General features: G+C 39.6%; 1 protein-coding gene across 1 annotated transcript; it reads right to left on the bottom strand.

Annotated features, from left to right (window-relative positions):
* Positions 1 to 13,207: 13,207 nt before the first annotated feature.
* Positions 13,208 to 62,269, bottom strand: LOC149158888 (uncharacterized). The gene is made up of 3 exons (XM_089436337.1): positions 61,312 to 62,269; positions 14,049 to 14,318; positions 13,208 to 13,821 (listed from the first exon to the last, which is right to left on the bottom strand). The coding sequence occupies exons 1-2, from the start codon at positions 62,089 to 62,091 to the stop codon at positions 14,109 to 14,111; spliced, it is 990 nt and encodes a 329-aa protein (XP_089292463.1). The 5' UTR covers positions 62,092 to 62,269; the 3' UTR covers positions 13,208 to 13,821; positions 14,049 to 14,108.
* Positions 62,270 to 72,089: the final 9,820 nt, after the last annotated feature.

The raw sequence follows: 72,089 nt of genomic DNA, 5'->3' as shown, positions 1-72,089 counted from the left end.
TTTGTGCTATAAGAGTTCGACATGATTTGGATTATTGATATAGATGAGCAGTGTTTGGAGTTTTGACATGATGGTTGATAATGACTTAGAACTTTGACTTGGTGTTGAGATATGTTTTGGACTATAGATCTATCTATGATAGAAAACTAGGGATTTGATCTGATGACTAATGATTTTATTCGACGATTGATGACTTGCCTTGATGAGAATGATATATGAACTTCAAATAACTAATATTGGTATTCGATAATGGTTTTGTATTGGCCTCCTCATTCTTAGCACATTGGTTGAAGTATTGACAGTTGTGATTCAGTATGAAGCTATCTCCATGAATGGTTGGAACCTGCATGACTTATCCTTGGTGTATGCATTTGCATCTAGTGACTTATATTATGATCATGAGGATGACTTGATGAAATTTGGATTGATATTTCTTATGACAACTTGTTGGCATGATAATATATGAAGTCATGACTTGATGAGAGCTCTACCTGTCACCTGTTCTAAAGAATATGATAATGTGATATTGTGATGATCTTGATATTGGTTCTGATCTGGAATCTAAACTTTGATAAACTTACTTAGTTGATTTGAATGTACAATATTGTGAGTTTGAGCATATTGGTCTGCAAAAGTATTATGTTCACATAGAGCACTATATGAAGCAAGCTCCTCGATCCAGATATGTTTGCATTGACAGTTATCTGGTGAAGCCAAGATGATGTGTTGATCCAAACCTCTACTTCAGAAGTGTTCCAAGGTACGACTTTGATTTTGAATTTGGTTTTATATACTGATGGTCTACTTGTGCCAGGAAATCAGCCTATGATGATCAAAGTAATAGGGAGATAGCTTCTAAAGCTCGAAATGACGAATCATTGCATGATGAATTGATTTCTGAAGTTGGGAAAATAAAATCTATATTGTGAAGCTATTGAAGAAGTATTGGAAAGTGGAAATGCAAATCCTTGAACACTCCGATCGAATTTCAGGAAGTTGTGAAAAGATATTGTTGAACTTGACTCAGAAACCGACAATTGATTGAAGCATTGATGTTTCGTTTAGAACATCCATCTGTATATATATATGATGTGCATAGAACCTAAGTCGATTCATGATTGAGCTGCTTCATTCACATTGAGTTGATGCCTAGCATCCTTAAAATTACTTGCATGGGATGATCTTACTGCGATATGTGACTACTTGGGTGTATTGATGATGATTAGATTGTTATTGATGAGATGAGCACATTTGGATGTTGCCTCAGTATGAGATCTGCCATGATAAGAGGATGGGAGGTCCGTATCATGACCGAGGTTGAATACGATGTTTCTAACATGACTAGCCATGTCACATGATGAAGAAGCTCCTTGGAGAGTCGTATGAACAGGCTCTGGATATGACATGGATACATTATGATGACAAAAAGTGGGAACTAATTTGAAAAAATTCCTGCATATCGCTGGGAACAAGATACCTTCATATATTGAGACAGTGTTGTTGTATGAGACAAGCTCAGGCTTGTGATTAGCACCTCCTTGAGAGGGAGGACAAATATGGTATCATTTTTGTGATATAAATTATTATTTATGTTCTAGTATAGTATTTGATGTGATGTCTTGTATGAACAAGAGACAGCTGCAACTGAGACATGATGATTACCAGATATGAGCACGATGATATGTTTCTGATCTACAGAAAGCGGGACTGATCGAGAACACTGAGCCAGCTCTTCCTCCCCTATTTGAGCTCCCAGGGTGTGGAATTAAGATAGAGGGCTCCTGGGGTTGAGGTAACTCTAGACAATAGGGTATCACTGTTGATTTCTAGTAGCATCAGATATGCTCTAAGTCTCAAATTTTGCAGGGAATCTCGGGCACATACATTCCAAAGAACCTAAAAAGTATTTTGGGAATTCCACCTAGAAACAGTGGTATTAAAATAATTAATTTTTTTAATGGGACCCTAAGTCTAAACTTAGGAAAATAAAATAATTAAAGGGTATTAATATACATTGTGGATGTAACTTCTAGAAGAAGATGATGATCAAGCAAAAATGATCTTAGCCATTGATTAGCTTCTAATATGGGTCGTTTATGTCAACAAGGAGATTTTGGATTTAAGATTTCTGTGGTTTATATATTTTTAAATTACCGGAGAATCCACAGCAAAAACCATTTTTCCGTCACTTGGAAAGACACACAGAGATTTCAGAAGTTCAATTTTATGAAGCAAAGCAGAAGAGCTGCCAAGAGAATTTTGATAGTGATATTTTACAGTGAGGGGTAGTGATAGTTTGGTTGGAGTATCTCCTCCAAGACCCAGGATATGCAACAAAGAGGCAAAGAGACACCAGGAGGAGGCGGCGCAGACCCAAGAGGGGTTGAAATTGGGCCAGAAGGGCCCACGTAGAGCTTCTCGCCAAGCCAAAAGGGCTCACGCAGAAGCAGTGCAGTCTTCCAGCAGAAGTCTGAGATTTGTCGGGGAATTGGCGTCTGAGCCGAGAGGGTTGATATCAGAGCTCCAGGAGGCAAGTAGACTCAATGCAAAGTTTACGCATAGCCTTTGAGGCTGACGCAGGGCCAACGCAGAGATAGCCGGGGACAGTTAGTTCCGCTGTCGGGTCAGTGGGGACTTGCCGGGTAGAGTGAGGTAATCTCACTAAGTTTTTCTTCCAATGTATTTCTCTGTAACTGGATTTCCAGAAGGGCATCCAGAGTTGTATCCATAATACTTCTGTATAGTAATAAAAACCCTCAAATCTGTTGCATTGGTTTTCCCGCATTAGGTTTTTCCGAGGACAATTTTCCAAAAAATATTGTGTCACTTGTGTGTATCTTTCTCTATTGTTTTGTTCTTATTTTGGGCAAATAAATTAATTAAGTGAACGCTGCAATTGTATTAGCTTCGATATTTGTTGTAGGAAGCAGTAAATAATTTGTTTCAGTAATTAACAAATAGGAGAAGTTTAATCAGTTGTTGCAATAGTAGATTCGGGTGGGATTCTCAAAATTTCACATGATATCATAGCTAGTGCAGGTGAAACAAGAAGAACAGTGCCAGAGAACCCAGCATTGAGCAGAAGAGGGAGATCGAAAAAGTTGCAGGAGGTAGCAGTTTGAAAGCCGACAGGTTGTGTGTATTTCTAGCTGGAGGTCTGAATTTCAAGGTAGTCTCTCTCTGAGTGAGTCGACAGAGAGAAGGACTTCTAGTTTGAGATCTTGTCGTGGAAGAGGGAGCAGCATTGAAGCCTCAGCATGTGAAGAAGTTGGTGGGACACAGTGTTTTTTGCAGGTCGTTTTGTTGGGCAAAAAGGCATCATAAGAGAAGGAAGAAGTATTGTGAGGGAAATTTTCCTCGGTAAGACTTCCCGCCAAGAAGTCCCTTTCTTATTGGCTGAGTAGCAGCAGTAAGAACCAAAGAGGAGATTTTCGACATTTTTTAGTGGCAGAGATGGCAACCAGTGGCTTGAGGGATCAGGATAGGTTGAACAGAGCATCCAACTATGTCATCTAGAAGGCTAGAATGTCATTCCTTCTAGATAAGCATGTCCTCAAGACATATGTCGATAGCGTGGTGGTTGTGCATGTAGATGTCAATCCGTTGAAGAAGTATTGAGCTAAAATGGCAAAGGCAAAGAGAATGATCCTCGACAGGGTGAAGGATCATGTGGTATGTCACATCGCTAGTAGAGGGACTGCTAAGGAGATGTGGGACACATTGTCTACGTTGTATCAGGGATCTTCTGAGCAGCAGAAGATGTACTTGGAGCAGAAGTTGAGATCTACTCAGATGCAGAAGGGGGAGTGTGTGGATCCATTCCTCACGAAGCTTCAAGAGACCCATGATGAGTTATCTGTTGTGGGGTCTACGCCTCAAGACTTAGAGTTGGTTAGACTGGCCCTCAATTTTGTCTCAAATGAGTGGTAAGTCTTTGTCCAGAGTATCCTGGGCAGGGTCACTTTGCCGAATTGGGATGAGATGTGGGCAGCTCTCAAGCAAGAGGAGCTGAGGAGAGATCTAGTCAAGTGTAAACTTGATGGAAGCAGCAGCAGTGGGTCGAAGCCCAAGGAGGAGGAGGATAATGCAGCAGAGATGTAAGAAGGACGTCTCGAAGATAAAGTGATTCAGGTGTGGTGAGATGGGTCACTACGCAACTTAGTGTCCTCTCGGGAAGAAGGACAAATATGAGAAGCACGATCTGAAGGTTGCACCCGCGAAGATCGAGGAAGAGGAGTTCGCCATGACAGTCGAGATACCTCCGAGAGGGGGGTGGGATGATTTAGATTTGTAGTTCAAAAGAGCTATAGATGGGCAAGATCCTTGAGGAGACCACCTCTTGGATTAATTCCTTGCTGCAGGAGCCCATATCAGAAGTAGCAGGATGGACTAGTGTCCGCTGGTGCCGAGGAGTGTCGGAGAGACAGTTACAGTGGCTAGGAGCGCCAGAAACTAAACAGTGCAGACCAGAGTTGGTAGCAGTGTAGATGGCACAGGGTAGTAGTCAGCAGCAACATAGTAGATTCAAAGGGTCAACGAATAGACTAGTAGCAATCAGGCTTTAGCATTCACGTGGTATCATATTGAACACAGTTAGTTCAATAATTTGGGATGTTTTTACGTTGTTGATGGAGTAGAAACAACAGTTTGCAGTGCAATGGCAGTGGCAGTGTCAACAGTAGCACTGATGCAGAAATTCAGAGGGAGTTGCAGTACGGGTGCAGTGTTGACAGTGGCAAGGTCAGCTCCAGTACAGATGCAGCATTTTCACAGTAGTTGTGGACAGCATGTCGAACATCAGCAGCACAGAGGACAATGATATGAAGTCAATGTGATGCTTCAGTGGGAGGTATTGCATCGGATGTGCTCTAAGCCTCGAATTTTGCAGGGAGGCTTGGGCACATTTATTCCAAAGAACCCAAAAAGCATTTTGGAAAATTCCACCCAAAAACAGTGGTATTAAAATAATTAGTTATTTTTAATGGGACCCTAAGTCTAAACTTAGGAAAATAAAATAATTAAAAGGTATTAATATAAATTGTGGGTGTAACTTTTAGAAGAAGACGAGAACCAAGCAGAAATGATCTTGGCCATTGATTAGCTTCCAATTTGGGTCGTTGCATGTCAACGAGGAGATTATTTAAGGAGGCTTGAGGGTCACTTGGAAAGACACACAAAGAGTTCAGAAGTTTGATTTTCTGAAGCAGAGCACAGGAGCTGCCGAGAGAATTTTGATTGTGAGCTTTTGCAGTGAGGGGCAGTGATAGTTGGGTTGGAGTATCTTCTCCAGGACCTCAGAAGGAGGCAGCGCAGACCCAGGAGGGGTTGACACTGGGCCAAAAGGGCCCGCGCAAAGCTTGATGCAGAGCCAGAAGGGCTCACGCAGAAGCAATGCAATCTTCCAGTAGAAGTCTGAGATTTGTCGGGGAATTGACATATGAGCCAAGAGGGTTGATGCCAGAGCTCCAGGAGGCAAGTAGACTCAGCGCAGAGTTGACGCAGAGCCTTTGAGGCTGACGCAGGGCCAACACAGAGATAGCTGGGGACAGTTGGTTCAGTTGTCGAGTCAGCCGGGACTTGCCGGGTAGAGTGAGGTAATATCACTTATTTTTTGTGTTATTTTATTTCTCTGTAACTGGATTGCCAGAAGGGCATCCAAATTTGTTTTCAGAATACTTCTACATAATAATAAAAACTCTCATATTTGCTACATCGGTTTTCCCACATTAGGTTTTTCTGGAGACATTTGTCCAAAAAATATTGTCACTTGTGCGTATCTTTCTCTATTGTTTTGTTCTTGTTTTGAACAAATAAATTAATTAAGTGAAGGCTGCAGTTGTATTAGCTTCGATATTTATTGTAGGAAGCAATAAATAATTTGTTTCAGTAATTAAAAAATAGGAAAAGTTTAATCAGTCGGTGTAGTAGTAGATTCGGATGGGATTCTTGAATTTTCACAATCACCCCTATCCGTTACCCATAGCGTTGGAGTAGTAGCTCACCCTATCTTGGTCTTTGCAGAGTATACCCTAGTTGGCATCATAACCACAAGCAGGGATAGTTGGGATTGTTCCTCCTCGTTTGGCCAACGGGTTGAGGAGGCTTAGAGGCGTGTGATCCTTACCTCTTGGTAAGTTGGGTATCTCGTCCAAGCTTGGATTATGATGTAGGTGTTCTACCACATGACTCTTGAGGGTCATTGTTGGAAGATCAATAGGCAATAGGATGGGTTGAGTATTGGCTCCCTTGTATCACCTATTGCTCGATATGAGGTCGTAGTAGTAGCTCCCCCATGAGATTCTGGGTTGAGATATGCTCCTTGATGATATGCTCTCTGATGATGATACAGGTCGTAGATCTGACTCCCTAACGATATTCCCGAGTAGTAGCCCACTAGTAGAGATTCAAGGTAGTAGCCCGCTGACAGAGATTCTGGGCAGTAACCCACTAACAGATATTCTGGGTAGCAGCCCAATGAATAGAGGGTGGTAGCTTAGGCTCCCCTCTGATGACAATTCTTCTTCTAGATTCGAGAATGTTCAGCGTATGAGCAAGGAAAATCAAGAGATAAGCAATAATGAGCAAGAGAGTAATTGAGATGATCAGTGATGATACGTGATGATGATATACTTGAGATTGGATATGATTTGATGACAGGGTACACATGACATGATGCAGGTGGAATTCTCCCTAGTTGAGAGGGAGTGTTAAAAATATGCAACTGCGATCAAATTCCACTTTGGATAGCTCACCTGAGAGAGATAATAATTTCATTGAATTCCTCCTTTTGAGAGGACTAAAATCGACCTAAGAATCACTCAAATCAAATAAGGGAAAGTGTACTTATGAAGAAAATCTCACATGTTAACATTTCATAAGGTTGCCCCTAAAGCAAAGTGGACCACCTTGAAAGGCTATAAATACAAATGCCCTCTACCTCATTTGGACATAATAATAAGGCACTCTTCTATCTTGTTTTTGGCTCGCACGGGTCTTAGTCGCACGCATAGAAGCCCATCTGTGCAACTGGAGCCTTCCAGTCGCACGAAAAACTCTCCATCCATGCAACTAAGGGTTTAGGGTTTCCACAATCCAGATATGACCCCAATAACTCACATGTCAAACTTAAGGGAGCGACGGGGAAAGTTATAGTCACTCACATGACACCTCCTTCGTGCAATCGGGATCTAAAAGACGAAATCTCAATCTTTCGAAGATTTTGCTCAGTGACCACACGGTTCAGCAGTTGACTGTAGAAAGTGACAGTTCATTACAGTCTTCAGAATCATTTCATGGATGTTGTAGTTGTTTTACTGGTTAATTACATAGAATGAAGATATGGATCATTATACTATCTTTTGCTGAATCATTTGATGACAATCTAAGAAGAAGAATTTGCAAAGGCTTTCCCCATAGTGGGTTTTGCCCTGATCTCCGACCAATCCTGGTTTCTCTATATGTGAATCTTTTTCTTCTATTGTTCCTTTATGTTCCACTACATTGATGATGATGATATTGTTCTTTCTACATAGTTGCATATGATAATGAATAATGATGTAAATCTAAATAATTTTTATGATGTTATGGTGTGAACTTAATGTGTTAATGAAGAAATGCAATTATCAAAGCAAAGAACAATATAGCCCTAAGAAAAATTAACAAATCAAACATTTAGGCGTTAAAAACTCTTTTGACACTTTACCACTGGTAAGGAATAGTACTCTCAATTTATGTGATCTCTTGTGCACAACATATCTCAAATGCTAATCAAATATTCAGGCCTGATAAACTCGGTATTTTTGAACACTTTACTTACATGAGAGAGTACTCTTATATTATGTGTCAATCTTGTACACGACATAACTTGTGTCGCACGGAGTGTGGAGAAAACATTGAAAGATTAAGATCATCTAGAATCAAAGCATTTGTGCATGTAAAATAAGCAACCAGATTTCCCTGACAGGGGTATCATTAATGAAGTCTGTAATGGCAGCTAAACACTTGATTAGCATGTGGAGGGTTCAAATGGGGTGGTAGGGATGATGGTTGTTGGGGTGCATGCCACACCCTACATCTATCATCTCCTAGTCCTCGTGTGGCATTTACCCCGTTTCCTGGAGAGGGTTAACCTAACCCCGTCCCATCACAATAAATGCATGGCGGAGGTAGAATTAGGGGAGCGATACGACATTCAGTTAGTACAGAGATGGAGTTCCTTTTGATGGGTGGATTGGCCACTGCAGTTATGGATCTTGACATGCAAACTTGTGAGCTCATTGATGAGCGCTCGTACCATGGGAGGATTGTGGGTTTCAAATGGTGTGCCCGACATCACACTTGTTTGTGCCTAGACTTCACATACAATGGAAAATGTTGTTTAAAATTGGGTGCAAAGATGTCGTTCCTCCATTATCTGTGCATGGGTGTTATATTAGGGTGGCGACTTTGCAAATACACTGGGGGAGGTGTACAAGATTCCTTACTCCTCGCCTACTCTTAGTCACCGTATCAAGTATACTTCATTTTTTAGGGTGGTTGCCTTCATCTCCTTCATCAATTTACGGATGTCTTCATTTATGTTTATACAACGACGTTAAAGTGGTTTGGTTTGTGTAGTGTTGCGAGAACAAGAGGGTCAATGTTTTTTGTATTATTCCTTCATTGCACAGGAACTAGCCCTGCCTTTGAGCTGGTGGCAGTTCTCCCTACCTTGTTGCTTCATGGCTCTGATCTATCGAGGATTTCCTTTAGTTGCCTAGTTCTAGTATGTGGGGCTTGGTACCCAAGTATTTTCTCCATCTGGTTTTAAAGGTGTGAAGTTAGTTTCTAACTCTCTGGCAGGGTTTTCCCTCAATTGTGTCATTCTGGTTTGTGAAATCGGGTACCCGTGAACTTTTTCTATTTTGTTTCAAAGTTGCTAATTTCGTTGTAAATTTTCTTTGTCGATATACCTCTTCGGTCCCTTTCTCATTTTGTGCCTTCCTAGTTGGGGTTCATTCAGTGGTCTGGATTGATGATACCTTGATATTTGAGCGACATCCCTTCTTGTTCACTCTTCGTAAGCCTCGTCATTCTCACATTTGGGTACCCCTTTTTGTTTGGAGGTATTTCTATAATTCTACTCCTTTGTTATCAATCTCCATCTCCACACATTTGATTAACAAGAGTCGGGTTGGTCTAAATAGTTTCACATGACCTTTATTACTATATGGTCTTTGTTGTGACAGTGTTCGGGTACAATCAACTCCTTCAGTTTTCATAGTCTATCATCCTTTTAGTTCCCAAAGGTTTAGAGTCCATTTCAAATGTCAATCACACTCGTTTCCACTAGTCTTTATGGCTCCTCGACAAACACAATTGAGTCGCAGAGGTGGTGCGAGTGGTTCTTCACACCGACATCAGTTATTTGGTTGGGAGTCTATGGCTAATTACTTTGATTTGGTCCCCCCTGAGGTCAAAAAGGAAATTCTACTTTTTGAATGAAAGGAGTTCAGTGATCGGGCATATTTCTTAGATTCAGAAGTGGGAAGTGTCTCACTAAAGTGGATACTAGACCCAGGGAAATTTAGGAAGCGCAAGCTCTGTTTCCTCCATTCTCTCACAGTGCCTCAACAGAAGGATATTCTGTTACGAATGTTACTCAGAGATAAGCAGGTAGAAAACTATAAATTGTTTGCGGGGTAGGAGGACATCAAGCGAATTCTTCGAGACCTCCACTATAGTTTGGATGATAAGGGTTGAGAAATTTGTGGTTTTACCTCAATTGTATCATTTTGGTTTGTGAAATCGGGTACCCACGAACTTTTTCTATTTTGTTTCAAAGTTGATAATTTCGTTGTAAATTTTCTTTTTCGATATACCTCTTCGGTCCTTTTCTCATTTTGTGCCTTCCTAGCCAGGGTTCATTGATACCTTGATGTTTGAGCAACATCCCTTCTTGTTCACTCTTCGTAAGCCTCCTCATTCTCACATTTGGGTACCCCTTTTCATTTGGAGGTATTTCTATAATTCTACTCCTTTTTATCAGTCTCCATCTCCACACATTTCATTAACAAGAGTCGGGTTGGTCTGGATAGTTTCACGGGACCTTTATTACTATACGTTCTTTGTCGTGACAGTCTTCGGGTACAATCAACTCCTTCAGTTTTCATAGTCAATCATCCTTTTAGTTCGCAAAGGTTTAGAGTCCATTTCAGATGTCAACCACACTCGTTTCTAGTAATCTTTATGGCTTCTCGGCAAACGTTGTTGAGTCGCAGAGGTGGTGCGAGCAGTCTTCACACCGACATCAGTGGTTTGGTTGGGAGTCTATGGCTAATTACTTTGATTTGGTCCCTCCTAAGGTCAAAAAGGAAATTCTACCTTTTGAATCAAATGAGTTCAGTGATCGAGCATATTTCTTAGATTTAGAAGTGGGAAGTGTCTCACTAAAGTGGATACTAGACCCAGGGAAATTTAGGAAGCGCAAGCTTCGTTTCCTCCATTCTCTCACAGTGCATCAACAGATGTAAACTCTGTTACGGATGTTACTCAGAGATAAGCAGGTAGAAAACTATAAATTGTTTGCATGGAAGGAGGACAGCAAGCGAATTCTTCAAGACCTCCACTATAGTTTGGATGATATTGTATATCGGATGGTAAGGGTTGAGAAATTTGTAGTTTTCGCTCAATTGTGTCATTCTGGTTTGTGAAATCAGGTAGCCGCAAACTTTTTCTATTTTGTTTCAAAGTTGCTAATTTCGTTGTAAATTTTCTTTGTCGATATACCTCTTCGGTCCTTTTCTCATTTTGTGCCTTCCTAGTGGCGGTTCATTTGGTGGTCTGGCTTGATGATACCTTGATATTTGAGCGACATACCTTCTTGTTCACTCTTCATAAGCCTCCTCATTCTCACATTTGGGTACCTGCTTTCCTTTGAAGGTATTTCTATAATTCTACTCCTTTGTTATCAATCTCCATCTCCACACATTTGATTAACAAGAGTCGGGTTGGTCTTGATAGTTTCGCAGGACCTTTATTACTATACGGTCTTTGTCGTGACAGTCTTCAGGTACAATCAACTCCTTCAATTTTCATAGTCTATCATCCTTTTAGTTCACAAAGGTTTAGAGTCCATTTCAAATGTCAATCACACTCGTTTCCACTCATCTTTATGGCTCCTTGACAAACACTATTGAGTCGCAGAGGTGGTGCGAGCGGTTCTTCACACTAACATCAGTTGTTTGGTTGGGAGTCTATGGCTAATTACTTTGATTTGGTCCCTCCTGAGGTCAAAAAGGAAATTCTACTTTTTGAATCAAATGAGTTCAGTGATCGAGCATATTTCTTAGATTCAAAAGTGGGAAGTGTCTCACTAAAGTGGATACTAGACCCGGGGAAATTTAGGAAGCACAAGCTCCATTTCCTCCATTCTCTCACAGTGCATCAACAAATGGAAACTCTGTTACGAATGTTACTAAGAGATAAGCAATTAGAAAACTATAAATTGTTTGCAGGGTAGGAGGACATCAAGCGAATTCTTCAAGATCTCCACTATAGTTTGGATGATATTGTATCTCGGATGGTAAGGGTTGAGAAATTTGTGGTTTTCCCTCAATTGTGTCATTTTGGTTTGTGAAATCGGGTAGCCACGAACTTTTTCTATTTTGTTTCAAAGTTGCTAATTTCGTTGTAAATTTTCTTTGTCGATATACCTCTTCGGTCCTTTTCTCATTTTGTGCCTTCCTAGCAGGGGTTCATTTGGTGGTCTGGATTGATGATACCTTGATATTTGGGTGACATCCCTTCTTGTTCACTCTTCGTAAGCCTCCTCATTCTCACATTTGGGTACCCCTTTTCGTTTGGAGGTATTTCTATAATTCTACTCCTTTGTTATCAGTCTCCATCTCCACGCATTTGATTAACAAGAGTCGGGTTGGTCTTGATAGTTTCACAGGACCTTTATTACTATATGGTCTTTGTCGTGACAGTCTTTGGGTACAATCAACTCCTTTAGTTTTCATAGTCTATCATCCTTTGAGTTCGCAAAGGTTTAGATTCCATTTCAAATGTCAATCACACTCGTTTCCACTAGTCTTTATGGCTCCTCGACAAACACTGTTGAGTCGCAGAGGTGGTGCAAGCGGTTCTTCACACTGACATCAGTTGTTTGGTTGGGAGTTTATTGCTAATTACTTTGATTTGGTCCCTCCTGAGGTCAAAAAGGAAATTCTACTTTTTGAATCAAAGGAGTTCAGTGATCGGGCATATTTCTTAGACTCAGAAGTGGGAAGTGTCTCACTAAAGTGGATACTAGACCCGGGGAAATTTAGGAAGCGCAAGCTCTGTTTCCTCCATTCTCTCACAATGCATCAACAGATGGAAACTCTGTTATGAATGTTACTCAAAGATAAGCAGGTAGAAAACTATAAATTGTTTGCAGGGTAGGAGGACATCAAGCGAATTCTTTGAGATCTCCACTATAGTTTGGATGATATTGTATCTCGAATGGTAAGGGTTGAGAAATTTGTGGTTTTTGACTCTGTTACTGAGTCAGAGGAGCTCAATGAAACCCCTGTTGTCATCAATGCTCCCTCACTCACTGCATCTCCTTGTGTTGCTGCTTCTCCTAGAGGGAATTCCTCACCCCTATCTCCTGTCATCATCTCGGATTGAAGCGATAGTTTCCTTTTTGGCACTCCCTTTCTAACGGAAGCAAAGGTCAACTTGCAGCGGTGATGGAAGTTCCCTCAAGCGGCGACTTAATAGCCAATTCCTATATTGTTAGTTTCGGTCAACTCCAATACTTTTGGTTCCATGTTGGAAGAATCTTGTTTTGTTTTTTGCATATGGATTAATTGATGTTATCCTTCCTAGTTTTTTGACAAGTGCACTGGTGGTAGCCATGATTTAAGTAGACTCTAATATTTTGATGGGTTGTTGAGTACACGTGAAGAAGCTTTTGTCTCCCAGGGTTGTTTTTTATGATATAGAAAACTCTTTGTGCTCGATGTAATCATTTTTTTATATTAATAGAAATCATTTGAAGAACCTTGCAAAAAAAACAAGCAGACTAGTGAATCATCGACTATGTATGTCGAAGAAACATTGAAACGTTAAGTTCATATAATGGCAAAGCATTTGTGCATATAGACTATGCATCGAACAAAAGCTTTTATGGTGCAAACTCGTAAGAAAACATTAATTGCATGACATAATTTCCATGTAGCATTTTCAACAATAATAATAGCCTTTGCCATTTTGCTTCTCTATAATGTTGGATGTTCGTGGAATAAGATTCACTGTCAATTATGTTACAATACATAAAAACAGACAAGTATCAATACACCATAAGCCAATGTGATGTATAAGACAGAAATACAGTAGTTTACTTTTCATCGTTCCTAGTGACAAAATTGATTTGACACCAAAGCTTCCCTTACACCAATGAAGAAAACTGCTCAAGTAGCTTTGTGTATATACTCCCTAACATTTTGATCTGTGATATAATGAATTGCTTTTCCTACTCGTAAGAACTTTAAGTAATTGCCCTGAAATTCTCCATTTTCAAAAATTCTACAAATTAGCCAATTCGTTTGTATTATAAATAATATTGCATGCCAAGACAATTCAAGATCCATTTTCAGAATATGGAAATTGAATATCAATGGACCCTTTTGATACATGGGCTTTCTCCATGCTACAGAGATGTATCACTTGGTGCAAATGATGGAATGCCAACATAACTCATTGAAGAGTAGTTCACTTGACAGAAGACCAATGTAAATCGAATAAACTTTAAGGTAGTTGACATATGCTGTACCCTAAGATAGTCCATGGAACCTGTCAAAATACAAAGCCTTAAGAATTAGGCATTATTTTAGAATTCAAAGTTTCACAAGATAGCTTCAGCAAATACTACCCTATAACTAATTCAATAGCAGCTTCGTTTTTTGTTTGGTTATACAAATAGAGCAGTACTAAATAATGTTTAAGATCAAATATGTACCCACTTAAGAAGCTCCGAAGTCACAGTGTGAAAGATCAATCGAGGAGGAATATCAGCATACCTTCTCATAAATAGCTCTTGCAGGTACACCTCAAATGCATGGAACAAGTTGTTCGAGCCATCAATTTTCAGCATGTTGCTTCACATTCCAATGCTGCAAAAGGTTTTTACTTGCTTCATATGTAGACCAGCAAATAGCTGCTGCAGGTGCATGAAAGAGCATCCTTGGCTTCAAGCCTCTCAATAAAGCTGCAATCCCTTCTTTTGCAACTATCTTCTGAGTAGCTTTAAGAATCGAGGTGCTAGTAAATGTATCTGCACCACAAACACCCTGCAAGAAAGAAGTCTTGGAGGATTGAGATCTGCAAAAGTGAAAAACCAAAAGAAAGGGACTAAAATTGTGTTCATGTCAATGCATATTGTTCATTTTCAGTATCAATAAATTCATTGCAATTAGCATTTCTACTTAAAGCATCTATGCATTTAAAAGCACCACTTCTATATTAGCTAAAACGATATTGGACAACTATCAGACTTCAGGATTCAATGTCAACTATGATGGATCATTCATATATATATCAGTGCTTTCTCCATATTTGTGTGCCAATGTGTTATCTGATGTTGTTGTTGCTTTATATGTTTAAAATTGTTTTTAAAATGAATATATTATGTATTTTTTTATGTTTGCCAATTTTTTCGCCAATTTTTTTTGGACCCTTGCTGACTTTTTGCCCACTCCAATTTTTCAACATTGAAACACATACTGTTGGAAATACAAACAGTAATAACTCTTATTTGAACTCGCAATTACATCTATCTTCTAGAGAAAACTAAAAAAAGAATAACTACATCTCAAAACTCAATTACGCTAACCATCTTAGCAGATCACCATATGTCTCCTTTATAGAAAAGGAAGACAATAGGGCTTACAATGAATTTCTCCATCTCAACAAATCATCTTATGTCTCCTTTATAGAAGAGAGAGAGAATAGGGTTTACAATAAAAGTCTCCATCTTAGTGGAGCACCTATTTTAGGATAGAAACCCTAACTCTAACAAGCCTAGAATAATGTGCCCAACCTTACATCAGTAGTTGTCCTAAATTAGCACACCCACAGAGTTATTTCATATGCATAGACGCATCCACCATATCCTAGGTTATTTAGGCACTCAATAACTAAAATCAACCCTATCTCTTGTGTTGGGCTGATTCTAGAGATCCTACCATGCATGCATCCTATTCTAACATTGAAACTAAACTGAATTGAAGGTCAAAACAATAATTTCTAATTTTGTAAGAAAGGCAATTAAATTTGGCACACAACTAATACAAGAAATAAGCTAAGGTCAACACACGCATGCATCCTCTACCTCTCTTACATATCTACAGTTTGCCTCCCAAAGTAACCTAATGTTGCACCATCATCAACTCACCAGCATGTTGTGCTCAAGAATCGATAAAGGATAACTTTGTTGAAGCATGTCATCGGTGCACCATGCTACGGAGAATACTAATTGAGCAATCAAGTAAAACACTAACATACATGTCCTGTGTCAAACACCAGTGTCTTGATGTCATAGCATCGTGTGACTTATCTAGTAAATCACCTAGTCCACTATAATGTGGGATAGCTGGCAATATTCAAGCTAGTTGCTCAGTAGATTTCATGCCTCCCTCTCTAATGCATATTAAATTTGTCACTTGTCTCTATTGAACGTACAATTTTTTTACAAGAGGTGGTGAAGGGTGATAAATACAAGGGATAGTGTTTGATGTAAGATTCTCCAAATTCATGATATTAAGTCTATAGAAGTCTAAGATAAATAACTATCATGTATTTCCATTTGCATGAATTTTATTGTTCATGCATGATAGGAATTTTCTATTAGACCGAAGATAATTGGTCACTGCAATTCCTCTTTCATGAGGTCTGTCCATTTCTTGCCTAACAGCACAACACAATGAGTTGGCAATTCAACTACCTTTTATAAATTTGGGATGGTTAGTGTTTAGGAATTAGTTAATTGGGAGGATTTATAATCATAGAATAAGTATGAAATATATGCATATTGATTTGGCTTTTATAATGTTTTGGCCTGACGCAAAGATTCAGCAAAAATGACGATATGTGTCTCTTGTCAAAATGTTGCATATTGTGTGATTCACTTTTAATGGATTTCTTTAGCTATAAAGCTATCAACCCTGAGATTCCTTGAAGACAGTTGTAATTATTTTTGTATGTTGAAGGTTAAAATATAATTATTCTTGCATATATATCACATCTTAGCTAGCCCAAGAGGTTAGAAAACCAGCTATTTCCAATGTTGTTGGCCATTTGACTAGTTCTAAGCCAGCAAATACCTCATTCAAATCCCCTTGGCTTAAGCGCACTAGTCTACGTCAACAAGTTTATTAGGGATGCTATCTAGAAATGTGGGGAAGCATCCCTTGGGCCAAGTCACATGGTTCAGGTTCGAGTTCGGTAATGATTAGGTTCGGTTTGAGTTAGAATTTTTTGATGAGGATCGCCAATACGTTTGTCTATATACATTTTCTATATATATATATATTAACTTCAAAATGAAATACACTATAAAATAATAAGATATCAACATCAATAAACATAAAAATATTATCATGAACATGGAAAATGCCAGGATATATTACAAGCTTGAGTTGCGACATGAGGTTATGAGTTTTGATCAATGGACTTGGTCAATGGCTATGAGGTTCACCAAACCTCAAAACTTTTTTAAGGTTCGCCAAAATTCGAACCTCAAAGTTGAAGTTCGACGAACCTTGTTACATAGCCTTAGGCTTCCCACAAGGATTTTCTTTGGACAAAGAAATGTATCATACATAGGACGGTCAAATAAACAGGAATGATAAGGCACAAGCCGTAGGGGGGGAAACTTAAAATGTTTCTTAACTCGGAAGCCTTGGACCCTTGTTTCTTGGTTCAATAGTTGATAATATTTGTTGTTTCTCATAACAAAGGTTTGCCCCACCTATCTGGCTTAAGCTTCGAAGGAATCAATAACGTTGGGAGCAAGTCCATTGGCTATTTTGGCACAATGGATAGTATTTCACTCTTTTTAAGTTGTAGGGAACGCACCCTAGGGGGGCATATCATGTACAAAAACAGGGAACACATTTTATATAGCCTTCAAACACATTTAAAGGCCATACCACGAGTCCATACAGCATGAAACATGTTTCAAAGTTGTAGCAAAAGCTTGTATAGCAAGTTTCTAAAACATTTTTGACTCAGTTTTTTATTGGGTTTGACCAAATATGTTGAGAATTATAGGTAATGCTAAATTCTTGAAGTAAAGCTAGAAAAGGTGTTAATTTTAGGTATGTTCTATGCTACAGCAATTTATTTCAATTTCTGTTTCACATCAGCATAAAGTAAACAGCAGATAGAACATAAATATAAATCGCAAAAGACAAGCCAAGACAAGAGGACACAAGATGTGGCACTAGCCAAGTACAAACCCCAATGTGGGGAAACCCTTGATCAATTCTTCTTTTATGTTCTTCAAAGTTCAGCAAAGAAAGTGAGAGAGATAGTACATTTGCAATAGAAGTCAATCACTTTGACTTTTGATATCGGCATGAGATCAATTGAAGACATATTGCTTCAATTGATTCTCTAAGGTGACTCGTTCACCTATCATAGTGCTGCATCTCGTCTATTTGCTGCACATTACCGTGTGACACCTTGCTGTACTGTCACATGTGTTGAACCTTGATGACTGAGCCGCTCTCATCTTCATGTTGCATCTTCCATGATCTTATTCATCGTCAAGCTGCCCATGCTCATATCATCATGCTGCGTATTATGTTGCCCATGATCTCATACATCATGCTACCTTCCTACAGATGCTCCGGCTGTTTCGGCAGTTCCCGGTAGTTCCGGCTTTTCCGGAAGTTCTGGCATTTCCGGCTTTTCCGGCTTTTCCGGTTTTTCCGGCTTTTCCGACGTTTCCGGCAATTCCGTCTTTTCCAACAGTTCCGGCTTTTCCGGCTTTTCCGGCTTTTCTGGCGTTTCCAGCTTTTCTAGCAGTTCCGGCTTTTCCGACAATTCCGGCTTTTACAGCTTTTCCTTAGGATCTCTCCTCCTACTAAAACCCAAAGACAAGTAGAGAGAGGAAGAGATCCAAGTGGGTGTAGAAATGACTTGAAGTCCTCTTCTATTTATACTAAAACGTAGAGGTTGAATAGACATGATTGTTGGCTTCTGAGCCTACATAAGTTGTTGGCCGACTTAACAATTTGTCCATAACATAAATAAATTCATAACTTCATAAATACTTATTGGAATCGGATGATCTTTAGATCAATCCTACACCTCTCAATGAGAGGGATCCAATAAAAATATCCGCTGCCATAAATAATATGACCCACATGGAGTTTGGCCCTAGTTGTCAATTTTAACACTCCCTCTCAACTAGGGAGAACTCCATCAGCTATCCATATGTCCAACTGTACTATCTCTGCTATTAGTGCCCTGCACTGCTTTGCTCAGCTCTACTAACTCCGCTCAGCTCTGTTGACTCTGCTTTGCTCTGCTGACTCTGCTCTGCTCAGCTCGCTCTGCTCTGCTCTGTTGGCTCTGTGTGCTCTACTCTGCTCAGCTCTGTTGGCTCTGCTCTGCTCTGTTGGCTCTACTCTGCTCAACTTAGCTCTGTTGAACCATGAAGAAGAAGAATTGAATAAGAAAGTGTCATACCATTCTCCACTGACCCGAAGTCAGTCTCAGAGTGTGTACCACTGGTCCCAGACCAGTCCTCAACCAACCCGAAGTCAATGTCATTGTAGGTACAACTCCTACCACTGGTCCCAGACCAGTACTCTACTGACTCGAAGTCAGTGTCAAAGTATGTACCACTGGTCCCAGACCAGTATCATTGATCCCATATCAATGAAGGTCATCCTAGCATAGGGAGTACGATAGATACAACGATGCGTCCATCGGTAATACTATGGTCCCTATCCTCATTTCCCTGCTCATTGATCAGATGAGAGGTATTTCTCATGAGTCCCAGACTGCATGGGTAGGATGCCTCGACAGGAGAACTTAATCAATCCTGTCCTCACAGGAGAACTAATAATCATGCTACACAATCGCCATGGAGAACACATCATCCAGGCCTCACAGGAGAACTAATCATCGTGCTACACAATCGTCATGGAGAACACATCATCCAGACCTCACAGGAGAACTAATCATCTTGCTACACAATCGTCATGGAGAACACATCATCCAGACCTCACAGGAGAACTAATCATCCTGCTACACAATCGTCATGGAGAACACATCATCCAGACCTCACAAAGAATTAATCATCCTACTACACAATCGTCATGGAGAACACATCATCCAAACCTCACAGGAGAATTAATCATCCTGCTACACAGGAGAATTAATCATCCTGTCCCACAAGAGAGCGAATCATCTTGTCCGACAAGAGAGCGAATCATCTTGTTCACAGGAGAGCGAATCATCCCGTCCACAGGAGAGCGAATCATACTGTCCCACAAGAGAGCGAATCATCTTGTCCGACAAGAGAGCGAATCATCTTGCCGACAAGAGAGCGAATCATCCTGTCCACAGGAGAGCGAATCATCCTGTCCCAATGCGCACCACCAGGGGAGGGTAAGTCACCCTGTGGTTGTTTGTTGCTCCAGTAAGAACCATAAGCCCCCAGAGCTCAATGTATATAACATGCAAGACCCTTGTACAAGGGTCTCTTGACGACTCCAAGTCGTTCGGGAAAATCACAGATTTGATCTTTCCCCTGGGGCTTAGACAACGTGTAGTGACCTGTACATCATCTCATAGCGATGGAGCTTCCTTGCTCATAGACTTACCTTTTCCCAGATAAGTTAGTATCTAATGTCTATCTGCTGGAGCAATCGTCGAATACGGGATTCCTCAATAATCGAATCCCATCTCTGGTTGTCACGTAAAATCACAGTGGTACAAACAGCTCACTTGAAGAGCTTCCCCAACCAGGCAGCTTCATACGAGATCATACTTGTAGATATGTATCCGATCTCAACGGTGCTTATAACAATCGACTTCCGCTTCCTGCTTATCCATGATTTCGAAGCAGAATCCAAAGAGAAACAGCACTAAGAAGTGCTCTAGTGATCCTCCACACTGCCTGCCCAATCAGCGTTCAAATAATCATGCAGTTTCATATTTCCGGCAGTGTATCTCAATCCATGAGAGATTGTGCCCCGAAGACATCTCAGAAGATTCTTGGCACCAATCCAGTGAGGTTCAACCAAATATGAGCTCACCATGCTAACTACAAAACATATGTCCGGAAGGAAGTTCACCAAGAACATCAACGTGAATTGAGTTTATGAGACTCATAGGCATTTCCCAAATCTGGTCCGACATCACTACCATATAACTTCTAAAAGTTGAGATCCTCGAGGTAGTCACAGGTTTGCAGTTTATCATTCCACATCCGGAATCCAACTCCTTTTGTCTCCTACAAATGAGAGGGTCTACACCTGTCAGACATAGGTGCCGGTATGAGACGTCTCTCATCCCCAACCTTCAAGTAATGGTTTGGATCAATTTTACTCCTAGTGAATCTCAGCTTCATCAAACAGCTGTTGATCCTCTCATACTATGACCGGGATGATTTGCTTCAAGCCATAGAGGGCTTTCTACCACCTGCATACATGAGATTCCCGATCATGAATCTCAAACTCCACGGGCTTTTCCAAACCTGTGGCCCTGCTACATGAGGGGAATGGTCCCCTTGTAAGATTTTCCTTCCGTACATCTCAGACATGTGCCTTCATGCTCTCTTTGAATTTAGGCATCCTGGTCACCATCTGACTCACAGACCTCCAATGCTGAGTCAATGGACATGGTCCCCAGTGGACATGATACAACCCTGAACTCTAAAACATCTTTGAAAAATCTATTTTCAAACACGTACCTTTCCATCAATGAGTGCCACCCTGAAACCTTTGACTTCCATTTCCGAGATGGACACCAAGTTCTTCTTGCGATCAGGTACATAAAAGAGATTCTGTAAATGAATTGAGTTATCCCCATTCAATTGAGGGATAACATTCCCAACATCCTTTCCGGGATAGGTGGCATCAGCGCCAAGTATAATCCCACGATTATCTATCCGATGAAGTGCCTGGGGTTCCTTGCTTTCTTTGAAGAGACGACCATTTCCTTGATGACCTGCATTACCTTCGGACGCTCCTTCACATAATGGCCGAACTTATTGCAACCAAGGCATTCGCCTTTCCTTCCCAATGAAGTTATCTTTAGATGGGCCATCAGAAACTTCCGCTACGCCATTCTGATAATATGTTCTACTTCGACTTCACCCTTTGTGAACTTAGAAGAGAGATGTGGAACCCATTGATCCTTTTGTCTTGTCCCTATTGCCTTTGGTGATTGCTCTTTCACTCTTGCTTGGGCATTGTCTTCACCTCAGCTCTGATACCATGTTAATTTTAGGTAATGTTCTATGCTAGAGCAATTTATTTCAATTTCTTTTCCACATTAGCAATCACATCAACATAAAGTAAACTACAGATAGAACATAAATATAAATTGCAGAAGACAAGCCAAGACAAGAGGACACAAGATGTGGGGCTAGCCAGGGACAAACCCCAATGCGGGGAAACCCTTGATCAATTCTTCTTATATGTTCTTCAAAGTTCAGTAGAGAAAGTGAGAGAGATAGTACATTTACAATAGAAGTCAATCACTTTGACTTTTGATATGGGCATGAGATCAGTTGAAGACATATTGCTTCAACTGATTCTCTAAGGTGACTCGTTCACCTATCATAGTGTTGCATCTCGTCTATTTGTTGCACATTACCGTGTGACACCTTGCTGTATTGTCACATGTGTTGAACCTTGATGACTGAGCTGCTCTCATCTTCATGCTACTCCTCATGCTGCGTCTTCCATGGTCTTATTCATCATTACGCTGCCCATGCTCATGATCTCATTCATCAATATGTTGCCCATGCTCATATCATCATGCATCATTATGTTGCCCATGCTCATATCATCATGCTGCCCATGCTCATATCATCATGCTGCTTATTATGCTGCCCATGATATCATACATCATGCTACCTTCCTACAGATGCTCCGGTTGTTTCGGCAGTTCCCGGTAGTTCCGACTTTTCTGGCAATTCCGGCTTTTCCGCCAGTTCCAACAGTGCCAACGTTTCCGACAAGTCCGGCTTTTCCGACAATTCCGGCTTTTCAGACTTTTATCTCTCCTCCTACTAAAACCCAAAGACAAGTAGAGAGAGGAAGAGATTCAAGTGTGTGTAGAAATGACTTGAAGTCCTCTTCTATTTATACTAAAACGTAGAGGTTGAATAGACATCACTGTTGGGCTTCTGAGCCTACATAAGTTGTTGGCCGACTGAACAATTTGTCCATAACATAAATAAATTCATAACTTCATAAATACTTATCGGAATCGGATGATCTTTAGATCAATCCTACACCTCTCAATGAGAGGGATCCAATAAAAATATCAACTGCCATAAATAATATGACCCACATGGAGTATGGCCCTAGTTGCCAATTTTAACAAAAGGATAGAAAAGGAAAGATAAAAGAAATATCAAAATGAAATATAAAGGAAAGGTCAAGCTTTACTTCAATTTTTAACATTAACAATAATTGCTTCATAAAGTTTGATTGTTTCGACCTCAATGAAATTCATATGGAGTAAACAGAATTCATATCCCATTTATAATTTAGCAGACTTAACAAATTTCAAGATTTAAGAATTGTAGCAGCGTTTTCATTGGATTTATCATGTATAAGGCTATGGGACAATGTTGCAAGAAGCGCCCCCCGGCCCCACTGTTGATTTTTATGTAGCATCAGGAGGTATTCCCGCATGCCAAGAGGCCTCCTAAGTTGGCCTAAGATTTATGAAAATTAAAATTAAAATTCAATTTTTTGTTAGGCTTCATGTGTTGAAAATGTTAGCGAGAAATGGTTCTTTGATTTGTGCCTTAATCAAAGGAACCACAACGAGTTTCTCCTTGAGCATGCGTGAGTTCCTATGAGTTAGGAGCTAATTCCTAAAAAAATTAGCACGAGTTCCTAAAATTTAAGGCAAACTCATAAAAGTTAGGAGTGCAAGAAGCAGTTGACTACTGCTATTTAGTGGAAGGCCAAGTTTATTGCCTTCTAGTGCGAGTTATTTTGGAAAAAGATGGAGTTGATTGAGTCAGGCTCCTAAATTATAGGTAGGACGAGTTAACAAAACTAGTGAGCTTTTGTTAACTAGTTAATCAACAGTTCGACTTTCCTCAAATAGAACTTGCCAATAATCGAAGCGCTTATAAGGAGGAACGAAAGCACAATTTGATCATTGTCATGTGAGCATGAGTTGGTGAGACAAGACAATAAAGCTTACGGGTTTGTGAGAAGGTTGCACAGGGTTGTGTGTGGAGCTTGTGAGAGGCAGAGTGTGTAATAGAAGCTTGTGCACAGATTGATAGAGGGCAACAGAGATCACCAGTCTCGCAAACGTTTCAAGCTTTAGATCAAGCAAGAAAGACAAGTGTGTTTTTCAGATTGAAAGAGTTGTATTTGTAAGAGATCAACTGCTTAGTTTCTATCAATAAAATTCTCAAGCAAGCAGAGGGTTTTCCCAGTTGGATTCCCTAGAAAAAAATATTGTGTTTTGCTACTATGTGACTGTGATTTGTTTCTGTTCCTATTCGACTGCAAAGTTTAGTAGAGAAATTATGTGTCTATATGAAAAGAAAGTGTTTTTCAGATTGTTCATATTAGCATATCAGAATTTCATGGATTTTCTACATGGTATCAGAGATCTTGGAACAGATTTAAGAACAACATCAGTGAAAATCTTCACGAAGAAGTACGTTTGAGTTAGGAGAGCCACAATCTCTATAGGAGTTTGTCCAAAGGGAGAAAGAAAAATTTTCTTGAGGGTTCTTTTTGTGTTGGAGCAGGCCTAGTTAGAGGAACTCGTTGGCAGATTTAATGGCAGTTTTGTGCATGTTCTAAGAATGGTAATTCTTTGTGGAAGAGGCGGCGGTGTCTCTGTTTTGGTCAGGAAGGGTCGAGCCCCTGTTAGGAGCAGATCTAGGCATGGTTTTTGTCTTGGAGCAGACCTAAGTCAAGGGCAAAAACATCTAAAGGAATAGCAAAGGAGGCAAAGTCTCTAAGAATGGAATTGCGTAGGAATAGAAGAGAAATTTGGCCAAGTAGGAGCATGCATGTAGTGCCACAGGGTGCCCTAACCAAAGAACCAAAATTTTGCTACGTGTTTGAGTCCAGATTTAGGACAATTTTAGTGGACATCTTATGTACTGTTTGGAGGGAAGTTAGAAGGTGTCTTTGGTGCCCTAAGTCCAGTATTTGAGAAGGACATCAAATCTGGTTGGAGCAGCAGAATTGTTGAAGCTCAGGGTCGATCCTTGAAGGCACAAAGGAAGCAACTAAGAGGGCTTAGTAGTCAGCGCTAGTTCACTATGTAGAGATGGACTTCTACAGTGAGAGTGGGCAGCCTCCATTCCCCTAAGACTTGTCTTTTGTGGAGCAACAATAAGGCAAGAAGTGGGCAGATTGGAGACCATATGAGTTGACATCCTTGATGGACAATGGAGCAACTACAGGGCACATTGTTTGAGCCAAAGATCAATGACCTAAAGGAGTTGCATTCATTGATAGTAGTAGATTGTGGAACTGGAGATGCATGCCTTCAAAGGGAGCAGCCTTGAGCAGCGAGTGGGAATTGCTCAAAATAGAGAAGTGATGGACTCGCAGTGTATGGTGAGAAAGAACAAGTCTTCAAAGCAGGTTCTGCAGGAGAAAGCAAGGAAGCCTTCAAGTTCAAAGGGAGCAACTACAGCAGCAGAAAACATGGTAATGTTGGAGACAGATCCAGGTGGATGAGGTTCTTCCAAGGACACCTTCCTCGCTAAGAGTGTGAAAATATTAGGGAAAAATAGTTCCTTGATTTGTGCCTTAATCAAAGGAACCATAACAAGTTTCTCCTTGAGCATGCATGAGTTCGTATGAGTTGGGAGCTAATTCCTAGAAAAATAGCACGAGTTCCTAAAATTTAGGGCAAACTCATAAAAGTTAGGAGTGCAAGAAGCAATTGACTAGTGCTATTTAGTGGAAGGTCGAGTTTATTGCCTTTTAGTGCGAGCTATTTTGGGTAAAAGTCGAGTTGATTGAGTCAGGCTCCTAAATTATAGGAAGGACGAGTTAACACAACCAATGAGCTTTTGCTAACTAGTCAATCAACAGTTCGACTTTCCTCAAATAAAACTTGCCAATAATAGCCTAATCAAAGTGCTTATAAGGAGGAACGAAGGCACAATTTGATCATTGTCATGTGAGCATGAGTTGGTGAGACAAGACAATAGAGCTCACGGGTTTGTGAGAAGGTCGCACAGGGTTGTGTGTGGAGCTTGTGAGAGGCAGAGTGTGCAATAGAAGCTTGTGCACAGATTGATAGAGGGCAGCAGAGATCAGCAGTCTTGCAAGGGTTTCAAGCTTTAGATCAAGCAGGAAAGACAAGTGTGTTTTTCAGATTGAAACAGTGTATTTGTAATAAATCAATTGCCTAGTTTCTATCAATAAAAATCTCAAGCAAACAGAGGGTTCTCCTAGCTGGGTTCCCTAAAAAAATATTGTGGTTTACTACTCTGTGACTGTAATTTATTTTTGTTCCTATTCCAAAGCAAAGTTTAGTAGAGAGATTTTGTGTCTATATGATGCAGCAACATCCAAGCACCCTTCATTAAAATCGGAATCCAAAGCTGTGAAAGAGGAAATGTGGACAATCATTGTAAATCGGAGCAAATTCTGTTTAAACAGACCATAATTGATGGAATTGATAAGGCTTGATTTAATGTAATTATCTGCCATGTATGCGTATAGAGAGATTTAGGGGTTTGATTAAGTGATTCTAGGCGATTTGTGGGAGGAAATCGTGGATCCTAGATGATCCACGCTTTTGTAATTTCCTATATAAAGAGAGGCTGTGTTGTGTGAAAGATAGATAGAGAGGATACAATGTAGCCGTAGGGGTAATTTGTGGTTTGGGCCGTGAGGCCTTAGCCTGTAATCGAATTAAGTATATAATGGAAATACACGTGTTATTGTACATATGTGTGTTATCTGAGTTTTGTGTGTTTGTGTATGGTTTAAGTATTGTTCTTTACTGTAAGTTGTGAATTATGCGTGTGCGAGTGTAAAGGACGAAGTTCCTATGAACTTCGCCTTAAACAAGTACGGCAAAGATAGATTTGTGTTATAACGTAATTCCACTGATAAGCGAACGGAGAAGAGTTTCAATCGAAACTAGAGTCGATTGAGTAATGCAGCGGCACTGTCGAATCATCTAGATCGACGGATAATATTGGCGAAACGAGAGAACCCTGACAAAAATTGTGAGAACCTAGAGGAACCATCATAGCCGTCTGATCGGATAGACCCAACAGATCTAACAGTCATCGCGTGGTAACAAGCGTTGAAGTTTAATTCTAAAAACGGACGCGAGAATTTATAAAACTGAGTTAATAGCTCAGTTAATCATGACCGTCCGCTTGAAGGAGTCAAATCCGACAGTAATCGCGTCGAAAAATGCACAGGACTTAATTCCAAAATCGGACACAATGAGGTCTTATACAACGGGCTTAAAACCTCGTTGAGTTCCGACCATCGAGACCATTCGTTGGTTGAGTGATCAGATGGTAATCGCGCGTGAAAGTGCGCGCAGGTTAACATTTCTGGCAGACCCGATATGTTATCAAAGAGGGTTTAACTTTATTTGGGTTCCGGCCATAAACGTTCACACAAGGACTGTCGTTCGATTGGTCTAGTTTTGTTGTGAAGTCCACCTATTAAAAAGCTTTTGATATATACATGGGCTATCCATAACCCACAGGTCCACACACGAAAAAAATGTAAAGATGTAGCTTTGTTGTATCAAAGCAACTTAGTTGTCATCACTATATGAAAAGAAAGTGTTTTTCAGATTGTTCATATTAGCAAATCAAAATTTTGTGGATTTTTTACATGGTATCAGAGCTCTTGGAACAAATTTAAGAACACCAGTGCAAATCTTCAAGAAGAAGGACGTTTGAGTTAGGAGAGTTGCAGCCTCTATAGGAGTCTGTCCAAAGCGAGAAAGATGAGTTTTCTTGAGGGTTCTTTTTGTGTTGTAGCAGGCCTAGTTAGAGGAACTCGTTGGCATATTTAATGGCAGTTTTGTGCATGTTCTAAGAGTGGTAATTCTCTATGGAAGAGGCCACAGCATCTCTGTTTTGTTCAGGAAGGGTCGAGCCCTAATAGGAGTAGGCTTGGGCATGGTTTTTGTCTTGGAGCAGACCTAAGTCAAGGGCAAAAACACCTAAAGGAACAGCGCAGGAGGCAGGGTCTCTAAGAAGGGAATTGCGCAGGGATAGAAGGGAAATTCAGCCAAGTAGGAGCATGCTTGTAGTGCCACAGGGTGCCCTAATCAGAGGACCGAAATTGGAAGTGCACAGGCCGAAGAGGTTCAAACAACAGAAAGAATGATACTTTCTGAGGTATGTATGTCTTTTATGTAGTTGATGATTTTGCTACATGTTTGAGCGCAAATTTAGGTCAGTTTTGGTGGACATTTTATGTATTGTTTGGAGGGCAGTTAGAAGGTGTCTTTGGTGCCCTGAGTCCAATTTTTTAGAAGGGCATCAAAACTGGTTGGAGCAGTAGAATTGTTGAAGCTCAAGGTTGATACTTTAAGGGACAAAGGAAGCAGCCAAGAGGGCTTAGTATTCATCCCTAGTTGACTGTGTAGAGATGGACTTCTACAGTGAGAGTGGGAAGCCTCCATTACACCTAAGACTTGCCTTTTGTGTAACAGTAATGAGGCAAGTAGTGTGCAGGTTAGAGACCCTATGAGTTGGCATCCTTGATGGACAATGGAGCAGCGAGAGAGCACATTGTTTGGACCAAAGATCATGACCTAAAAGAGTTTCATTCATTGATAGTGGCAGATTGTGGAGATGGAGATGCATGCCTTCAAAGGGAGCAGCCTTGAGCAGCAAGTGGGAACTGCTCAAAATAGAGAAGTGATGGACTCGCGAAGTATGGTGGGAAAGAACAAGTCTTCAAAGCAGGTTCTGTAGAAGAAAGCAAGGAAGCCTTCTGTTTCAAAGGGAGCAACTACAGCAACGAAAAACATGGTAATGTTGGCAACAGATCCATTTGGATGAGATTCTTCTTGGGACGCCTTCCTCGCTAAGAGAGAGTGTTGAAAATGTTAGGGAGAAAGGGTTCCTTGATTTGTGCCTTAATCAAAAGAACCACGACGAGTTTCTCCTTGAGCATGCACGAGTTTCTATGAGTTAGGAGCTAATTCCTAAAAAATATGACGAGTTCTTAAAATTTAGAGTGAATTCCTAAAAGTTAGGAGTGCAAAAAGCAGTTGAATAGTGCTTGTTGTCACACAGAATGTCTAGGCACCGAGACAACGGCTCAGATCGGGGGTTGTCACCTTGATCCCCAATCTCTCTGTTTAAGTCATCTCCCTACAGCAGGCTAAGGGGGGTAGACCCTATGGAAAAGTGGAATGAAGAAGAACTAGTTGGGAACCAATCAATTCGGGAGACACAGTGAAGCGATCAAGTACTTGATCAAGATTTAGCAAGAGTTATAGGATTTTATTAGATTTTAAACAATTGATATCAGTGCCTTACGGAGTCAACGATCTTGCTAGGAAAATTAAGACCAATTAATTGATTAGTAGCTGCTGCTTACATGAATGACTATTTTATATGAAATACAGATCTTAAAACTAATGTGAAATGCAAGAATCTTGGTTAATTTTAGTTGAATGCCTATTTAAATGTGAACCCTTCAATCCTTTCTGTGTTGAGCCTGATTTCGTAGTAATTGGCAGAGAGAAGATCAGGAGAAGCACACTAAGGTGTGATTAACGATACCTCTCCTGAAATTATAACATACCTGATGCCTCTGGCGCTGCAGAGAACTGTGGCTTTGACGATTGCAAGATCACTTAAAACAGGCTTCTCAAGAAAAGACAGATGGAAATCTATATGTCTATCAACCAAGCTTATGCTTGGAAGTAAATTTTATCTATGCAAAGTTAACTTATATGCAAATGCACTGGAAGATGAGAGGAAGTTAGGCTCGAGAATGGGAAAACACTTATGCCGCAGAAGCCCTCAATTACTCAAATGAAATGCTCGCCCTTTTTTAGATGAAAACAAAAAATAAAGTCTTGAAAATACTATAGTTAAAACACCAGCTTATTTCAAATCTTCTTGATAGAATTTAGCTCAAAGAGAACAAAAACAACTTTGCAATTCGATATCAATGTCAACAGATGCTCAAAAAAATACTCAGTTTGTGAAACAAAGAATATGCATTTTATCACAATTCCATGACAGAGTACTTAATTTTCAAAAATTAATTTTTAGGACAGCAGTAAAAAAAACTTTATGACAACAGCAATATGACAATGAAAACAATAAAAGCTATCAATGATATCTTTATGCCAAAAATTTACCGAAATTTTTCCAAACTTGCCCACATGAATTATCAAAAAAATTCAGCGTGTTATGATGTGATTTCTAGAATTATATGAGATCTGATATACTTATTACAGCCAACAATTAAAACATGAAACAAGCCTAATAATGAATGCGCAACTCAAGAAACTAATTCCTTTATGTATTAGACAACTTAGGAACTAATTTTACGCTAACCCACATGAAATTTTTCCACTATTATATTTCAGACTTCAGAAGCAGAATTATTCAGAGATAACAGTGACCCAAAATGTAGATCTAGGCCAAATTCTTGATACACATCAAACATAAAAGACTTATTAATGTATTTAGCAATTTTTTAATTTATTTCAAACCACTTAGATGTGTTTCTCACGTCTATTAGAAAAGTATATGGTTGTTGTAGCAAATAGTGAGGGAAAAGATGATTTAAAGATCAAACCCTTAGGCCCTAGGCCTTGAAGATCACTTGCCCAAGTTGCCAAAAAAAATTCAGTATCTAAAACAAATTTTTACCAAATTTTCTACAAAAACCCACCACCAATGATTAGCTTCAGAAAATCAAATATTCAAATCAGAAATGGAGCAAAGAAATCTAGGGCCAATGGAGCAAGGAAATCTAGGGCCAATGAGAGCTAGCACTAGGCCCAAAGAACTAGCGTTGGGCTAGGAGAAGGAAGATCTGGGCTTAGCAGCTCCAAAACTTGAAACCCTTGTTTTGAAAAAAAATATTTTGCTTCAAATCTTCAGATTTATTGCAAAATATTTAATGGTTGGCCTTGCAAAAATATTTGGGACAAGATATTGCCCTCCAAGGCCTAGATCTATCTCAAAACCCCCAAATCTGATTGAAAAAATCTCAGATCTGAAAATTTACTTAGCTGATTTCTCAAATCTATTCCTGCAAACAATCTTTTAGCCCAGATCTTTCCCTCCACGGTCTAGAATTGGCTAATTTTCCAGATCTATTCCTGCAAACAATATTTGAGCCCAAATCTTGCCCTCTAGGGTCTTAGATCTAGCTCAAATCTGAAGATTTTCTTAACTGATTTCTCAGATCTATTCCTACAAACAATCTTTGAGCCCAGATCTTGCCCTCCAGAGTCTAGATCTAGCTCAGATCTGAAGATTTTCTTGGTTGATTTCTGAGATCTATTTTTGCACAAGTGAAAAGGCAAAACCCAATACTCAATACGTACAAAAATAGAAAAAAATCCCAAAAAATCCAAGCGTTAGAATTCAAATTTATGTTACAAAATTTCAGATCTACACAAGTAAATAACAGATCTATACAAATAATTTACAGATCTATCAGATCTGAGGAGTATGACTCCAACTCCACTCCCAGATCTGATAATCTAGAGTTTTTAATAGCCAGATCTATCAAAATTTCCAAAAAATATTTAAAATATTTTGAAATTTTAGAGAGGTACTAGCCTAAAAACACCCTGCGGAAAAAAGATTATCGTTAGATAAATCTTGAGGCTTATATGAAGTAGGCTTTTCAGAAAATATGTGTTGAGAGTTGGTTGGTCCAACTGAAAACTATCCCCAAACACTTAATGAGAACCTAAGATATCTTCTGCAAACACTAGATCAACCATCAAATCAAGTAGAGAAATAGAACAACAATAAAATTATGAAGAAATAGAGATACCTGCTACTTCAATCAAAATTAAAAATGTTACCCTAGATCCAACAAGTTGAATAAAATACCTGTATTCAGATTATTCCAAGGGAGCTATTGATTGATATTTTTCACATAATATTAAGCAGAAATTAAAACAATGTTACCATAAATTCATGAAGAGGAACACTACTGTACGTTGAAACCCCAAAGACTTTTGCATTAATTCAAAAAAAGTATACAAGAGAGCTTGAGATCTTAGTACACAATCTAGAGATCGGATGATCTTAACTGACAACTGACCTCCTATTTAACGATAAATCTTCCAACACCTAGTTTGAATGATCCTTGTCAAAGTAATCTCGACCGTTGATGAGGATCAAAATTACTTTTCATCTCATCTATCGAAATTTTAATTATTGAGGAAATTTCGAATTTTTCAATGAAACGCATTTTAATTAATTCAAAAATTAAATTTTTGAATTAATTTCCTCAAAATTTTGACTTTGACTTAACCCCAGAGACCAAAGGCTTAAAATTTAGCAAAATAATCAATTAACCTTAGTCCTTGGACCTCTTATAATTTAATTTTTAAAGGACCCACGAATTTTGCCTTTGGAAAATTTAAATTTACCTAGGACCTATAATTAATTAAATTTTTGGCTTAAGATTTTAATTAATTTTGGCCAGAAATTTTTATTTTTTTTTAACAAGAACGGTTAAGATTTATTGATAGAAAGCAGGTCGGGCAAAGCCTAAACGACCATTACAATTTCCAAAAATGACGAAAGCACTCTTTCCACTTAAGGAATAGTTTCCTTGGTCGGTGTTTCTGCATTTATGCTAATCATTCCTTCTTGTAGAGAGCATCCAATATTTGCCAATCTGTCCGCGTTCTTGTTTAATCCTCTGAGAATGTGGCAGATTTGAACCGAGGGGAAGTCTTTCAGAGTTCTGTTTACTCTTGCTAGCTGTTTATTCAGTGCCGGATCCTTGAGCCTTTTCTTTTTTACCATTGTTTTTATCAGCAATTCTGAATCACCTATGATTAGAATTTCGTTTGGGTTTTCTTTTCTGGCCATTTGGCAGGCTTTCAAGAGACTGAGAATTTCAGCTTGGTTGTTGGTTTTCAGTCCAAGACCCCAGCTGAATTCGTCTTTTTTCCCATTCTGAAAGAAGATCACACCTCCTGCTCCTGACCTCCCTGGGTTGCCTTTTGAGGCTCCATCAAAGAAAATAGTGCACTTGTCCTGGGATTTCCACCACTGATGGAAGTTTTCCTCTGATTCACGGATCTGCCATCTTTCCTTGTGAATTGGGCGCATATTTGCTGAGTGTCTGGCCTTTCCTGTATAATCTTCCAACCACGCCCTTTCTTCGCTTCTAAGGGAGTTGTCTTCCTTAACTGAAGAGTGGATAAGAGTTTCTAAGAGGAGGTTCTTTGCCTGTTCCGCCACTTTTGCTGCGGACAGCTCAGTGTTATTGAAAATAATCTCATTCCGGGCTAACCAGATTTTCCAGCAAACATATTTTGGAGCAGCTATCCACACTTTGTGCCAAATTGATTTACTGACAGTACGGTGGGGATAGCTGGCGTTCCAGGAGGTGAACATGGTGGCTATCGTGCTTTGAGTTGGGGGACTCACATTCAGCCCAGTGAAGAAGATGGACCATACCTCCTTCGCAGAATCACACACTATGAACAGATGATTCAGTACGGTGGGGATAGCTGGTGTTCCAGGAGGTGAACATGGTGGCTATCGTGCTTTGAGTTGGGCGACTCACATTCAGCCCAGTGAAGAAGATGGACCATACCTCCTTCGCAAAATCACACACTATGAACAGATGATTTGCAGTTTCCAGATCTCTTTTGCAGAGGACGCATCTGTGTGGCCCTACTATATTCCTTTTGCACAAATTTTCTCCAGTCAGAATTTTGTTGTGAAATAAGGCCCAGAAGAAGAAATTGATTTTGGGGATGTTGAAGCTATCCCAAATCTGCTTCCACACAGTTTCCGGGTATGGCGAGTCTTGTTTGCTTTGCATTTGATAGTATCCTTGGCTTGTTGTGTACACTCCATTCTTGCCCCAGCCCCAAGCATCTTCGTCATCAGTGTGAACTGGAGCAAAGTCAGAGATTGCGTCATTAAGGGCAGCCAACTGAGCGTTAAATTGCTCTGGGATTCTGGGGAAATTCCATCTCTGCCAATTTCCTTTACTATCCCATTCTGAGATATCCTCGATTTTCCGAATGCCTTTTGCTCGAAGCCAATCTCTAATCTCAGAAATCTCATTGTTTTCAACAAGAGGGCGGTGTCCCATGACACAGTCTTTCCATAGCTTTGTTTTTTTACCATTCCCAGGAATACGATACAGGTGGGTTCTGAAAAACTCGATGCCTCTGTTGCACAGTTTCCAGGCCTGCGTGCCTTTTGGGGATTTCTCCGGCTTGAAGGTCTTGATAGACTGATTTTTGAGATATTTCTGCTTGAAGATCTGGCTGACTGGGTGGTTAGGCTCAGCGCAGAGCTGCCATAACAACTTGCAGCCCAGAGCTAAGTTTGCGTGCACAGGATCACGTATTTGAAGTCCTCCTTCCACCATCGGTCGTTTCACAGTTTCCCAACAGATTAAATGAAATCTATTGGTATTCCCACGCCCTCCGTTCCACAGAAAATTGCGCATGAGTCTGGAGATTTGATCTGAGATGAATTTTGGAGCCATCATGAGAGAAGCTTGGAATGTGGGCAAAGCCGAGAGGACAGATTTGATGAGCGTAAGTTTGCCACCTGTAGATAGCCAAAAGCCTCCCCACGCTACTATCTTCTTTTTGAATTTTGAGATTACTTCCTCCCACAGATGATTTCTGTTGGAGCCCAGCGTTATAGGGAGACCCAAGTATTTGATTTTTTCCCATTCTGCGTGCCCTGTATATCCCAAATCTTCTGCAATTTTCTCAATTGTGTGTTGGTCTGTATTCCAACCGTACACCGCGCTTTTCCTCTCACTTACCAGTGCTCCCGAGATGCTACAGAATTTCTGGAGAATGGTTCTGAAGGTATTTGCTATTCTTGAAGAGGCCCCCCCCAGCAAAAGAGAGTCATCGGCGAAAAGTGCATGATTCACTGGTTCTATACCTTTCACGATTCTGATCCCTGGTATACTGCCAATTTGTTTTTCCAAAGTCAACTTTCTGCTTAAGGAATCTGCCATCAGGATGTAGAGAAAAGGTGAAAGAGGACAACCCTGCCTCAAACCCCTGGTGGCTAAGAAGAATTTTGCAGGTCTACCATTTATCATTGGTGCTATCCATATCTTCTCCAGGCAAGCTTTGATTAGATTGATGAAGTCCTGGCTGAAACCAAAAGATGATAGAACCCTGTACAAGAAAGAGCGATTAACTCTGTCAAAGGCATTACACATATCCAGTTTAATGAGCATACCTTGTTCTTTTCGTGAATGACTGGAGTGCAGAGCTTCCTGTACTTGAATGACATTATCCAGAATGTGTCGCCCTTTCACAAAACCCCCTTGGGCAGGAGAAATTAATTTTTGTAGAAGAGGTTTGATTCTGTTTGCCAACAGCTTGGCCACAATCTTATAGGATGAATTACACAATGAGATAGGCCTGTATCTATCGAATGAACCTGGGCTTGCTTCCTTTGGAATTAAGGCGAGGAAGGTGGAATTTATGCCGCCTCCGACCTTTGCCTTCCTCATGAAACCTTGAACCATTCTAAGAAGATCAGGTTTAATTAGCTCCCAGCATATTCTATAAAAGTGGATTGAGAATCCATCAGGCCCGGGGGCTTTGTCTGGCTCCATGGACCAGACAATATTTGATATTTCTTCTTCCGAAACTGGGCTTAGGAGAGTATCATTGTCGTCTGAACTAACTAGATGAGGAATGTTTGTGAGGAATTCTACGATATCCTCCTCGCTCCCATCTTTTCCAGCGCTAAGGAGGTTTTGGAAGTGCTTCACAGCGGCTTCCTTAATTTGTTCAAATCCTCTGCATACCTGACCACTAGATGTAGTGATTTCTGCAATGTGGTTTCGCGAAAGGCGAGCCCTGTATTGTCTATGGAAATATGTAGTATTTTTGTCCCCTGCTTTGAGCCACAAACTGCGGGACTTTAATCGCCAGTATTCTTCCTCGTTTCTGAAGGAGCTGTATGTTTTCCTTTGGGCGGATTTTTCTTTGTCTAAATCCGTGGGCGAAATATCTTTCTCTTCCAAACCAAATTGAAGTTCTTCCAGCTGATTCACTGCTTTTTTCCTCTAGCTAGTGGGGGAGTAAGTGGCTTTCTTTATCCATTCTTTTAGTGCCTTCTTAGTGTTTTTCATTTTTTGCTCCCATACACAGCTTGGGGAGCCTGAGACATCTGTTTTCCATGCTGTTTGAACAGTTTCAAGGAACCCTTCCCTTTCGACCCAAAGAGGGCTGAATCTAAAAGGAAGAGGACCAAGGTCTTCTTCTTCCTTTAAGCACAATAGGATTGGTTTGTGATCCAAAGTTAGTTTAGGAAGGATCTTGGAGAAAACAATTCTGTTGTCCATCATGATAGAGCTGCTGGTGAGGAATCTGTCCAGCCTTGCTGAAATATGATGTTCCCCTGTTCTGTTATTTGTCCAAGTGTATGCTCCTTTCACAGGCTTAAAGTCTACTAAATCCCATAGCTGAATGAGGTTTTCCACTGTGGAGAGGAAGGGGTCTCTTGTAGAGGATCCACCTCTCTTTTCTTTGGGGTCTAGGATTATGTTCAGGTCTCCTCCTATGACAATATTCGTAGGGTTGAGATGCTCTAAGTAATCCGAGAGTGTCTTCCAGCACTCTTTTTTTTCATCATAATGCACCGGGACATACATATTAAACAAGGCTAGTTTAGTATTACTTGCTATATGACGTAGTTCTGTATATATCCAATGTTGGGTCTCATAGGATCTGTCTAGAGTGAAGGAATTCTTAGACCAGAATGTGCCTATTCCTCCAGCCGAGCCTCTAGCACTGACTACCTTTCCTGAATCAAATTTCCATTTTGTATTACTGGTGTTAAGAAGGATCTCCCCTTCTATTTTTGTCTCTTGGAGCATGAGTATGTCTATGGGTTCCATTTTCATTAAATCTTTGATGGCCTCTGCCTTAATGGGATTCCCCAAACCCCTGCAATTCCAAGAGACCAGCTTCATCATTTACAACTTGTTGGGGTGGGTCCACCTCCCTTGGGAGCCCTTGGTCTGGTATTCCTCCCAAGAGTCATTTCAATAGTGGCTTGACTTCCAAGGGTTTTTTGCCTTTCTGATTCTTCTTCCCTAGTTTCCTTGTTTGATCTCCTTCCAACTCGCTTGGATGGCCTTTCAAGGGTCTCATCATCCGAGAAGCCCACATTTTCTACCTTCTTCTTCTTATGTTTGATTATATCAGCATATGAAGGGGAAGAATTATTACTTAGATTCGGATTTGGTGTGTTACCTGGATCTTGAAAGTCGATGTTGTTTGGCTGGGGAGGATCTTCCTGTTCTGTCTCCGGAGGATCTGAGGGAGGAGTGAGAGATTCGAAGGGATTTTTGTCCTCCACTGTGCTGATTGCTTCCTTGTTTCCGGCGTTTTGAAGGCTTTCGTTTTCTTGCCCTGATTTGTTCCCTGTCTCCTTGCCTTTGTTTTTGTTGTTCTGCCTGTTATTTGTTGTTTTCTTTACTTGCTTCCATTGCTCTCCTTTTTCTTTCTCTGTGGTTTCCTCATTTTTCTTCTTACAATATCTTGCGAAGTGCCCGTATTCGTGGCAATGTCGGCATTTGAAAGGAAGCTGCTCATAATCGAGCTCTTGGATGTGAGTCCAGTGCGCCACCGAGAGTTTAATGGCTTCAGGTAGCCCAATTTCAAGGTCAACCTCTACGCAGATTCGAGCACAAGAGTATTGATCCTTCCTTGGCGCCTGATCTATATATCTGCCGAGTGCATTTCCGATGGACTGCAGCGAGTTCTGACTCCAGCAGTGAAGGGGAAGATGAGGAAGGCGCACCCAAACCGGCACCGCCGTGGGCACATCTTGAGCTGGATCAAAGTCGGGGGACCATTTATTCAAGTAGAGTCCTTGAGGGCCCATGAAATATGGCCCATTTCTGAAGATCAGGCTTCTATCTTCCGCATTTTCGAACACGAACACAAAAAAACCTTTGCCCACGAAATGACTTTTTATTCCTTCTTTGACCAGGGGAGTCCAGTTACGCTTTACCCAATCTTCGACAGCTTTCGGGGAAGGCCATAACCCTGTAAACTGACCAATAAGGCCTCTTTCGGCAAGATTCAGCGTTGTTCTACAAGTATCTTCCACCGGCAGAGACACCGTTGGAATGCTTCCCAGTTTTTTAACGAACCTGAGCTGAGGACCAGAGGACTGTCGTTTCCCAGCAGCTGCGACGAGAGACCTGAACGCTTCAAGCTCAGGAGGAGGAGGGGGAGAATCTTCAGAGCCGCCGCCAAGATCCATGGCGAAGAAGGTCACCCACGAAAAAAGGGGACCAACCAACCGCAGCTAGGCCACAAGCGGAGCCCCCATGCGAGGACACAGTGCCAGGAAACCTTTGAAAAACCCAGCAGAAAAAGGCCCGGCCCTAAGCGCCGCGAGCAGCCAGAGCAAGAAAACTCACGGGAGGGCGGACCTAAGCACCGTGCGCACCTGATGCGTCGCGACAGCAACCCAATGCACCGCACACAACGGTAGCAAAGCTCCAACAGGAACCCTAGAGGAGTTGCAGAATTATTCTGAAAAATTAGATCTTTGGAATAATTGGCCAAAAAATTTAATTAATTAACCTATGAGGGGATAAATTATTTTTCTAACCCTCAAGACACTTTACATCATGATTTTCACATTTTTTACATCTAAAGGGGGGGAACCCATTTGCAAAAGACCTTCACAGACTACCTAATTCTGCGACACAAATATAATCTAGCAAATCAAGCAATTTGTAATAAAATAACCTAACCAAATAGTTAGGATTATCCCCAAATCACTTTTACATAGACTCGATCTAGAATACTAGGACTCCCCTAAGATCCCAGTGACAAAATCCATTCCGACTTTGGGATAAGGCTGAAGGAAAACTCTGTCGACCATCCGAGAATAGATCAGTGAGACAAAAAACCTCCCAGAATGTAAATCGTCACCAGAAAAATAGGTTTACCTAGGTGATTACATACACAACACAAATCTGTTGAGAGTATCTACACTATACACATGTAGACTGGGTTTACATTATAAGATTATCCTCAAGCTGATAATGATAGCTGGATGGCAGGAACACATCGATCAGGCGCTGTCCCTTTTGTGAAAAAAGGGGGTGTACTGCTATGGGCCGTTGACACATAGCCGTCAACAGTGCTATTTAATGGAAGGCAAAGTTTATTGCCTTCTAGTGCGAGTTATTTTGGGTAAAGGTCAATTGAGTCGGGCTCCTAAATTATAGGAAGGATGAGTTAACACAACCAGTGAGCTTTTGTTAACTAGTCAATCAACAGTTCGACTTTCCTCAAATAGAACTTGCTAATAATAGCCTAACCAAAGTGTTTATAAGGCACAATTTGATCATTGTCTTATGATCATGAGTTGGTGAGATAAGACAATAGAGTTCACGGGTTTGTGAGAAGGTTGCACAGGGTTGTGTGTGGAGCTTGTGAGAGGCAGAGTGTGCAATAAAAGCTTGTGCACAGATTGATGGAGGGCAACAAAGATCAGCAGTCTTGCAATGGTTTCAAGCTTAGATCAAGCAAGAAAGACAAGTGTGTTTTCCGGATTGAAACAATTGTATATGTAAGAGATCAATTGCTCAATTTCTATCAATAAAATTCTCAAGCAAGCAGAGGGTTTTCCAATTTGGGTTCCCTAGAAAAAATAGTGTCTTGCTACTATGCGATTGTGATTTATTTATGTTCCTATTCCACTGCAAAGTTTAGTAGAGAAATTTTGTCTATATGAAAAGAAAGTGTTTTTAGATTGTTCATATTAGCAGATCAAAATTTCGTGGATTTTCTACATGGTATCAGAACTCTTGGAACAAATTTAAGAACACCACCAGTGCAAATCTTCAAGAAGAAGGACATTTGAGTTAGGAGAGCCGCAACCTCTATAGGAGTATGTCCAAAGGAAGAAAGATGAGATTTTTTTAGGGTTCTTTTTGTGTTGGAGCAGGTCTAGATAGAGGAACTCGCTGGCAGATTTAATGGCAGTTTTGTGCATGTTCTAAGAGTGGTAATTCTCTGTTGAAGAGGCCACAATATCTCTGTTTTTTCCAGGAAGGGCGGAGCCCTAATAGGAGCAGACCTGGGCAAGGTTTTTGTCTTGGAGCAGACCTAAGTAAAGGGCAGAAACACCTAAAGGAACAGCGCAGGAAGCAGGGTCTCTATGAAGGGAATTGCACAAGGATAGAAGGGAATATTGGCCAAGTAGGAGCATGCATGTAGTGCCACAGGGTGCCCTAACCAGAGGACTGAAATTCAGAAGGAAGTGCACAGGTCGAAGTGATTCAGACAGTAGAAAGAAGGATACTTTCTAAAGTATGTATGTCTTTATGTAGTTGATGATTTTGTTAGGTGTTTCAATCCAGATTTAGGACAGTTTTGGTGGCAATCTTATGTGTCGTTTTGAGTGCAGTTAGAAGGTGTCTTTGGTGCCCTAAGTCCAGTGTTTGACAAGGACATCAAATCTGGTTAGAGCAGCAGAATTGTTGAAGCTCAAGGTTGATCCTTGAAGGGGCAAAGGAAGCAGCCAAGAGGGCTTAGTATTCAGCCCTAGTTCATTGTGTAGAGATGGACCTCTACAATGAGAGTGGGTAGCCTCCATTCCCTTAAGACTTACCTTTTGTGGAGCAGCACTGAGGCAAGTAGTGGGCAAGTTAAAGACATTATGAGTTGGCATCCTTGACGGGAAAAGGAGCAACTAGAGGGCAGATTGTTCGCCAAAGATCAGTGACCTAAAGGAGTTGCATTCACTGATAGTGGCAGAATGTGGAGCCGGAGATGCATGCCTTCAAAGGGAGCAACCTTGAGCAGCAAGGCAGGAAGTGCTCATAATAGAGAAGTGATGGACTCGCAGAGTATGGTGGGAAAGAACAAGTGCTCAAAGCAGGTTCTGCTGAAGACAACAAGGAAACCTTCTAGTTCAAAGGGAGTAGCAACAGCAGCGAAAAACATGCTAATGTTGGAGACAGATCCAGGTGGACGAGGTTCTTCCAGGAACACCTCCCTTGCTAAGACAGAGTGTTGAAAATGTTAGCAAGAAAGGGTTCCTTGAGCATGCATGAGCTCCTATGAGTTAGGAGCTAATACCTAAAAAATAAGACGAGTTCCTAAAATTTAGGGTGAATTCCTAAAAGTTAGGAGTGCAAGAAGCAGTTGACTAGTGCTAATTAGTGTAAGGCTGAGTTATTTTGGGTAAAGTTCGAGTTGATTGAGTCAAGTTCCTAAATTATAAGAAGGACAAGTTAACACAACCAGCGAGCTTTTGTTAACTAGTCAATCAACAGTTCAACTTTCTTCAAATAGAACTTGTGTTAATTTTAGATAACAATGGTATGTTCTATGCTTTAGCACAATTTACTTCAATGTTTCTTATCAGCCCAATGACAATTTCCAATTATATCCAGTAGTAATCATATTAACTTAAACATATTGACAGTAAATGCAGATAGAACATAAAACATGTGCAAGGGACAAGCCAAAACAAGAGGACACAAGATATGGCGGATGCCAGGGACAAACCCCAATGTGGGGAACCCTTTGATCAAATCTTCTTATTATTCTTCAAATGTTCAACATAGAGAGAGACTACAAATATCAAATTAACTTGCCCAAAACAGTCCTATCAAATCAACAGTTCACTTCAGCCCTAACTAGAAATTCAACAGTGGTCAAAGCAACTCTAAAATGTCCTCCAAATAGCTCGGTCAACAACAGAAGAATTCGGCCTTCCAAGAGCATCAAAGTCAACCCAAAAACAGTTCGGTCAAGTAATTTATGCGGTTAATGGTTGAAGTCAATGTTGAAATCAAACCAGTCAAATTGTCCCAATCACCATGAAAATCATGCCAATCAATGCGGCCTTCAGAACACAAAATTCTGCCCACAAGAATGAGGTGAACGCAAGGTCAAATAGTCCTAGTCAATGTTGGTCAACGCTACCCTGTTTCCTGAAATTTTTGGCTTCCAAAAACAATCCTAAAATCGGTCCTCTTTCACACTTGCGAAGCAGGGAAGGCTGCCTCCAAACTATACGAACCAATCAAGAGAGGAGAGAGAGAGATATGTGATGAGATGAGTGATGTCCAAATGAGAGAGAGATCACTCCTATTTATACACTTTGTTGAGGGTGAGGAGACACATCCATTGGGATTCATGAACCTACATTTGACTGAGGTCGAAATTGACAATTTGTGCATGAGTAAGAATAAATTCAAAATTCCATTTCTACTTGTCAAAATGAGATGATCTTTATATCAAAATTGGACCTCTCGAAATGAGGAATCTAATGCAATAATCATCTCCATCACATGAGTTGTCCTAAGGTGGAATTTGGCCCTAGTTGCCAATTTTAACACTCCCTCTCAACTAGGGAGAATAACACCTGCCAATCCATCTGTCATCATCATGCCATCCTGTCATCATGTACCATCCCTATAATCACTACCTTGCTCTGCTCTTCTGAACCATGAAATAATAATGAAGAAGAAGTGATCGAGAGTAAGTCATAAGATCATACCACTCTCTACTGACAAAAGTCAGTCCTTGATACCTAATCAAGTTGTTGAACACCATGCATCCTAGTCATGAGGAGTACGACAGTACACGATGTGTCCATCGATAGTGCTATGGTTGCTAACAATCTTTTCCCAACTCATTGGCCAGATGAGAGGTACTTTCCATGAGTCCCGGACTCTATGGGTAGGATGTGTGTCGGGGCATCGCAGGATAAGGTGAACCACTCATCCTGCTCATATGCCATAAGAGAAGGTGAACCACTCATCCTATGCATATGTCAATCCTAGGGGAAGGTGAACCACTCACCCTACATGCATGTGTCCGGGTAGAGGAAGGTGAACCACTCACTCTACACACATGTCAACCATAATGGGGTATCATAGGGGAAGGTGAACCACTCACCCTGTATCCAGCACACCACTAGGGGAAGGTGAACCATTCACCCTATGGTCGCTCATAGATCCAAGAAGTACCCCAAGCCCCCAAGAGCTCCCAGAGCTCTGTGTCCAACTCATACGTGACCCTCATAGGAGGGTCATTCCACGACTATAAGTCTCTCTCGGAAGGTTAAGAATTTGACTTTCTCCAAAGGCTTCGTGAGAATGTCTGCGACTTGCTCATCCATCCTAATGTGTTGGTGCCTTATTACTCCCCATTGTACCATATCCCGGATAAAGTGGTACCTGATATCAATGTGCTTGGAGCAGTCATGGAACACGAGCTTCTCTGATAAGCGAATTCCACTCGGGTTATCACAAAAGATCACGGTGGTATCCGGCACATGCTCAAATAGCTCACTGAAGAGCTTCCTCCACCAAACAGCTTCACAACAGGCCATACTCGCAGCAATGTATTCAACCTTAGTAGTGCTTAGTAAAATCGATTTCTGCTTCCTGCTCATCCAAGATATAGAAGCAAATCCTAAAGAGAAGCAACACCCAGACGTGCTCTTACAATCCACCACACTGCCTACAAGTCAGCATTTGAATATCCATGTAGCCTCAAATTTCCGACAGTGTATCTCAGTCCATAGTGGATTGTGCCCCGGAGATATCTCAAGAAATTCTTAGCAACAATCCAATGAATGTGATGAGGCTCGACCATATATTGACTCAATGCATATATCAGGACTGGAGTTGACCAAGAACACCAGCGCCCCCACAAGTTGACAATACTCTGTGGGGTTTGTTAATCTGGGCCCAGCAACACTTCCACATAGCTTTTTAAAGTTGAGTTCCATCGAACTAGTCACGAACTTGCAATCCACCATCCCACATCTCTCAAGTAGCTTCACAATGTATTTTACTTGAGAAAGGAAAATCTCACCTGGGGGAAAGGAAAATCTCACCTGGCTTTTGCCAGACCTCCAGCCCTAAGAAATAATGCATCAGTCCTAGGTCCTTCATCTCGAACTCGGAAGCCAACTCCCTCTTGCATTGATGAATGAGAGGTTCATCACTTGTCAGAAAGAGATCATCCACATAAAGGACCAGAATGAGAGGTTTGTCCTTTTCAACCTTGAAGTATAGGTTTGGGTCAGCATCGCTCCTTGTAAATCCCAGCGTCATAAGATAGCTATTGATCCTCTCATACCAAGCTCTAGGGGCTTGCTTCAACCCATAGAGTGCTTTCTTCAACATGCATATATGTGTCTCACGATCTTGAACCTCGAACCCCTCAGGTTGTTCCACATATACTTCCTCCTTAAGTGAACCATGCAAGAAGGCAATTTTGACATCCATCTGGTGTAGGCTCCATCCTTGTGAGGCAGCAAGGGCTTATGATCAAACGGATGGCGGTATATCAAGAAACCGGTGCAAATATATCATCGTAGACTACTCCTTCCTTTTGGGAGAAGCCTAGAGCTACAAATCTAGCCTTGAACTTTTTAGCACTCCCATCAGCTCCATGTTTGATCTTGTAGAGCCATTTAGAAGTGACCACTGACTTGTCCTTGGGTCTAGGAACCACATCCCAGACATCATTCTTCATGATCAACTCATACTCCTCGTTCATCATATCCTTCCAAACTTGTTGCTTCACAACTTCTTCAAATGTGCAAGGCTCAGATTGTACAATGGTACTCATGGCAGCTAAGTACCCTTGGTACCTGTTCGGCTTCTTGCTTTCACGAAATGTCCCCCTCGATGCAATATGTTTCTCAGCATCTTCAAGAATATGTTTAAGCCACAAAGGTCTTTTTCTTGAAGTAGAGGACTCACTAGGAGTCAAATCAATGGGATCCATCAGACCTTCCACATCGGGCACCAGTTCATCAGACAGAGGTTCATCCTGCTTTTCTACATCAGTATCATCATTGTCCTTCCTAGGGATAGGAAGATCTCAGATCTTCCTAAGAGCAGAATCTTCATCAAAAGTGACATCATGACTTAGTTCCACTTCCCTTTGACCAGGCACATAGATTTTACATGCCTTTGAAGTTTCATTGTAGCCCACAAGCGTTCCTTTCTTCCCAGATGCATCTAGTTTGTTTATTTTCACTTTCGGCACATGAAAATATACGAGACAACCAAAAATTCTAAGATGAGAAACATTAGGTTTCTTACCGGTGAAACCTTCTTCTGGTGTCTTGAAGTCCAATGCTTGATTTGGGCATCTATTTTGAATATATAAAGCGGTGTTGGCAGCTTCTCCCCATCGCAACCAGCATGTCATACATCTCCTTAGATGTTTCCAAATCAGAAATATAGGCAACTAAAGGCTTGTGAATAGATTCAACAATAATTTTCTTAGCTTTAACCTCACCTTTCTTGTACTTGTTTGTGCAGTTGTGGATGCATTTGAAGGAGGCTCTGCTATTCTTCCTTTAACATAGTCCATGGCATCATTTTCTTCCAATGTCAAATCTAGAGTCATCTTCCATGCATGATAGTCTGATTTGTCCTTAAGCTTGTCCTCGGATTTGAAGAAAGATGTAATCGTCATTGGGACTAGTTCCAAGTCCTGTTGAGTTTCTAAGTTTACTTAGTTAGAAACTCTCCATGCACTTTATCTTATTTATTCCTACCTACTTGTTATTTTCCTTAACAAGTTATTTACAATGTAAATATTAAAAATAAACACTAGTGCATGCTCAACATATTACAGATCAGCAATTGAAAAGAAACAGAAATAAACACACCAGATGACAACATTATTTTTGGACTAATGTCCCCAGAAAAACCCAACGCCGGAAAACCGATGCAGCTATCTGAGGGTTTTCATATTAAGCAATATCAGAGTACAATCTGGGTGCCGAAACTGGCCTACCCAACAAAGAATTTCCTTGGCAGTAATACCTCTTGGTTTCTAACAAATCTCCTGGCTAACACCTTGGATAATCCTTTCGGCAGCTCCTCAGAACAAAACTATTCAGAAACCCCATCGTCTGCCCAATCTAGACTGTGTCAGCCTTTCCTAGCCCAACACTAGCCCTGCGTCAGCCCCAAGAGGCCCTGCGTCAGCCACTCTGGCCTCTCTGGTGCTTTGCGCAGCACTTGGATGCCTCTGCGTGGCCCTGCATGAACACTGGCTGCTCCTGCATCACTATCTCTGGCTACTTTGTTGCTCTCCCAACACTATCTCTACCTCTCGGGCTCTCTGTACTTAATGCCCCTCAACTGCTCTCCGATCACTGATTCTATCTCTCTTAGCAAACCCCGCTCTAGAGAATAGAATGACTGATCACTCTGGTGTCTTCTCCAAATGACCCTCAAGCCTCTTATACTTTTCTTGTTGACATCTCAACAGCCGAGATTAAGTCCCTAATCAATGGCTAAGATTAGATCTGGCTTGAACCTTGTCTTTTGGACCATTCTAACACAGATTCATATTAATACACATTAATATTTTATCTTCCCTAAGTTTAGACTTAGGGACTCCATTAAAAATATTAATTATTTTAATATCTCCCGATCTGTTTAGAATCTGCCCAAATCCTTTCTGGGTATTGGAGATCTCATGTGCCCCAACCTCTCCACCGAATTTCGAGGCTAGAGCACATCCGATGCTACCCCAAATCAACAAGTCCTTGTCCAACAACCTCCCTTGGTGATTGTTTTTCTTCACTCTTGTTTGGGCTTTGTCTTCACGTAAGCTCTTATACCATGTTAATTTTAGATAAAAATGGTATGTTCTATGCTTTAGCACAATTTACTTCAATGTTTCTTATTAGGCCAGTGATACTTTCCAATTATATCTAGTAGCAATCACATTAACTTAAACATATTGATAGTAAATGCAAATAGAACATAAAACATGTGCAAAAGACAAGCCAAGACAAGAGGACACAAGATATGGCGAATGTCAAGGACAAACCCCATTGTGGGAAAACCCTTTGATCAAATCTTCTTATTATTCTTCAATAGTTCAGCACACGAAGAGAGTATAAATATCAAATTAACTTGCCCAAAACAGTCATGTCAAACCAGCAGTCAACTGCAACGCTAACCAAAAATTCAACAATGGTCAAAGCAATTCCAAAATGTCCTCCAAGTAGCTCGATCAACAGCAGAAAAATTCGACCTTCCAAGAGGGTCAAAGTCAGCCCAAAAACAGTTCGATCAACCTAGTCAGACGTTGTTGTAACTTCTGCAGTTAAAGGTTTAAGTCAAATTGTCCCAATCACCTCGAAAATCGTGCCAATCAATGTAGCCTTCAGAAAACAAAATTATGCCCATAAAAACGAGGTCAACACAAGGTCAAACAATCCTGGTCAACATTGCCTTGTTTCCTGAAATTTTCGGCCTCCAAAAACAGTCCTGAAATTCGTCCTCTTTCACACGTGCGAAGTAGGGAATGTTGCCTCCAAACTGTATGAACCAATCAAGAGAGGAGAGAGAGGAGAGAGAGATATGTGATGAGATGAGTGATGTCCAAATGAGAGAGAGGTCAATCCTATTTATACACTTCGTTAAGGGTGAGGAGACACATCCATTAGGCATCATGAGCCTACATTTGACTAAGGGCGACCTTGACAATTTGTACATGAGAACGAATAAATTCAAAATTCCATTTCTGCTTGTCAGAATGAGATAATCTTTATATCAAAATTGGACCTCTCGAAAAGAGGAATCCATGCAATAATCATCTCCATCCTATGAGTTGTCCTAAGGTGGAAATTGGCCCTTGTTGCCAATTTTAACAACTAGCCAGTAATAGCCTAATCGCAGTGCTTATAAGGAGGAAAGAATGCACAATTTGATCATTGTCTTGTAAGCATGAGTTGGTGAGACAAGACAATAGAGCTCACGGGTTTGTGAGAAGGTTGCACAGGGTTGTGTGTGGAGCTTGTGAGAGGCAGAGTGTGCAAGAGAAGCTTTAGAATATAGAGAGAAGACAGCATATGATCAAATTAGGCTCATGAATATATCCATTATATCAAAATGGCACCCAATGCATTGTCCTATACAAAGTTCATACTTAGCCACCAATGTCAGTATTCTTTTCTGCCTCAACCCAAGGACAATCACTAGACTACAACAACAATAATACCAATTCTCTGCCCCTAATGAAAAACCCTTGATTTAATTTTGGTCAAGCTCCAGAAAAATCAGAGGTAAATATGTATTTATTAGTCCATTTCTAGAACGTTTGCCTTTCTAAAAACATTGTATGGCTCAATGCATTGTTTCAATTTTCTAATTCATGCCACTACGATAACCATACTTCAGCCTTGTAATTTTCAAAACTTTCTCATAGTGATAGATTACTTTAGGGCTATAAATATGGAATACACAACAACCCAACCATTGATATGTAGGAGGCACAACAACTTTTGACAAATGTGCTTCAGGATTTTTGTCAAAGATCTGGGCCGACCAAGTTGTTAGCAAGCCGGCCGAGTCATTACCGAGTTGGCCGAGTTGTTACCGAGTCGACCGAGTCAATGACTGGCTCGGTAACAACCTGGCCAGTCGTTCCGTTTCGGCCACTGATCCGACCCGACCAGTCGTTCCATTTCGGCCACCGATCCGACCCGGCCAATCATTATGTTTCGGCCACCGAGCCGACCCGGCCAGGCATTGCCATTGGCTCGGTTTGACTCAACCAAGTCGAAGTCGACTCTATCATTTTTTAAAACAATGCTCAGAAGAGCTCAAAGCAACTGACTTTTGCTTTCGATTGAACCACGACACAACTATCGAACCCAATCCGAAGCAACACCTTAAACTGTTTTTCCTGTCAGAAGCACACCCTGCCCAATTTAAATCTATGTAATCTACCAACCTCACTCCATCTCCCTGCCTATAGTCCAGACCATAATCAACAGTCCCCTGCACGTAGCGAAGAATGTGCTTTGCAGCTACCCAGTGCACCCTCCTGGGCTCAACCATGAACTGGCTAAGTGTGTTCATTGCAAAGCATATATCTGGCCTAATGTTGACCAGATACATCAAGGACCCAATAAGTTGCCTATACAATGTGGGATCCACCAAACTAGAATCTGAAGCATGAAGCTTCTTCTAGTTGGTGTTCATAGGTGTAGACATCAGTCTACAGTCTCCCATGTGAAATCTGCTCAACACATCCATAGCATACTGCCCCTGCCCCAGAAAGATATGCCCCTCCTCCTGCCACACCTCAAGCCCCAAAAATTAATGCATTAGCCCAATGTCCTTCATCTAGAACTCCATAGCAAGATCCTCCTTGCAACCACTAATCATTCTCTTTGTCCCAGTAATGAACAAGTCATCAACATACAGCACAAGAATGAGCGAATCATCCCCTACAACAATGTAGTATAGGTTCAGATCTGCATCACTCTTCGTGAAACCCATCTGCCTCAAGTAAGTATCAATCCTCGAATACCAAGCTCTCGGAGCTTGCATAAGTGCGTAAAGTGCTCACCTCAATCGGCATACATGGGTCTCCCGCCCAAGTACCTCAAAGCCCTATGGCTGCTCAACATACACCTCATCCTCTATACTCCGTTCAAAAATGCATTCTTCACATCCATCTGATGGATCTGCCAACCCATTTCTGCAACAATAGAAATAAGGGCCCTGATAGAAGTGTACCGAGCTACGAGAGCGAAGGTCTCATCATAGTCAACTCCCTCTATCTGTGAGAACCCTCTAGCCACAAACCTCGCCTTGAACTTCTCAATGCTACCATCCGCAGCATGCTTGATCTTGTAGAGCCACCTGGAAGTCACAATTGACCTAGGCACCACTTCCCAAACATTGTTCTTAATGATAGAGGCATACTCCTCTACCATAGCCTCTCTCCATACCTCCTGGATGGCAGCCTCCTCATAGCTAGTAGGCTCAGAGTCAACAATGCTGGTAGCCTTGGCTACATAACTGCAAAACCGCTCAGGTAGCACACTCTCCCTGTTCACCCTCTTCAGAGGACCAACGAACTCTGCTTCCTTCAAGGTGTCTTGAAGCCACTTGGGCCTCCTCTTCCCTGAAGAAGCTTCCCCATAGGGAACATCATCCTCTACCCGCCAGTCTGGTGAACTTGAAGGTCTGCCAAGTGACCCTAGTGTGCCTGTACCAGCACTTGTCCTCAAAGAACCTATGCCTGTGTCGACTAAAGTGCCATGTAAACTCTGTACCAATGGACTCCCTAAAGAAGTGCTTGGTGAACTCACCACTGGTGCCCCAGATGTCACTGACACTGAAGTACCTCCTGTACCAATTGATCCAGAACCCTGAGGGGTCCTACTCCATGTACCTGACCTCCCAGTTGAGGAGAACTCTGTGACTCTCTCTCATCATATTCCCATGATCTCCGATAGGCCCTCTCCTCCTCGAACTTCACATCTCTCCTAATCACCACTCTCCGTTTAGAAGGAATGAAGATCTGATTCGAAGTCTCGTTGTAACCCATAAAGATACCCTTCTCTGCCATGGGTTCCAACTTCGTCCTCTGTTCCTTGGGGATATAAGAATATGTGAGACATCCAAAGATACGAAGATGTCCCACATGAGGCTTCTCTCCTGTGAAAGCCTCCTCCAGAGTCGTATTCCCAATACTCTGTGAGGACTCCTGTTCTGAAGATAAACAGCAGTATTGCAAGCCTCAGCCCACAAAAACAAAGGCAACCCCTGATCATGAATCATTGCTCTAGCAACCCCAACAATAGCTCTATTTTTCCTTTCAAACACCCCATTCTGTTGGGGGTTGTAAGGAACCATGAACTCTCTCCTAATGCCCTCCTGTGCACAAAAGTCAAAAAACCCACCATCGATGTACTCACAACCATTGTCTAACATCAAGACCCGAATCTTCCTACCTACCTGCTTTTCCACAAGAGCTTTGAACTCTTTAAAGCGACTGAAGACCTCACCCTTGGTCTTCAGGAAATATATCCAAGTCCTCCTAGAGTAGTCATCAATGAATATAACATAATACTCATAACAACCCAAAGATACATGAGACATACAACCACTAACATCAGTATGAATAAAGTCTAATATACCTGTAGATCTGATGTTGCTCCCTGGGAATGGTAACTTGGTGCACTTGCCCAAAGCACACCCTCTACAGACCTCATAATGCTCGACACTGAAATCAGGTACTCCAGTAGTGATCTCCCTAAGTACTCTCAAAGCTCCATGATGCATATGTGCCATCCTTCGGTGCCATAACTCGCACAAGTCTCTACTGTTGGTGGTACTAGTGTGAGTGCTACCGGATGTGCTACTCACCAATGCTCCTGCAGACTGAAAATTGAACCTGTATAGTTTCCCAGAACAGACTCCAATCACTTTGCCCGAAGTGATTGGAAGCTCCGCTGGGATGCATCAATACCTGCCCTCCTGAGAAAGTGACGTCAAACCCCTTCTCCTCCATAGCAGACACTAAAATCAAGTTCTTCATCCTCGGAACATACAAAACATCCATGACCTACAAAGGAGGCAAAGACTCCATCTCAAAGGTCACATTCCCCACACCAACAGCTCTCACAGTGCGATCATCTCCTAGTACAATCTCAATATCAAGTGCCCTCTTTGCAAGCTCTGAAAAGAACTCTCTTGCACCTGTCATATGGCGGGAAGCCCCGTTGTCTATGTACCACACATCAAATGATGTACTCCTACTAGATGTAGAAATAACAAATGCAAAGTCCTTGTCAAACTGTGAAGCAAATTGCTCCACCTTTGCTGAAGCTACAGTACCCTTCTTCCCCTTGTTCTTCCTCTCAAGACACGTAGCAGCATAGTGTCCCATCTTCTGACATGCCCAACATTTGACTTTGGACATATTCGTATCTTTCTTCTTCTTCTTCTCCTTTCCCTTAGCCCCATCTGATGAGGCCCCTTTCTTGGCCTTCCCTTTGTTCTTCCCCCTAGCTGTCAAGGCTACATCCTCCTCATCTACTATCTTCACCCCACCACTGCCAGTCTTTCGTATCTCATGCTGCACACAATCATCCCAAAATCTGTCCCAATTGGGAAGATTCTCCCTAGAGGTAACAGCATCTCCAAAGACCTCCCAAGACTTAGGAACTCTCGCTACAGCTATCCTGACTAACTTTGTGGGCGCAACTACCTCACCAATAGTGTTAAAATTGGCAACTAGGGCCAAACTCCACATGGGTCATCTTATTTATGATAGTTGATATTTTTCTTGGATTCCTCTCTCCAAGAGGTGTAGAATTGATCTAAAGATCATCCGATTCTGATATGTACAAATGAATATATGAATTTATTTATATTATGGACAAATTGTTAAGGTCGGCCACCAAGCAAAACATGCATTCAAACCCCCAAACTCATCCTCAACGTTGCATATAAAAGGAGATCTCAAGTCATTTTCAACATCTCATCTCACATCTCTCTCTCCTCTTGTGATTGGATACGCATATCTGGGCAACTTTCTCTCACACATGCGAAGGAAGAAGGATGAATTTATGTTTGACTGCATTGACCAACGTTGACTGAGTTCCGAGGAGGTTGTTTGACTGTGTTGACCTCAAGCGTTGACCTGTTTTTACTTCAGTTTGGGTGAGGTATCTCCTTCCTTCCAGGCCGCAAATCTGGGCACTAAAATCAAGGCAATCTGACCTCTCCTTTGACCAGCGTTGACTATTCTAGGCCTAGCCATAGGTCTGACTTTCGTTTACCAGTTTTGACTAGACTTTTTCATACTGTTTTGGGCTTATTAGACTTGCTGTTGGAGGCCAAAGTTGACTGGGTTTGACCAAGTTGAATAGAGGAAGAATTATGCCCTGTTTGACCGGCATTGACTTTTCTGGTTAGGGCCTTTTGTCGTTGCCATAAATTATCAGATTTGTAAATTGTACTATCTCTCTCTACTGAACTATTGAAGAATTTAAGAAGAATTGATCAAGGGTTTGCCCACATTGGGGTTTGTCCCTGACTTGTGCCATATCTTGTGTCCTCGTCTTGGCTTGTCTTCTACTGTTTATGTTTATGTTCTATCTGCATTTTACTATCATGTTGATGTGATTGCTAATCTGAACATTGATACTAGGCTAATAAAAAAATTCAAGTAAAATTGCTCTAAAGCATAAAACATACCATTGAAATTAACATGCCCAACAATTGACTTTGGACATATATGTATCTTTCTTCTTCTTCTTCTCCTTTCCCTTAGCCCCATTTGATGAGGCCCCTTTCTTGGCCTTCCCTTTGTTCTTCCCCCTGGTTGTCAAGGCTACATCCTCCTCACCTATTATCTTCACCCCACCACTGCTAGACTTATGTATCTCATGCTGCACACAATCATCCCAGAATTTGTCCCAGTTGGGAAGATTCTCCCTAGAGGTAACAGCGTCTCCAAAGACCTCCCAAGACTTAGGAAGTCCCGCTACAGCTATCCTGACTAACTTTGTGGGTGCAACTACCTCACCAATAGCAGTCAAATCATCACGTACCTGTTTGACCCTACCAAGATAATGAACTACACTTTCAGCCTTTGTCATCCTAATGTTCTTCAATTGTTCTTTAAGTACCATCTTCCTGCTCTCATTGGTACTCTAATAAATAGTAGATAGAGCTATCCACATCTGATGCGCATATGTGTTTCCTCTCACCATGAGTTAATTATGAGTGAATCTTCAGTTTATTGGTTGATCAATGCTAATTAAACCACATGATCCTTCAGACTATCCATCAAAATCCTTTTTGCCTTTGCATTATTTTTTGTGAATTCAGCAAGTTTGTCTGCAGCAGTAGGAGGTACAACCACTTGCCACACTATGTCCCAAACTGTTGCATCCTCAAACACTGTCTGAATTTTGTCGTTCCAAATGGCATAGTTGGATATCTCATCCAGTATGTCCTCTATCCTTAAGAACATGCCCATGACTGCTGTCCAAAATTTACAGAACCAAGAAAATGGAAAAATGAACTTTCCAGCACACCTTGTTGTCCCAAAAGTTCAGTGTGTGAAATTTCACCTTGTTGTCCCAAAATATAGTTTGTTGTCCAAACTGAGTTTGTTGTCCAAAAATTCAGTTTGTTGTCCAAAGTTCCAAACCACTGTTTGTTGTCCCAAACTACTGTCTGCTGTTCAAACCGCAATTTTCAGCCTGTAGCTCTGATACCATGTTGAAATTTGATGACTAAAAAGTTTCCTGCAATCCTAACCTGGTTTTAATTTCACCTTATCATTCTCATTCAGTTAAATGCCCTTTCCCATAAACATACATTCAACATATAGAATTCTAGAAATGAAATTTTCCAATTAAAACACATGGCACTGTCAACACATGCTGAAAATAAATATGGACATAAACAGACCAACAACACACATAAAAATAGACAGGTTTTTGGTCAACTTAGACAGAGGCAAAACCCCTTCAATCTTCTCTGGGGAAAAACTATTAGAGAGCTCTTCAAATTTATTTATCTTTCAAGTTCACGAAAAATACATTTGCAGACGAAACAAAACTGCAAAATACAACTTATCTCTTCAGCCCAGACTCCTTGAAAAGCGTGCCCACTTTGCCTCGATTTCCATGCCCACTTGATGCTGAAAATATGTATTGTACGGATACGGGCTGTACTGTGCAGACTTTGTACAACTGTACAGATTTATGTACCGTTGTACGGACCATACGGATTTTTCAAAAAAAAACTTCTCTCAAACGGCATGCAACTCACAACATTAAATGTTGTTTGTATTGTACCTTCTGTTGTCTTCTATGCCTTGATTTTCGTGCCCAGTTTTGCCCATAAATCACTCCTTCAACTTGCTGCAACAAATTTCTCCTTCAAAACTTTTCTCTAGCTCTCAGCCTCCTTTCTCCAATCTGCTCATGAAGAATGAATGCAGTCTCTCTTTTCTTTTCCCCCTTTTGTTTCCCTAAATGACTTTTGGGCAACCCTAAGATCTAATGGCTCAAACTCATTTAGATCAAGGGATCAGAATAAATGTGCATTTAATTCTCACTTTCTATTTTTTAACTCACCCATTAAATAAAGTACCCACATTGTACTTTATGTCTAAAGTCACTTTTCACTTTATAATTTAACATTGACTTTACCACTTATAAAGTCACTTTCACTTTATAAAGTCACACTTAGGAAAAGAATTATTTTGGACACTTTTCCCTAGGTAGAGACTAACCCATGGGAAACCATTTGTCCAAGGTACATTAAAAATCAACAATGTCATTTAGCAAACCATAGCTTCAGAGACAATTGTTCATATACTTAGCCAAAAATAACAAGCCTCCATGCCCAGTCAGCTACAAAAAGCACGTTGGACACACACTTTGATAGGCACATGTAGAGAACAGAGTTTCTGTATATGTCTCACCCATGTTTAAGAGGGGAACTCTTCCCTACAAATGAATCTTACAATTTGATGCACATTTTCATTAACCGCACTCTACCTCCAAACCACCAATCAATGCATGCACAAGAGACTACACCCTCCCTCGACTTCTCAAGCTCACACACTTTGTCTTAAGACAATAATTGGGCTTGTTATTTATTCGATGCACCTGTAACAATGTGTCCTATTTGCTAGTCTTGCTATGACAACCCAATGCTCTGCATACACGTCTACCCCTGAGAAATTTCTACGTGCATCAGCCACTCGCACCTGCTCTCGATCCTAACTTAGCCATTCAACCCACAATCACGTGTAACATTGTCAACGACAACGCTTTTTGACTGAGACGTGTTTGAGATCATGCATTGATTGGGTATAACCTCTTATTTTCTTTGTCAATGTTAGCATCTCCATGAAGACCACAACCTTACCATAAACTGATATCTTCACTAACTTGACAAACGACTCGACCCTAGGGAGTTCGATGGGTGCGGCCAAATTTTTATGAAACTTGGTCGCAACAAGTTGTTGAATTTTGGCTAAGCGGTGGATGTCCACATCAAACAAAGTAGTGACCCAATTTAGGTGGACCATTAAATTCCACAAAGATGGAATTCAATGATAGTAGAAATGGATAACTTTAGTGCCCATAATATCCCACCGTCTTCAAACTACAATCTGGTGCTCAGCCCAATCACAATCTTCACTTTTGAAACAGCAACTCGGCTCCTATAAACAAATCAAAATCTTCAATCTAATTTGACCGTAGTGATTGTCTTGACTTCGGTTTTTCATTAGCGCCGAATGACCGAGTCGACATAGCAGTTCACAGCTTCTTTCTACCTCGACCCACGACTCAATGATTAACTATGGCATGAATTTTCTCATGCCTGATAGGAAACGTGTATTCAAAGAACAACCACCCCACGTTCATGGTTGCACGAATAATTTGGCTTCTTGTTGATTGTGTTTAGGCACACAACGCAGCCTTGAATTGGAGAACGATATGTTCAATCACCCAGCGAAAACCACGAACCAGCTAATGCAACAGGTCTCGGGCCTTTTTAGAAGATCAATGCGGTTGTGGATTCAAGGTGAATCGATCGATTCCCAAAGTGATAGCATATTTCGACCTTCCGCGATTTTGTCCTTGTTTGAGCCCTTCAGAGAATTACTTTGAATGCCCACGGTCAAAGAAATTCGACCACCCTTTTTTTAAATTAGATTTGATCCCTTTCTCAAAAAAAATTGTCCTTTTCTTCAGCTCCTAATTTCTTGTAGGAAATTTGTCAAACACTTAATAGGAAACTTTGTCGAGTCCCTTTTAATAACTTCTCATTTTGCTGTAGAAACTGGGTCTTCAGCTTCTTCGGCAAAATACGTATTTTTGCAATAAAGTTATGGCTTCGACAAATAGACAAAATAGCCCTCCAACAGTAATAGTTGCAATTGAAACTCTTGGACTTGGAATTTGGCTCAAATTTGATCTACAAATTAAACCCTCAGGCTCACAAGAAAACTAGCTTTGATACCACTATAGTATCCCAAATGGAAAATTATGGGTATCTTCACAACAAATTCCTCATAAATTTAACAAAAAATTGCCATGTAAAATTTAGCAACATAAAACTGCAAATAACAATATAATGAGTAGAAATAATCGCAACTTTATTTATAATATTAGATAGGCCTCAAGAATCTGCTCCAATGATGTTGGCCCCCCAAAACTAAACTGAAATGCCACTGCTAGGCTCTCCTCTAAATTCTGGATAAATTCACCAAGGGGAGATGGGTACTCGCCCAATCTCTCTAAATCACCCGATGGTTTCTGTCCTGGGGCTACAATTGAAGTAGAAAATCGGGTTCTCAAACCTCTCATACAAGAAGAAAATCAAATCCAAGATGTCCTCCAATGGCCTCCTCCTCCTCTTTTATAAATCTAATGGACCCCTCTAGAACCTCCTATTTTATTATTATTTTAATCATTCAGCACATTTCTCTCATTTATTTCAATTAAAATATTCTTTTTAATGTGGGAAAACGGTAAATTGGCAACCCTACCTCCTCAGGTCACTGGAAATCATTTCTAACCATTCCCATCCTGTAGATATCCTCATTCTGGTTCCAACGAGCTATTACACTAAGGTGTTTCATCAAGTATTCCTCTCGAAATGCCACCTTAAGCATAATTAATTGAGTTAGGCCCAATAATAACCCTGTTTCTCGAAAGTTGTCGGAATGCAATGGAACGAAAGGCAAGTTGTGCAGATGATGGAATATGCCAAGCGAATGCCATCGGATCCCATAGAAACTCCTCAAAACCCCATGAAACATCTCCAAAAGCCCCTGGGCCCGCTAATGAAGTAAACCTACCCCTGTGACCCGTCCGCTTCCAACCCTAAAAGTCCATCCATAAGGAAGACCAAAAAAAGGAACATCACATAATCAAAACAATAAATATGAATACAAAAATCTAAAAGGTACTTATCTTTAACAAGAGGTGATCATCTCCCTCTTGAACCAACCTTGCCTTCAATATTTCCATCAACTTCATCAACAACCAGTTATAATTGAGACTAGCCCAACGAGGGTTACACTAAATTTGTCACAAGTGCTAGAACAACTTCTCATTGATCATACTAGGGTTTCAAGATTACAAAATTCAAGCCTTTATCATATTTTAGGGTTTCTTCCAAACCCTAACCTTATGATATCCATCAAACCCTAATAACCATATTCCCTAGGGTTTCTTTCAAACCCTAGCATTCTTTTAGGTCTCCTCCATCTCTTGCTTCCATCAATGGTGTCTTCACAGGGGCGATCTTCAATGACTTTTCTCTAGCCTAGCTCTGATACCATGTTAACTTTTCTTAGGTCTATATTGCTCTTTGCTTTAGATAATTGCATTTCATCATTTACATATTGAATTCACCCCACAACATTATAACATCATTACATCATATGCAATTATGTAGAAAGAACAATATCATCAACAATGCAGCGGAACATAAAGGAACAATAGAAGAAAAGCATTCACACATAGAAAATATTCAACAGTAAAGACGATAATGACAGTGAAATCATGAAGAGATAGCCAAACACAAGAGACACAAAATTATCTTGGGAAAACCCTAACTAGGGAAAACCCAACAACCTTTTCTTAGAGAAATCGTCCAATTCAACAAGAGATACAATCTGAATTTGCCAGTGAAATAAAGTCAAGCTGACTAGAAACCAAACACAAGTCAAACCTAGTCAAACTGAGAAATTTTGGCCTCCTGAAATTTTGACCTCCTGCAATTTTGACTTCCTGAAATTTCGACCTTCTGCACTTTTCTCAGAAACTTCAGTCTACTGCCCAACAAAATTGCCCAGAAAGACTTCGACCTCTTTCCACATATGCGAAGTCAAACATAGATAAAATTGCTTGGTCAAATGTTGGACTAATCTGGTCAACTTCGACCTACTTTTTCTCTCTTTTCTTTGCATAAATGAACAAAAGAATATGTCTTGTGTGTGATCCAAATTGTGTTCTTTAAAGAGGAAGTTGAGTGCCTTTACATAGTGAACTAATGAGCCTGAATAGGTGTGTCCTTTAGGGTTGGCCGAATTGTATTTTTTGAGGCGAAAATTCAAAATTTAAATTTCTATCTTTTGGGTCGACTTGAATATTGACCGAAGCTACAATAAAATCAACATTTTCTCCCAAGTTTGGGTTTCACAATGAAAATCTGTTGTCTCTATTGTGCATGGCTGTCTCTTTATGATATTATTGTTTTCCACCGTTACTGTTGAGATTTTCAGTGTATAATTCCTCAATGATATCAGTGACAAAGATAAATTGTTAAACATCATTAGGTAGTAATTATCATATCAAAAGACTGGTTTCTATTGTGCTTATTGCAGAAAATTCAATACCCACCACACCTTAGCGTTGAATCGCGCTCAAAGCGAAAGTGTGCTCCAAACCTTTTGGGCACATTCCTTGTCAATTTGGGAGCATGATGCTTCCCAAAGCCAAGGAGCAAGGCACTCCTTAATGGTAATGTTTAAGAATTTCCTTTATCTCCCTTTTTCATCCTTTTACTTAAATTTTTAACAATACCATTAATTGTTTAAAATGTTTGAGAGTGGTCCCAACCTCATCAGAATTTATACAAAATAAGTAAAATCTCATATCCCATTCAAAATTTAGCAAACTTAACAGTTTTTAAGATTTTAGGATCGATGGGATTGCAACATTTTCATTGGATTCTATCACATATGAAGGTATGTGATTAGCATTTCAACAAGAGCACCAAACCCTATATGTACCCAGACGTTGGTGGTGTTGATTATTGAACCCCTTTACCATGGCATAGCAAAAATGTACCCTTTACTCAAACCAGACAAATTGATCAAGCATGTTAAAGCTTTGTCTACCATATTTTAAGGCTTGGATAGGTAGTTTCATCAAAATTGGGTGTTGTCAATTGATCTCCTTGGAGGATTGAGGTAGAGGCAAAGGTTAAATAATACGCAAAGAATGAAGAATTATATTAATGATGAGGTTCCCGACATTAGCGATGGCGGAATATTGCTTGTCAAGGAGAGGTGGAACATGCATGGCGGTGCTACACAACAACTACAATATTTGGCAACATGGGTGCTTTCACAATTAGTGAACATTTCTTCTATGGAAAGGTGCTTAGCAACTAGCTCAATTATTGTTTAGGGTGACTAGACCTTTCAATCTTCATACTTTAATGTGCAAATGGACTATTGTATAAACATAACTATTTGATCATGTTATTGTTGATAGTTGCTAGATAACCTATTTCATTCCATAAGTTAATGGTCTACTTTATTGTATGTGGCTTAAAATTTTGTATATTTGTTTGTGGTTGCTAGAATTTAGCTTCTAAATGGTTGATGCTAAAATGATTAATCATTAATATGGATGCCCTTTCTACATTCATTGATGTACAAATATGCATGTTTGTATATATGTTGTAACCAATTTGGTATTTTGCATGTTTTTTTAATATGAAATATAACACACACATATATAAGCAAATGCTCCGCTCTCAAGGCTTTTTGGAAAAATGATGCTCCCACTCAACTCCGTGCTTTGGCAACCTTGGTGTGAGATTGGCATTTAATCAAGAGCACCAAGACCTCTATGTACCTTGATGTTGGTGGCATTGATTATTGAATGTCTCTGTCATGGCCTTAGCAAAAATGTACCCTTTGCTCAAGCCAAAATCATTGATTAGACATGTTAAGCTTTTTCTACCACATTTTGCAGCTTGAATTAGGAAGTTCCATCAAAACTGGATAGTGTAAACTAATGTCCTTGGAGTATCAAGGTAGAGGCAAAGGCTAGACAAGGGGCCAAATGGTTATACTAATAATGACAATCACAAAATAAAAATGCTGAAATATTGCTTGTCATTTTTGTTTGTCATTTATATGTTTTTGCTCATTTATTCATAATGTTTTCTTTCCAAGTTCCAATATAATGTGCTATTTATAAAATAATGCACACATGCACATGCACGCAAATATAGATATAGATATAGATAATTGCATTTCCCCATTTCTAAATCTTTGAGGGTCATATTTGCAGTGCATTTCCATTTCAAAAAACCGTGCCCGTGTTCTATCTTGCAACTGAGCATTCTTTACTATGGTCCTCCCCACTTGCATGGCATTATAGTTTGAGAGCAATGAAATTCCATACAAGTCCAAGGTGAATTTGGTGGAAGAGATAGAATTCCATTCAAGCTATGATCTGCACTGCGTGTAGAACATGTGTTTTAAAGGGATGAGGCTAAGTGCAAGTCGAAGGTGATTTTTGCACAGGCAACCACATTATGTAGCCAGTGTGATGTAGATGTGTAATGTGGGTAATGTTACTGTCATCATAGTTGGGCCCATATCACATTGACCCATATTATATTGAAAGAAAATCAATCACATTATTAAAGCAACATATGAGGCCAACCAAATAAAATGAAACAATAATATTGAACAGTAACACTATCGATTAAAATAAACACTCAATATATTTGCTCGTCTTCCACTCTGCTATGGATGAATTAACATTTTCCTACAGAACATGATCTTTTTTCTTGAAATAAAGAAAATGACCCAAGCATAAATCCATATTAATCCTAAAACTATTGAGGGCTGAGAGGGATCAAGGCCTTTGAGGTGCAAACCTTGCCTCAAATTTTTGAGGCTCAAAGGAATTGATCCCTCTCAGCGCTCAATAAAAAATGGATCTAGACTGGTGGTGCCAGCACTCATAAGGTTCCATTACCAACGTGGTTCGCTCAGTCTGTATAACATAAGTTTCAAATGAAAAAGGTTGGGTGAAAGCCTTTGAGATTTTGGAGACCAGATAAGGTGGGGTCCATGCTGGCTGTTGTATGCTGCATCCATATGGCTTGAATTTCAGAGGGATGATGCCAGGCGTGTCTAGGGAAATTAAAGCAGAAAAGATACCCAGGATGTCCTTTGGGGAGTGTCTTGGAGCACTTTCAAAATACAAATAAACTCACTTTCGAAAAAAAAAAATTAAGAATTCGAGAGGGAGGGTAAAAAACGGACCTGGCATTGCAAGCGAGTCTTGACGACATCAAGGGGCGTGGTGACAGCGCTGGCCAGAGCCCCTGCCGCCCCGCCGGCGGTAACATGGACGAACAGATGCTCCTCACTGGCCTTCTCGGGGGAGTACATCCCCGACAGTATCTTTTTGGCGGCCTCGTAGGTGGAAAAGTAAACAGCGGTGAATGGCGCATTCATGACTATAGTGGTCCTGTAAGATGCATAAAAGGCACCCAGCCCCTCCTCCCTTGCGATTCTCTTCATGCAATCCGCCACCCCCACGTAAGGGCTGCTCCTTAGCTGCAACCGTTGCTTGACGACATCCATTGGCGTGAGCACCGCATCGCTAGCCACGGTCGCCGCCACACCGGCAGCAGCGTGTGCGAGGGGGCGGTGGCCCGCGGCGTTGCCCCCGAGCTTCTCCTTACATACCTCGTAGACGGAGAAGTAGACGGCATGGGCGGGTCCAGCCCCGAGACCCATGGCAGCGATGCCCTTGTAAAATCCCAGCGGGCCCTCGCTCTTCATCATGGAGATGAAAGTCCTGCCCACGGCTGCGTGGAGGGAGCCCCCAGTGGACGCCGCCACCTGCATACGAGTCTTCAAGGTGTCCAAGGGGAACATGGCCATGTGCTCCGCCATTCCAGCTACGGAACCCGCCACCATGAATTGCCAGAAGCTTGGCCCCTCGAGTGATCGCCGAGGGGATTCGATCGGTGGCGGCGACCCCTCGTAATAGGCCGCTGTTGAAGAAACCGGCCGTTGAAAGCCGCCTTCTGCCATGGTAATGGTAATGAAAGGTTTAGGGTTTCACAAGATTTCAGCTTTGCAGAGGGGTTTCAGAAGCCATTCGCGGCTGTAATCATCGAGAATGCGGTTTGGTGTCAGTTGACGGGGATTTGCACCGGGAGAAATAGCGGTCATGTTAACGTGAGATTTAATTTGAATGAGGGAATCTCATTCTTCGACGGAATAGAGTCTCCATGCAACACTTCTATTCATTCGTTTTAATTTGAATTTTTATATTTTTAGATGGATGCAAAGTTCGGAATTGAAGTTATTATTATTCATGAATTGTGTTGTAGAATTTTAAATTGCTAAAATTGTATTAATATTTTATAATCTTTAATAATTAAAAATATTTATGATGATTATTAATAATTAAATATAGTTTATTATACATTAAAAAAATATTTTTCAAAATTTTATTTATATATGTGAATGGTATAAGAAAAGCACTCTAAAAAGTAGTATAATTTTTTTAAATTAAAAAAGGTTAGGTTGGACAGTTTAAAAAAAAAATTATTAGCATTATAAGATGACAAACTATTTATTTGTATAGTTTTTTGGAAATTGATTAATGTTTATTTTAAATTTATTTTTATTTTAATATATTTTTAGTAATCAAAATATAAAGAAATTTTTTTTTTTTTTTTGAGATTTGAATTAATTTTTTTCAAATATTTTTATTTTCATTTTTTTTCTAATTTTTTATTATTATGTTTTTTTTGAATTTTAATATAATATAGTTTTTGTATTCATGTTTTTGTGATCCATAATGAATTAGGCAAAGTTTTTTGGTAGAAATTACATAAGAGAATTTTTTTGCCAAAGCCTTTAGAACCAACAAGTGTGGTTCATCATAAAGATCAGATGAAGAAGCAGACTATAATATTAATAGGTAACAGCTATATTAATAGGTAACAGCTATATTAAACGGCTAGTTTTGAAAATTAATTTAAATTAATTTATTAAAACCAAATATTACTAGTTTTTGTAAACAATGAGGGAAGTCAAAAATTATAAAAAGGAGTCAAGACCCTAATTAAGACAATATCATTTAATAAATAAAATAAACTAAATTAAAAATAAATAATGGAAAAATAAATAAAATAAAACAAAAAATATATGTGTCAAAAGAAACGTATATATAAATAAATAATATATATATAGAAAGAAAAATAATCAATAAATAAAACAAGCGCAACAATAAAATATGGGGTTGAAGCTCATTAAACAAATAACAAAAATACTAAAAAGAGTTAAGAACGAATAGGATGATAAAATACATAAGAACACAAAGGATCGAGAAAATAAACTCTAATGAAGAATAAATCAACAACAAATACTATAAAAAGGACGATAATACCTACATAGATAAACAAACAAACAAAATAAATCCCAAAAAGAAGCCTAAAAAACTAGGAAGACACAACAGGGACCCAACTTCTACTAATATTCTCAGGGTCATCTCTATTCAAATTATTGGGTCTTTTTCCAATTTCTAAGACCTCCTTCAATTTACGATGATGGAAATGACTAACCCTAGCAAAATGATTTCTTCCTTTATTTCTTAATAGTTCAAGAAAGATTAAATATTCTTTTGTTATTTTGATTTTTACCAAAATGATTTTGAATAGAGTTTTAAACAATTATTATAAGCCTCTTGTCTATCATAATCTTTCACCTTTTTAAAAAAAATTGACATAAAAACATAATAAAAAATATTTTTCAAATTTTAAAATTAAACATTATAATTTTAAGATTATAATTTTTTATGAAAATAATTCATTAAAAATATTTAATATCATTTTATTGTTTATATTATATTATATTTATTTTAGCAAATTCAAAAAATATATATTATTATTTTATTTTTATATTATAAATTATTAATATAAATTTATTAATAAAAGTTTTTTGGTAGAAATCACATAAGAGAAATTTTTGGCCACATGTTTCGAACCAACAAGTGTGGTTCATCATCACGACCAGATGAAGAGGCACACCATGGCAAATCCTTAAATAGAGATCAATGTAGAGACCATAATTTCAATTAATGGTTATTTTTTAACAATACTATTTAAATTATGATATTAACTTCTTCTTTTTTAACAAATGTTATTAAGTAACCTAGTTTTTGAAAAATAAGATTTAAATTATGATATTAATTTATTAAAAAAAATTCTATTAATGGGAAATAATCGGAAAAAGTAACTAACAACAATCAAAAAATTAAAGTCAAACTCCAAACAAGGAGGGAAGTCAAAAATTATAAAAATGAGTCAAGACCCTAATGGAGACAAGACCATTAAAAAATAATAATAATAATAATTAATGGAAATAAAATAAAACAAAAATATACACAAGTCAATATATATATATATATATAAGTAATCACATCAACAATAAAAGACGGGGTTGAGGCCCATTAAGCAAATAACAAAAATACTAAAAGGAGTTAAGAACAAATAGAATGATAAAGTACCTTAAGAAACATGAAGGGTCAAGAATATAAACTCTAATGAAGAATAAACCAATAACAAATACTATAAAAAGGACATCAATACCTACATATATAAATAAGCAAACAAAACAAATCTCAAAAAGAAACCTAAAAAACTAGGAGGACAGGACAGGGACCCAACTTCTACTAATAATCCAACCATCGTTTATATTCAAATTATTGGGTCTTTTTTCGATTTCTAGGGCCTCCCTCAATTTACTGACTAACCCTAACAATGACTTGGGCCTCCTCAATGCAAATGTGATGCTTAGATTTATCTCCATGCTCTGTCGAAGCAGAGGAGCATGTACTATCATACTTGGTGTCAGCGGCATGCTCACGAATCCTTTAATTAATCGAGCAACCAATCTCACCAATGTAGGGAGTCCCATAAGAGCATGGGATAACGTAAACACCCTTCATATTCTTGGTGTCCACTAGGTCTTTTACAGATCTAAGGGAGCTTCGGATGGTATTTAAAGGCCTAAAGGTTGAAGCCACCTTATGCTTCCTTAGGATCTTCGCAATCTTGTCAAAGCTCCATTGGATAAAAGGAAGATGAACACTAGAAAATTAATCATTGGTATCTTTCTTAGTACTAGGACCTTTTTTAGCTGTGAGGAAAGCCTTAGTACATTAGTGTCCATTATACCCAATGTACTAAGGCTTTCCTTAGAGCTAAAAAATGTCCTGGTGCTAAGAAAGATACCAAGGATCAATTTTCTGGTGTTCATCTTCCTTTTATCCAAGGAACCATTGACAAGGTTATGAAGATCCTAAGGAAGAATAAGGTGGCTTCAATCTTTAGGCCTTTAAATACCATCCGGAGCTCCCTTAGATCTGTAAAAGACCGAGTGGACCCCAAGAATATGAAGGGTGTTTACGCTATCCCATGCTCTTGTGGGACTCCCTACATTGGTGAGATTGGTCGCTCAATTAATCAAATGATTCGTGAGCATGTCGCTGACATCAGGCATGGTAGGGCCCACTCCTCTGCTTTGGCAAAGCATGCAGATAAATCTAAGCATCTCATATGCATTGAGGAGGCCCAAGTCGTTTCTAGGGTTAGTCATTTCCATCATCATAAATTGAGGGAGGCCCTAAAAATCGAAAAAAGACCCAATAATTTGAATAGAGACGATGGTTGGATTATTAGTAGAAGTTGGGTCCCTATCCTGTCCTCCTAGTTTTTTAGGTTTCTTTTTGGGATTTATTTTGTTTGTTTATTTATCTGTGTAGGTATTGGTGTCCTTTTTATAGTATTTGTTGTTGGTTTATTTTTCATTAGAGTTTATATTCTTGATCCTTTGTGTTTTTTTAAGTATTTTATCATCATATTCGTTCTTAACTCCTTTTAGTATTTTTGTTATTTGTTTAATGGACCTCAGCACTGTATTTTATTGTTGACTTGATTACTTTTCTTTATATATATATATATATATATATATATCTTGACTTGTGTCTATTTTTGTTTTATTTTATTTATTTTCCATTAATTATTTTTATTTTAGTTTATTTTATTTCCATTAATTATTATTTTTATTTTTATTTTTTTTAATGATCTTGTCCTGATTAAGGTCTTGACTCATTTTTATAATTTTTGACTTCCCTCCTTGTTTGGAGTTTGATTTTAATTTTTTATTCTCGTTAGTTACTTTTTTCAATTATTTCCCATTAATAGAATATTTTAATAATATTTGATTTTAATAATTAATTTAAATATTATTTTTCAAAAACGAATAGTTTAATATAGTCGTTACTTAATAATATTTTGTTTTTAATAAATTAATATCATAATTTAAATATTATTTTTCAAAAACTAGCCATTTAATATAGTCGTTGCTTAATAACATTTGTTTTTAAAAAATTAATATCACAAATTAAATATTATTGTTTAAAAATAGTCGTTAATTGAAATTATGGTCAGCTCTTTTTTTAAGTCGTTGTCATGGTCTGTTTCTTCATCTGGGCGTGATGATGAACCACACTTGTTGGTTTGAAACGCGTCGGCCAAAAATTTCTCTTATATGATTTCTACCAAAAAAACTTTTCTTAATTCATTATGGATCACAGAAGCCTAAATTCTGAAAATATAAATTTATTTTAATTTTATGTTTATTAAATATAAGAATATTAAATTTCTTGGTATACAAATTTTTATATTATAAAAATTTGAGGAAAAAATAATTTATTGTTCCCAAGTTATCGTAAATATGCATGGATGGTATAATTTTATGATTGTAATAAAAGAGTAGTATTATCTAAAACAGCTATAATTAATATGTAATTTAGAAATATAAATTTATATTGAAATTAATGATAATAAAGGAGATAGTATTATATAGATTATTTTTAATTAATATGTAATTATTTCAATAGAATATAATGAATTATTTATTTAAATGATATTTTATTGTTTGTTTGTGTCTTTGTGAGGGTGGAGGTTTTTAATTATCTTTCTCATTTCTCTTATGACGTCATCTTTGTTTTGCATCATGATTAGATTCATTGTTGTCAATAGTTCTCTTCTTGGTACCCATATTACGCAACACCCTTCCTATACTCGAGAAATTGATTATTTTTTTTCCAGGCCTCTACCCTAGTCTTCATGTTTGGCTTCTCTCGCCACCATGCCTCGTCGGCAAATGCGAGTTTAAAGGGGGTTGCATATTACCAAGAGTAGGCCCACAGGGGGAACACTCGCATGCACCACCAGTTGGAGGACTTTGCTACTTGTTATAATGACCATATGCGAGGACCTATCCAGGAAGAACTCACTTGGGCCAAGGGGGATGCTTCCACGCAAAGAATTACCCTCTCGGATATGGAGGTCCTTATAGAGTTGGTTGATTGGATCCCATACACAAGTCACAGAGGGGTCGGTTCAATTAGTATATACAAACACCTTTACTGGCATATGAAGTTCTTACAGGGGTGTATGATTATGGACCAATATGAGCACTATGAAAACATTATTTATTCATTGAAACACTTACATCAGTATTTGAGGGACTTGGATCACAAAATGGAGAGAATAGAACAACATCTAGGCATACCTCCTACAACAGGGAGAACATTTGAGGGCCCAAAAGAACCCATCTAAGTCGTAGTCTCGAATTGGGATCCTTCAGCTCAGGTGTGCCATGCTCATGTTTTCTGCCTCCTGTGCTACAAAAGTTATTATGAAGAGCCTCTTAGGCCAGTCTTCTAGGAATAGTTTGAGTAATGTTGACTCTTTTAGTATCCAACTATCATTATCCTCCCTGTGAATAGTTCTGTTTTGGATATAGTGAGATCTCCCTTTGTACTCATGTTGTAAATCCCAATTTTTTGAAAAACATATATATATATATATGTATGTATGTATATAATTTTAGAGAATATATATAATTTCTAAAAGAAATTATATAATTTATAAATAATGTGATTTATTTTTTTCATTTATTATTTTAAATTTTCTATATAAAATGGATAATGTGATTTATTTAAATTTATATGGATTGAAATATGTTTTTGCTAGCTTTATCTACATTATACATTTAATAATAAATTTTATATAGAAAATGGATAATGTGATTTATTTAAATTTATATGGATTGAAATATGTTTTTGCTAGCTTTATCTACATTATACATTTACTTTTAGTAGGTTGTAGAAAGTGCCTCTGCATTGTACACTTACTCCTATTCTGGGTGTAAAATGTGTTTTTTTTGTTATGATTATTATTAGTATTGATAAGATATAAAATTCCAAAGGTTAAGATTGAATAATTGGTTCTTTTTCATGGGAAATAATTGTTGTTAAAGTTCTTTTTTCATGGGAAATAATTGTTGTTAAATCTCTCGATGTAGTATTTTTAAAAACATGAGTAGTTATATTTTTTCTATGACTTATGAGGGTAAGGTATCATGTAACCATGGGAGATAAGGTAGATTTTATAGTCGTAGTAATTATTCCAAGATGCTACATATTAAGTGTATATCACTATTATTTCACATATGGCAATTGTCTAGTGTCTTAGATATGTTAAGTAACATCTATGCAATTGTGAATTTCAAAAACAAATGTTACATATTTGCTAAATAAATAAGTGATGGTCTAGATAAAAATGCTTTCCACATACTAGATATATCATAGTGATGTATTCACATTTGTGTGCATCATTATTATATGAATTAATTACATTACAATGTTCTTCCTAGTTGTGAAGCTTATGTCCACAATGGAACATTTTCTTCACATTAAGTTGTTAATGGGCATGTTATGACAATCAGTGTCCTCTAGATCATCCTTCCCACACTGCCCATTATAGAGTTGAAATCACATGATCTAAATGCATGACCCTCCATCATTCATTTGTGTTAAAGGATGGGCTTCTATATCAGTGTTTAAGATTGGTTTGCAACATTTCTTATGTCTTTTACTATGTGCTTCCAAATGGTATTTGTGTGTTTGAATGTCAAGTTTATTCATAATCTCTTAAGCCCTCCAAAAGGCCCATCACAACATAATTGTTACATCCCCAAGTCTCTTTAAAGTTTGTCTTGTTTCAATAAAAAGTTGACAAAAATCAAGTCATTTTTTAGGTATGTGTCAATGGTGCACACTCGCTTCTAAGACAAAAAAAAAATGCTTCAACATTGGTCTCTTGCTAAGGTTTTAGAGCTAGTGTTTTCTCAACGTCACTATAAGGTCAACCCATGTGGAATTGAAGATGCAGATGATAAGGAACTGATAGGATTTTAGTTTGTTTCTAGTTTTTATGTTTTGGTGGTGTTTGATAGCTATTATGTACTATGGTCTTTAAAAAGCGATGAGGAAATGTAGATTCAAGATCCAATGAGATGGACAATCTTAGTGCAGTAGAAACAAAAGGAGAAGGAGATTGTGTTGAGAAATGATGGTTCAAAATGAACTACAATTTTAGAGAGGAAGGGGGGAAGATCAATGTCATTGCCTGAAATATGATGGTGTTACACAATATTTTGTCACGCCTCCTGCACTTCCCTGTGTCATCCCCTACAGAGTCGCAATTTTGTTGTCTGGGTAAATCCTCTATGTGGACAAAGACGATCCCTCTAGCCCAATAAGTGGGACTAGCAACCAACGTGACAATCTACGAGACAATTTCCTAAATTACAATCGAAATGAGAGAAAAGTAAGGAGACCTACCTCGTTCTGATGCTACAATGCACTCCTTTGTTGAATATCTTGATCGCTTGCTCCTGAAGCTCAGTCCTTACTGCTCACAACATTTGAATACCTACACAAGAGGCAAAAGACACAACAAAGCATACAAGTGCAATAAGAATAATTGAATGTAATCCACTTAATAGACCAAGGAGCATTAAGATAAATGATGCATTGGCACAAACATTTATGGAAAGTGAACCAACAATTGTATGTATTAATAAATGAAAGAGGAAGCATACAACCTATGCCTTGATGTTAGTAAGCCCTCCTTGAGTGAATGTCCAAGTCCAAACTCAAGCTCTCCAAGCACTCCTTCTCCAAGCTAAAATGAATAGCATATAGGCACTATCTCAGCATAAGGGTGCAAATAATTAGAGACCAACCATTTGGGAATGGGAGAGGATGAATATATAGGCAGGGAGAGAGAGTTAGGATCTCACCAAAGATAGGGGAAGGCCCTCATCTCAAGGATCAACCCTTGTATTAGCAAGGTCAACCATTGCAACAGCAAGGTTAGCCCTTGCAACAACAAACCCAACCTTTATATCAACAAGGTCAAACCTTGCAGTCACAAGCCCAACCCCTACAGTAGCAGGGCCAACAACTTTATTACCAGGGTCAGCAGTTGCAAGAACCTTACAATCCATATGTCGTGCACAGTGTTTATCCTCCTTATGGTTATCATCAGCCTATGGCAGGTCAATATCAACTCTACCTCAGACATAATCCACCTTATGGTCAAGGCATCCCTTAGTGGGGGCAAAATCAAGCCCCTTATGGTCAAAATCCTCCGATATGGGGAAAACCCCTTACCAACAAGGTTGGAATCCTCAAACGAGGCCTTATCAAAGGCCTTACATGCCTTTTAATCCGTAATTGTCATTTCTAGCGACGTTGTAATTGCTAAATGTCTCGAGGCTTACTAATGATCCAATTCTTCATTCGCCTTATTGGCCTCCAGTTCCCACTAAGATTCCTAGCGATTGCCCAAATTCAAAGGAAAAGCTAAAGAAGACCCTCAGGCCCATGTTATGACATATCACTTATGGTGTTCTTCCAATTCCTACGTTGACGATTATGTTCATCTGCACCTCTTTCAGCGAATCTTGAGAGGTGTTGCCACAAAGTGGTACATCGAGTTGCCTCGAGGTACCTATGCAAACTTCAATTATTTGGCTATGGCCTTTCTCACTCACTTCTAGTTACCAGTTCGTTATGAAACTGGTACCCGCTTGCTCGCATCTCTGAAATAGGATATCGCGGCCCACATCTCTGATTACATCCATGAATGGATACATCGATGTCGTCTGATCAAGTTTGAAATTCCTGATGAGTTGTTGATCAAATGGTTTACCAAATCATTCGTAAACAAAATCACTGTAGACATAGCAATGGGAGGTTGTGTTACTGAGGATCAAGCCACTGCACATGCCCAGTATTTGGATTTGGTTTATTCCCAATCTGGCACACTATATGAAATCTTGTCTGATGCTCCAAGGCCATCTTCGGATCCAACATCTTCAAAGTCTTTGGATGTACCGCCTATTGATGGTATAATTGGATCAGTATCTCAAACTTCCACTAAAGCTTCTTCGAAGCAAAAATCTGTTTCAAATACTGGTTCCAATCCTCCTTCGAAAAACTCCTTGAATCCTGGTAAAACCTCTGAGGTTAATGCCATTCAGTCTACCGTGGCAAACAAAACCTCCAAAGGTAAGAAGAAGGGTAAAGGTAAAGCAAAATCTAATACCCCGAAATAGGATCCTCCTAAGCCATCTGCTGATGATGCCTCCAAACGTAAGCCTAAATATCCTTGCCTCATTTGTGAGGAAGATCATTACACCAAGGATTGTCCCTGTCGTGCAGAAGTTAGTCGCTTATTGAAAAGGACCCCGACTGTACTGAAAGAGCCATTTCCATCACAGCATATGCAATTGGTAGAACAACCCCAATCCTCTGTCTCTTCAGGTTCTCAGGTTTTCATGAGTGGTACAATGCCTATTTATGTTGCCACCCGGTTGAAAGATATCAAACTCCTCAAAAGCATATGGTGAAAAAGGAAGCCACTAAAGCACCTTCTACTTCCGCTCCACCCAATACTAGTCCTCTTCATATCGAAATACCTAATAATGAATTCGTCGTCTGACCACCTCCCAAAGGTGTACTTCAGAAGTCATCTTATAATCCGAATGCTAGAGTTGCTCAACATTACATTATTGTCAAAGATTTGGCTCAAGCGCCTTTGGCGATGTCTGCTTTGGAAGTTCTTCAAACTTGTCCAACGCAACGAAAATCATTATTA

This window comes from Pinus tabuliformis, chromosome 5_2 (assembly GCF_031772625.1).
Source record: "Pinus tabuliformis cultivar Carrire ecotype Pingquan chromosome 5_2, CPIR1, whole genome shotgun sequence".
In the NCBI taxonomy this organism is placed as follows: Eukaryota; Viridiplantae; Streptophyta; class Pinopsida; order Pinales; family Pinaceae; genus Pinus; species Pinus tabuliformis.
The sequence above is the reverse complement of the archived record's forward strand: the minus strand, read 5'-3'. Positions and strand labels throughout refer to the sequence as shown.

Excerpts from the sequence above, each read along its gene's own strand:
- LOC149158888 (XM_089436337.1), bottom strand. The coding sequence starts at position 62,091 with ATGGCAGAAGGCGGCTTTCAACGGCCGGTTTCTTCAACAGCGGCCTAT. Across the intron at positions 14,319-61,311 it reads AGACTCGCTTGCAATGCCAG|GGTGTTTGTGGTGCAGATAC; the intron begins GTCCGTTTTTTA and ends TCTTTCTTGCAG.